This window comes from Pelophylax lessonae, assembly GCF_965119305.1.
Source record: "Pelophylax lessonae genome assembly, chromosome: 2".
NCBI lineage: Eukaryota > Metazoa > Chordata > Amphibia > Anura > Ranidae > Pelophylax > Pelophylax lessonae.
The window spans coordinates 375,435,824-375,507,912 of record NC_138769.1 but is presented as its reverse complement, the minus strand read 5'-3'; the positions used below and the strand labels follow the sequence as shown (position 1 = coordinate 375,507,912).

General features: G+C 44.4%; 1 protein-coding gene across 1 annotated transcript; it reads left to right on the top strand.

Annotated features, from left to right (window-relative positions):
- The first annotated feature begins 36,578 nt into the window (after nt 1–36,578).
- PTRH2 (peptidyl-tRNA hydrolase 2) lies at nt 36,579–57,062 on the top strand. Its single transcript, XM_082245794.1, has 2 exons — nt 36,579–36,865; nt 56,487–57,062. The coding sequence occupies exon 2, from the start codon at nt 56,497–56,499 to the stop codon at nt 57,010–57,012; it is 516 nt and encodes a 171-aa protein (XP_082101920.1). The 5' UTR covers nt 36,579–36,865; nt 56,487–56,496; the 3' UTR covers nt 57,013–57,062.
- The last annotated feature ends 15,027 nt before the right edge of the window (nt 57,063–72,089 follow it).

Below are 72,089 nucleotides of genomic sequence, written 5' to 3'. Positions count from 1 at the left end.
TATACTGAGAGAACCTCGATGGGCACAAGGACATAAATCTAGATGTGCCAATCCAGTATACAGGTTAGATCTCAATGAGGATTACACTCTGTTTGGCCTATGGGCAAAATCTGTTGGATATGCAATCTACCCTGTTGACATGTTTAATTGACTATTGTTTGGACAACTACCATGTATTTCTTTCTCTTATAGCATACTTTTGTTTTGTACAAACTTTACATAACTAAATAAAGGTTATAAAAAAAAAAATCAGTAGCATCTTTTTTGTATTCTACTGGTCATGTCCTTTCAGAAAAAAAACAGGTTTGGAGGGGTCTTTAACAAACTCTGAAAGCTGTAAGGGAAAAAACAAAAACAATAGAAATTGCAAAAATGGCCTAGCCAGCTAAGTTTAAAAGTGGAGCACAGGGCCTGACAGCGAAAGGGTGAAACTGACTTCATCTGCAGATCGAAGTTCATCCCTTTGATCTGTAGATGAACAGCTCCAATTCCTGGGACTTGATTTACACTTCAGCTGTCAAATGGGAATCCCACTGACAGTTGAATGAGTCAACAGTTGTTAAGGAATGAGTCATCAGTTGTCACCCAGAATTGCCTGCTTTTTTTTTTTTTATATAGATTTCAGCTGTCAATGGGGGAATCCTGCTGACAGCTGAAAGAACCAAGCCTGAAAGTACTGGTTTCAGGTATTTCCACGAGTACCGATAATCATGTAAATTCTTAGTATCGGCACTGATACTGGTATCGGTGCAACCCTAGTTCTAGCCTAATATAACAAATGATATCTTAGTCGCTCTCTGGAACCCTCTTGGAGATTTCACCTCAATTCCTGTCCTAATGTCATGCTGTCACTGGGACAAGAAGTGAGAGAAAATCTCCCCAATGGGGGCCACAGAAAAAAAAGTAAGAACTGACAGAGGTTTTGACTTTTTACACAAAGATTTGAATGGAAAAAACACAAACACAGATTACCGACAATAACAAAAGTCACAATACAGAAGAAAACCAACACATGGACAATGTAAAGCAGCATTTTACTTACATACTCCAGTAAAGTTTATTTCAGTAATGACTTCCAGTTGCAAAACAAAATGAGATTGGATCCTTCACATCAGAAACATTAACTCCAACACAGTGTAAGTTTTGGAGATCTTCAGCCCTTGTCTATTAAACAGAAATAAAATCTAAGTCAGTTATTTAACATCGTTTGAAGAGAAGCCACGGTTATCAAATTAAAGCTGCTGTCAAGAACCAGAAACAGTTATTAGGCTCTCATGGAAGCAGTTGTTAGCTAGTTCCAGTAAAGTGACTCAGTAAATGGGCTTCACCTCATTGCCCCAGAAGGAGTTAGTGACACATGAGTCAGGGAATGGCTGCTTCCCTCACTGACTAATCACACGGGTGTTTTCATTTTGTAACAGGTTTCCTTAACCACTTCTGGACCGGAAGGATTTACCCCCTTAATGACCAGGGCATTTTTTGCGATTCAATACTGCGTTATTTTCACTGAAAATCGCGCGGTCGTGCGATGCTGTACACAAACAAAAATTGATGTCCTTTTTCCCCACAAATAGAGCTTTCTTTTGGTGGTATTTGATCACCCTAGCGTTTTTTATTTTTTGCGCTATAAACAAAAAAATAGCCAGAATTCTGAAAAAAATATATATTTTTTACTTTCTGCTATAGAACATTCCCAATAAAAAAAATGTAAAAATCTGATTTTTTTTCATAATTTTAAGCCAATTTGTATTCTGCTACATATTTCTCGTAAAAAAAAAAAATCCCAATAAGTGTATTTTGATTGTTTTACGCAAAAGTTATCGCGTCTAAAACTAGGGGAAAGATTTATGTCATTTTTATTTATTTTACTAGTAATGGCGGCAATCAGTGATTTTTAGCGGGACTGCGACATTGCAGCAGACAGATCGGAACCCTAACTGACATTTTTGGGGGGGACCAGTGGCATTACTACAGTAATCCATGCTAAAAATATGCACTGTTACTGTAATAATGACACTGGCAGGAAAGGGGTTAACCCAGGGGCGATCAAAGGGTTAAATGTATGCCAAGAAGGTGTTTTCTAACTGTGAGGGGGATGGGCTTGTGGAATCAACGCAGAGACCTGTGACCCTAAATAGGAGGAACACAGGCACTCTGTATTGATTCCTGAGAGAGCAATGGTCTGCTTTGTTTACAACAGCAGACCGCCATTCTCTCTCTATGAGGAGCAATCACGGGTGCCCAGCAGCAATCGCGCCTGCCCGCCCCGTGAATCAGCTGCCCCGTTGGCGCCCCCAGGATCGCTCCTCGCGCAGATGAGCCAGCCTGCCACAGTATATGTGCGCCAGAGGACAGACAGAGCCAGGGGACCAGCTGCACATGCTCAGTTTGGTGTGTATTGCTAGAGGGTTTTTTTTCCTTGGGAGAATGCATGTGATCAGCACAGGGCCAATCAGTACTGTCCAGACAGAGGATCAGGGGAGAATGAAAACTCCTCCTACAAGCTTTACTAGGAGTTGATACAAGTCAAAAGACTGCTATATACTGCTGATGAGAAAAGGTATTTAGCAGTTTATATTTACTAAAATAATTGCATTTCCATGTTCTGTGTACTGTGGGAGACCAGATATAGTGAATGCAGGTTCTGGGTTTATTAACACTTTAACCACTTGCTGAGAAGCCATTGTAGTTTTACTGTGGCAACTCGGCTCTATTACGCAAAACAGCGTACCTGTACATCACTTTGTGTAATAGACATTGGCCAGAGGGGGGAGCCAATCAGCGGGTCCGGCGGAAGCGATGTCCGCCGGCCACCCGCAATCGCTTCCCATGGAGACAGAACGGCGGTCTGCCTATGTAAACACAGATAAACACAGGGATCACGTTCTCCTACTATTTAGGAACACAGGTCTCTGTATTCATCTATTAAGTACACCCCAACACAGTTAGAAATCACTCACTAGGAGCACACCTAACCCTTTGATCGCCCCTAGTGTTAACCCCTTCCTGCCAGTGTCATTAGTACAGTAACAGTGCATATTTTTAGCACTGATTACTGTAGTAATGTCACTGGTCCCCTCAAAAGTGTCAGTTAGGCGTCTGATCTGTCCGCCGCAATGTCGCAGCCCCGCTAAAAATCGCTGATCGCCGCCATTAATAGTAAATAAATAATGACATAAATCTATAAATCTATCCCCTAGTTTGTAAACCTGATAACTTTGGCGCAAACCAATCAATATTCATTGATTGGGATTTTGTTTACCAAAATATGTGGCAGAATACATATTGGCCTAAAATGGTGAAAAAATTTGATATTTTAATTTTTTTATTGGATAGGTTTCATAGCAGAAAGAAAAATATATATATATATATATATATATATATATATATATTATATATATTTTTTTTTTTTTTTCAGAATTGTTGCTGTTTTTTTGTTTATAGTGCAAATAATAAAAACTCCAGAGGTGATCAAATTCCACCAAAAAATGATCTATTTGTGGGAAAAAAAGGACATCAATTTTATTTAGGTACAGCATCGTGCAATTATCAGTTAAAATAACGCAGTGCCGTATCGCAAAAAATGGCCTGGTCATTAAGGGGGTAAAACCTTCCGTCCTTAAGTGGTTAAACAAAAGCAGAATTAAAACAGATACATACATCTGATTGGAACTTTTGGGGTAACATATACTTTAAGGACCCATTCATACCATATAATTTCAGTAACACATGGCAATGCATGTTAAAGTGGTTGTTAAGCCACTGATATAAAATCATCCCATCCCCTCTGTAATATAGCAATAAGTGTCCCTGTGTCTGTGTTATAGAAAAAATATGGCAATCTGTACCTAAATCAGAGCAGCTCCCGGCACTCAGGCTGACAGCTCCAGCGGGGGGGCCGAGCACTGCCGCTGACGTCAGCTGAGGAGGAGGGGAAGAGAGGAGAGAGAGAGAGCCAAGCGGTCATGGCAGAGAGGACAGTGCAGAGCTACAGATGACGGAGGCATGTAAACTGACCACGGTGTCAGGGCTCAGCAGCCATGATATACTGTGGTCAGTGTACAGAGGGGAGCGTAGAAACTGGCAGGATCAGCAAGGTTTTTTAGGTAATACAGGGGGCAAAATGACGCAGCACTGTGCTATATAACATGCTTTAAGGGAACAGGATCTGTTTTTTTTTAGGCCAACAAATGCTTTAAATGCTATGGTACGATGTGGTAACATTCACTCTGAAAGTCATCCTGCTGACGGACACGGTGTGCTACCAAAAGAGGATGCATGCAGCGACATTAGTTATCGCAACGAGATGGTGTGAAAGGACCCTAAAAGAGGACAGGTTAATAAAGTCATTCTATATAAAAGTTTGACAGGGATAGATAAATGAGGAGCTATAAAGAATTTGAAGTGTACACTTTACACTTGAGGTTTACAATTCTGCATTTGATTTCATAGAAGAGTGATGGCAGAAAAAGATCAAGTGGCCTGTTGAGTCTGCCCCAATTTATTATATTTATATATATATATATATATATATATATATATATATATATATATATATATATATATACACACACATACATACATACATACACACACATACACTGTTTTGCCTCAGTATAGACAGTGCTGTAGGAAAGTAAACATAATAAAGTTATGGTTTACATCTACTTTAATATTCAGGGCAGATTCACACATATGCAATGTCAGACATCGCATGTGATTCACACCGCACTGCAGTGCCATAGTTGACAACATTTAAAAACATTTTCCAGGGACACTTTGCAGCACAGCTATCAATTACCACACCCACTTCCCCCAAAGCTCCGCCCACTCTGCATAATTAATCTCGCCTACTTATCAGATTATAGGGTCTACTCAATATACTGTAGAGAGAATTACAGGAGATTAAAAAAGGGAATTTCAAACTTAAGGCCACAGTAGCAGAGTTGGAATAATTCTCCCATTCAGCTGCACTACTTCTGCGTAACATTTATGGGCAGTCTGATTAACAGGCGCTTCCAGGGACAATATAAATTACCTGGGACAGGCTCCTATTTGCAGGGACTGTCCCTGGAAAAAAGGGACAGTTGGCAAGTATGCAGTGCAAATCACATGCGATGTCTGTGCGATGCGACTTCAGCCATGCAATGACTGAATTTGCATCGCATTCGGACCAAAGTCACACAAGACCCTTTTTTTGGTCCACACCAGAATTGGATCGCATACTTTGCATTGACACCCCAGCAGTTAGCATATGGCAGTGTGAACTGCCTGCGAGTCGGGTGCGATGTGGGAACCCGCAGTGGATTCGCAGGCTTCCGGCATTGCACCAATGTGAACCAGCACTAAAACAGATAGCCCCTGCTGTTAAACACATAACAAAATATAAAAAATAAAAGGGCACGTTTACTTTAAATGAAGCAAGTTAAAATTGCAGTGAACATCATCCAGATTTAAACTCAATGCTCTAGGATTTTTCAGAAGCAATTTATCTATATACATCCCATATTTCTAAGTAATGAGCAATTTATACAGAATGCAAGCCATTGTCTAGCTGACATGCATTTTCCAGAATACTTACACGAAAACCTGTCACTATGTATAGGATTTTGCTGCGACCCTGCAGGCGAATGATGAAGCAGGCAACAAATAACAGGAACAGGAAGATCCTGCTAAGCTGGTCAGCTAATATTTGGTTCGCGATGAAAAAAAAAAAAAACACATGAAGGCAAGCCAATCCGGTCTGACCCAGCTTATCATGAAGTGTCAATTGCTCGACTTTCATATCATTCATTATTAATCTAACAGACCCATACTTTGTACATGCTGACTGACAGATAAACAATTGCCAATAATAGCGGTGATAAGAACTTTTATTTATTTTTTTTTTATTGGCCTGCCTAAGATTCAAGCAATAATAAGTGTGAAGTAGAAAGAAAGAAGATAAAAGAAAAAACAAAGTTGTGTGCTGTCACAAAATCTTTATATACCGTATTAACTCAGCTTGCTGCTAATACCAATTGTGTTCCACAAAGTGTTAATTTTGGCATTGAATTTTGATGTAATTTTAGTCTTCATCTTTTGACTAAAATGGCATTTTAGTTTTAGTCTCATTTTGGTTATCTGCAATTGCTATAGTTTTAGTCAAATTTTAGTCGATGAAAAATCTCCAGTACAATTTAGTCATATAAAATTATTTTAGTCAACTAAAATGGAATGTGTTTAGTTAAATTGTGATGCATTATTTCAGCATTTCTCTAGAATTTCCAAACTCATCATATACTCCTGGAGTGAAAAAAAATCTAATATCATGGTATTATTTATGGTATTAAGGTATGAACAAACTCACAAATACAGATTTAGCCACTCCGGATGGTCTGAGAAGGCCTGTAATGCTGCACAGTGCCCTAGACAGTGGTCCAAGAATGCCTGTAATGCACACAGTGCTCTGGAATGTGGTCTAAGGAGGCCTGTAATGCTGCACAGAGCTCTGGAATGTGGTCTGAGGGGGCCTGTAATGCTGCACAGTGCTCTGGAATGTGGTCTGAGGGGGCCTGTAATGCTGCACAGAGCTCTGGAATGTGGTCTGAGGGGGCCTGTAATGGACACAGTGCTCTGGAATGTGGTCTAAGGAGGCCTGTAATGCTGCACAGTGCTCTGGAATGTGGTCTAAGGAGGCCTGTAATGCTGCACAGTGCTCTGGAATGTGGTCTGAGGGGGCCTGTAATGCTGCACAGTGCTCTGGAATGTGGTCTGAGGGGGCCTGTAATGCTGCACAGTGCTCTGGAATGTGGTCTGAGGGGGCCTGTAATGCTGCACCGTGCTCTGGAATGTGGTCTGAGGGGGCCTGTAATGCTGCACAGTGCTCTGGAATGTGGTCTGAGGGGGCCTGTAATGCTGCACAGTGCTCTGGAATGTGGTCTGAGGGGGCCTGTAATGCTGCACCGTGCTCTGGAATGTGGTCTGAGGGGGCCTGTAATGCTGCACAGTGCTCTGGAATGTGGTCTGAGGGGGCCTGTAATGGTACACAGTGCTCTGGAATGTGGTCTGAGGGGGCCTGTAATGCTGCACAGTGCTCTGGAATGTGGTCTGAGGGGGCCTGTAATGCTGCACAGTGCTCTGGAATGTGGTCTGAGGGGGCCTGTAATGCTACACAGTGCTCTGGAATGTGGTCTGAGGGGGCCTGTAATGCTGCACAGTGCTCTGGATGGTGGTCTGAGAAGGCTTGTAATGCACAGAGTGCTCTGGATGGTGGTCTGAGGAGGCCTGTAATGCTGCACAGTGCTTTGGATGATGGTCTGAGGGGAGGCCTGTAATGTACAGTGCTCTGGATGGTGGTCTGAGGAGGCCTGTAATGTGCAGTGCTCTGGATGGTGGTCTGTAATGTACAGTGCTTTGGATGGTGGTCTGAGGAGGCCTGTAATGTACAGTGCTTTGGATGGTGGTCTGAGGAGGCCTGTAATGCTGCACAGTGCTTTGGATGGTGGTCTGAGGGGAGGTCTGTAATGTACAGTGCTCTGGATGGTGGTCTGAGGAGGCCTGTAATGTGCAGTGCTCTGGATGGTGGTCTGTAATGTACAGTGCTTTGGATGGTGGTCTGAGGAGGCCTGTAATGTACAGTGCTTTGGATGGTGGTCTGAGGAGGCCTGTAATGTACAGTGCTTTGGATGGTGGTCTGAGGGGAGGTCTGTAATGTACAGTGCTTTGGATGGTGGTCTAAGGAGGCCTGTAATGTACAGTGCTTTGGATGGTGGTCTGAGGGGAGGTCTGTAATGTACAGTGCTTTGGATGGTGGTCTGAGGAGGCCTGTAATGTACAGTGCTCTGGATTGTGGTCTGAGGAGGCCTGTAATGTACAGTGCTTTGGATGGTGGTCTGAGGAGGTCTGTAATGTACAGTGCTTTGGATGGTGGTCTGAGGGGAGGTCTGTAATGTACAGTGCTTTGGATGGTGGTCTGAGGAGGCCTGTAATGTACAGTGCTTTGGATGGTGGTCTGAGGGGAGGTCTGTAATGTACAGTGCTTTGGATGGTGGTCTGAGGAGGCCTGTAATGTACAGTGCTCTGGATTGTGGTCTGAGGAGGCCTGTAATGCACACAGTGCTCTGAAAGGCCTGTAATGCTGCACAGTACTCTGGACAGTGGTCTGAAGGGAGGACTGTAATGCACAGTGCTCTGGATGCCGAAGGTCAGAGGAGGCCTGCAATGCATACAGTGCTCTGGACGATGGTCTGAGGGGAGGTCTGTAATGTATACACCCACAGTTCTCTGCTCTGGATGATCATCTGAGGAGGCCTGTAATGCTGCACAGTGCTAACTGCCAAGTAGTAAGCATGCTACAGACTTTTTTGCTTGCTGGGAGCAGAAGCACTTATAGGTTCTACACAGGCAGAGCTGCGTGGAAACCAAAAGTTCATTAGGGTAAACGTCCCTCCCAAACTTTATTTGGTTTTCGTTCGTTAACAAAAACATAACTGATTTTCGTCATAGTTTTAATCAGTGGACAAAAATGTGGTGTACCTTTGGTCTCAGTCACTGTAAAAAGGCAGCTGCCGAAAACTGATGAAAAATTTTTTGGTCGACAAAATTAACACTGGTTCCAAACAAATACGTGTAATGGTTTTGTATAGACCAGCCCTAATCCTCCTCTTCTCAGGTCCACTGCCAGAACTCTTGGCTCCTCTTCTTCATCCAGTGCCCCCCATAGTAAGCAGCTTCCTATAGGGGCACTTGTGTGGGCTCGCTCCAGAGTCCCGCTGCCTGCGTCCATAGACAGACAGCAGGGCACAGCCCTGCTCCCTCGTCACTGAGTTTGATTGACAATGGCCAATAGCTCCCGCTGCTATGGATCTGTCTTGTGAGGAGGAACAGAGGAAAGGGAGCCGCTGTATTAGGGGTGGGGGGTGCGGGTTTGGGGGGAACTGGATAGAGACATTTTTTAACAGATTCCTCTATCCACACATGCGAGGAAATTGTTTTCTGACAGCAGGACTCATCCGACAAAAGTTGTCCAACATTCTCGTTTGACAGAAGTCAATCTAGCTATTGACTCTTATAAAACAGGGGTGGCTACACACGGATCGAAATTCAGCTGGTCCATGCTGAACCCACTAGATTTCGACCTATCTATGGCCAGCTAAAGTTTAGTTAAAAAAAAAAGAAGAGACCAGGTTTCATTCATAGAAATTATAGTGCAGCTTGTAAAAGTGATAACCCAGATTCTAATCCCCCCTCACAAGCAATGCCGGAGCAAACGACACATCAAATTAACAGTAAGTAATGTCCCTTGTGCTGATTTTTTTTTTTTTAAACTGGTGATCCAACCAGTAAATTGGTTATTTTTAAACTTGCTTTAACAAAACAAGCTGTCCAGACAAAATAGCAGTTAGAGGGTTGAGACAAACCATTTAGCAATGACAGGGGTGCTTACAATGATCAGCTTTTGTTCATTTATGTAAAACCTTTATCCCAAAAGGAAAAACTATTTGCTATAACTAATAAAGTATTATCTGGAGTTCTGTGAAGGTGAAGTGTTTGTTACCCCAACATTTCATATTCCTGATATGCGCCTGCTGCACCATGTACTTGTATGAGAAAGTCTCCTGTTCTCTTTGCATTGCTTCCTTTGAGTAAAATTCCTGGTCTTCCTGCCAGTCCCTCTGTTTTCCTTCTAAAGACTGACCACACTAAGCAGGAGAGCACATCATGGTTAGTTCTCTAGCTATGCCTAATTTTCTCCAACGATCAGACTTGTCCTGACAACCCCCCCCCCCCCTGCACAGCCTCTTACTGGAAAGCTCAGTGTGCTGCTGCTGCTTCTTCTCCCCCCAGCCCCTATGCAGCTGAAAACAGAGGAATGTGATAACTTAGGGAAAAAGGGTATTTATGTTTTTTGTTTTTTTATATCTATTCAAAAATGTTTTGCCTTTCATTTCTATTTTAAACTGAGGCTCGGTTCACTTTTATGGGATGCGGGAAGGCTGCGAATCCACAGCCTGTTCCCGCATCGCACACGCACTCCCGGCAGTTCACACTGCCATATGCGATACGCTGGGGGTGTCAATGTAATGTTAACAACACCCCCAGTTTGATCGCATATCGCAGTGTGATCGTGCAGTTCGCACAGGATCGGATCGCACAAGTGTGAACCGCTGTGCGATCCGATCCAGATGCGGCTGCCAAAAAGGGTCCCTGTGCGTGTTTGCTGCGGCTGCGGTGCGAATTTAGCCATACAAACTGTATGGCTAAACTCGCACCGCACAGCCGATCGCATGTAATGAAGGACCAGTGCACCTCGACATTACATGCGAACCCCGCACACGCACAAGTGTGAACCGGGGCTGAATGGGTTATTTTACAAAGTGATCGTTTACAATGACTTATGTACACTACAATTTTGTTTTTTTCATTAAACCCAGCAGGCTAAATGAAACAAAACTGACATCTCAGGTTGGAGCCGCGGTACTAACAATCCTTATTTTACAAGGTGATCGTTTACAATCGCTTTACATCCATCTATATGTGCTAGTCTAACACTACCCTCTCCCCAGACTGACAATGCTGCTCTCCAAAGATGTCTCCATTGCTCCTCCATCCAGAATGGAAAGATCCTAAGACAAAAAGGTGTGTTACTGGTTGGATCACCAGGTAAAAAAAAAAAAAAAAAAAAAGGGAAAAAAAGCCCCAAAAAAAGAAAACTAATGCGGCCACCATATCTAATGATTGGTAAGCTGCAAAATATTACATTTTTGGTTTTGGGTTAATAGCCCTTCAAACCCCCATTCACATTTGAATGCTCGTTTCCCTACACCTGACTACACTCAACATGCAGAATCCCATTCTTCCTGATTGTTCACACAGATTTTTAATTTTATTTTTTCAAATGTTTTCTGGCATTTTTGGCGTCATATTTAAATGTAAGGAGTGTTTTTACACCTAAAGAACTCCCCTCTCCTATGCTCTGCTCCGGTATGGATGTAGGCTAACTGTAAGTGATGTCAACCACCTGGATGTGCTATGTTACAGAGCTGTGTAAATATAAAGACTGAATGGACAGAAACAAATCCTTTGACAAGTAAGGCTGGGTTTACACTTATACTAATTGGATGTGGGTTTCCCCGCATCCAGTTCACATGACAGGAGAGTGTGATGGAGCGGGTACACACACCTCTGGGGTGGCCACGGTCCGCACTGGAAAAAGGCCCTGTGCGTCTCTGGCTCCGAATCAGGTGTGAATTTAGGCAGAAATTCGGGCTTGATTCGCACCTGAATCGGTGAACAGGGACGCACTGCACCCCCTGCTGTGAGCCGCGGTAAATCTGAACCCAGCTTAAACAGCCCCAATATATGGGTTACATCTGTGCATTTAACTGCCTAGAGTCCAACTTTAAAATGCACATATAGTATATATCACATTCATTCCTATTGAAGGCGTGATTTTTGGAACACAACGAATAATTGCAGCCTGAAATTCATAAGCGTACATTGGCATAAGGTAAGAAACGTTCAAAGGGCAGGAAGGCCCGCCTAAACCTCATCACTAATAATTGACACTTGCTTTTCTTACTATGATGCATTCAAAGCTTCAGACTCAAACTTTTTAAATTACAATCTTCGAATGGAGGACAAACAAATGATTGAAAGCTCTTCCCCCTCCGTTCATACTGTATAGCAGGGGTGGGGAACGTGCGGCCCACAAAATCATTTGTTACGGCCCCCCATGTCATCCCAAGTCTCCCGCGAGGTGAGGTGTCTGCCTCAGCTGAGATGTCAGAATGGAGCTAGGTTCTCGGTATAGTTCCGGCTCTGTCCTGACAGTCTGAGTGAGTCACAGGCGGAGTGATATCAAATGCACTCCGCATGTGAGGAGACTGACCAATACAGGAAGCATCTTCCTCCAGCACGGCGCCGCTCCCAAGTCCTCACACATGACTTGCTCTTTTGAACTTGAGGTCTCTAGCCAGCATTTCCTGTCAGCAGTACCAGTCAGTAGTACCCGCCAGCAGTAACCGCCAGCAGTAACCGCCAGCAGTACCCGCCAGCAGTACCCGCCAGCAGTACCCGCCAGCAGTACCCGCCAGTAGTACCCGCCAGCAGTAACCGCCAGCACCTCACCAAAGAGAAGCAGTTCTCGCTATCACATTAGGGGTGAGTTACTTAATTGTTTGACCAAATATAACAGACTCATTTTTAAGTTGATCATTTTGTACGGCCCCAAATTTTGTTATAAATATCCAAATTGCCCTTAGCAGAAAAAAGGTTCCCCACCCCTGCTTCATAGTAACAGGCCGTGACAGATCCCCAGTTCTATTAACCCTTGCCACACTGGAAGAATACAGCAGCAGAGGTATGGGGGGGGGGGGGGTGTCATCGGAGGAGGAAGATGAACTAGGAGACACAAGGGACACGTCACACAGAATGTTAGTAATGTCCCTTGTCCTTGTTTTGCATTTAGGTAAACTTAGCACCCAACACACAGGCAAAAAGGGTGCTATAATCAAAAGATCAAAATACCTTGAAGGCACAAGCAGCCTACAGCAAATCCTCAGGAATGCTGACCTGCTTTACATACACAAATGACAAAACTAGCCGTACTACAAACAGACATCCTACCCTCAGCTAGAAAAGTCTATTTTTAAAGCGAGAGAGGTCTGCAAGTCACGAGGAATATGATACTTACTTATGACCATCAGTTATTAACCAAACCACACAATTACATGGCTACATTTTCCATCTGCACTACCTATAAAGAAATGTGGATCTTAATAGGAAACTATTGCTGTAGGCAAAACTGGCAAAAAGTAAATTGAATTGCAATAAAAAAAATGCAGCCAGCGTCCTTTAAAATGTATGCCTTGTCCAAAGAAGCATCGAAGAAGATTGTTTTCAAGAATAATGTCACACTGAAATGAGAATTCAGGAACCCCCCCCCCCCCCCCATTCCTGTAACACATATTTCTGATGTTCAGAAAGTGATAGTCACAGTCACACTGCCAAGCGCTTCTCACCTCCAGCGTCCTTTCAGATCTTCCTAATGCACCATGTCTGGCCATAAACAATGGAGGTCTCCATCTTTTGTGTGGCATATGGACTGGGCAGATATTATTCACTATGGCAAAGCCCAACAAAAGCTCAGCATTCTAGGAGGCTCAGAGACCAGGGGTAGTAGACACTGCACCTAAGCAGACCAGACTGCTTAAAGTGGTTGTAAAGGCTTTAAGGTTTCTTACCTTCATGCATTCTACGCATGAAGGTAAAAAACCTTCTGTGTGCAGCAGCCCCTCCTAATACTTACCTGAGCCCCATCCTGATCCAGCAATATGTACGAGAGCAGCGGCTTTCCGGGGTCTTTGCCTCTTCGAGCCATTGGCTCCCGGTACTGTTAATCACAGCCAGTGAGTGGAGGTGAGACCGAGCTACACTCTGCAATTCAATGGATATACAGAGCAAGCTTGGGTGCCCCCATAGCAAGCTGCTTGCAGAAGGGAGGGGCCAGGAGTGCCAGCGAGGGAGCCGAGAAGAGGGAGATTAGAGCTGCTCTGTGCAAAACCACTGCACAGAGCAGGTATGAAATATTTGCTATTTACAAAAAAAAAATCTGCCTTTATTATCACTTTAAAAGTCACTTTCTGAACACCTAAGGCCACGTAGACATTTGATTCAGAGGGATGGAGAGGGCGGTTATTTCATTATAGCATATTCCTTAAAGGCCATTTTCAACTTTTGCAACATGTAACTATGCACCTGCCAACCTCTCACCCCCCTCCCCGTGATAGCGGGTGGCTCTCGTGCACACACTGTCACATTTTGAAAACAGCATGGCTGTATAAAAAAAAAAAAATAATAATAATAATAATAATAATAATAAATAAATGCGCATATTTTACCTGCAAAATCATGTGCATTTATTTTATGGTGCTTATATTAAAAATGACCAAGGTGTAAGGCACAGGTGCACTGTCCAGCCCTACTTACAGCAGCCTGTAAAACTCTGCAAGAGGCTGAGAGCTGCTATGGCTGGGCGGTGCACTGAGCAAGAGTATCGTATAGGGCAGTATGCACCCAGGGAAAAATGCCCAGAATGTAAGCAGTCTCCATTCTAGGCATTCATCCCTGGGCACATCTTGCATTAAATGGTAGTATCGCTCTGAACACTGTCCAGCCATAACAGCTGTCAGCCTCTCGCAGAGTTTTACAGGCTCCTGGCACACACATATATGGGGGCTCAACACCCAGTGTGCATGAGGCCTTAAAGTGGGTCTAAAGGCTGGAGTTTTTTTACCTTCATGTATTCTATGCATTAAGGTAAACTTTCAGTATGCAGCTTCCCCGTAGCCCCCCCCCCCAAAAAAAAATTGATAGAAACCACACACCGCTCAAGGTGTAAATGCCTTCGAAAATCCTCACAGTAACAGCACAGGTGCAGGGTGCAGGCCCAATGTGCAAGCCAAAAAGTGTGTCTGGACAGCCGCACTCCAATGCAAATATTTATTGAAAAGAGGATAAAATACCACAGGTACGGATCAAAGACAGCTGACGCGTTTCACACTAACAGTGCTTAATCTTAGCTATAATGTGCATGACAAAAAACAAGTTATATATAGATAACAAAAAACTCCATAATGTGCATAATTGCCTTAGTGTCGGTTCACACTAGGGCGACACGACTTCGGGCGAGTTATGCCGTCGCCCGTGCACCACGACTTCTGCGCAGCTTGCAACGACTTCACATAATGAAAGTCAATGCAAGTCGCTCCGATGTCGCCCCGAAGTAGTACAGGAACCTTTTTCTAAGTCGGAGCGACTTGAGTCGCTCCTGTTAGAACGGTTCCAATTGCACAGCACGGTCCACTACTTGTGTGTGTCCGGAACAGTGTGAACCGGCACTTAAACTAAATCAGATGCACCTAATTGAACAAAAGACCACCCCCACAGGCTGCTCAAGCAATCAATGACCAAACAATTTAACCCCTAACGGGGTCGTGATTAGGTCACATATCACTTTGCTCATTCTGGATTGTATAAAAACAAAAACAGAAATAAATTTGTGTGTGAAAACATGAAAATAATAAAAATGTAAACATACATACAAAGAGATACATAACAATCAATATCATAAAACACTGTATATATGATAATATTACAACAATGAACAATATCCTGATGCAACACACACATATATTAAATTGAAAATGCTTTATATTCAAAAATACACCAAAACACCCAGAGAGTGTGTGTGTGTGTGTGTGTGTGACTCCTCAAATTGACCAAATATGTAGCATAGCTCCATCAGACTGGAATAAACCTCACAATAATAATTGCTACTTATACACCATACACACACACACACACACACACACACACACACACACACACACACGCGCGAGGGAGGGTGAGATAAAGAAAATAAGGAACCAAAACACAGCAAAAAAGGAAAAAAGAAGAAAAACTGAAAAAAAAGGAAAAAACAACTCCAGGTAACATACATGAACAGACCACACAACAGATCGAATTGGCAAATTGAGAGATATCATTTGAAAAGGAGTAACAGCGTCAGTCCAGTAGGGGGAGAAAACAGAAGCTACAGGTTTTTTACCTTCATGTATTCTATGCATTAAGGTAAAGGTTTTTTTTTTAAGTATGCAGCTTCCCCGTAGCCCCCCCCCCCAATACTTACCCAAGCCTGATCTAGATCCAGCGATGTGCACAAGAGCGGCTGCTCTTCCAGGTGTCTGCTTCCTCAATGGGTGAGAGAAAGCATCAGGAGCCATTGGCTTAGCTACTGTCAACCACAGCCAATGAGGAGAGAGCAGGGGCGAGGCAGAGCCCCCGCTTGCTATGGGGGGCACTAGGAGAAGAGGAGGAGTCAGGAGCAAAGGTGAGGGACCTGAGAAGAGAAGAATCAGGGCTGCTCTGTGCAAAGCCATTGCACAGAGCAGGTAAGTATAGCAAAACCATTGAACAGAGCAAGTAAGTATAGCAAAAAGCATGTCATGTCTGTTATTTTTTAATGACCTTTAAGATCACCTCTATAACTTTTACTGGAGCGTCACTCTTACTTGCATAGTACAAACATCAGCCACTTCTGATTTTTTTCCTGATCAATAATGGTATGCTGAAAAACAGGTGTGACATACAAATCCTACTCCACAGCTCTTTAATTCTTTCAAGGATACCCGATAGGTGCTTGAGAAAGAATAAACAGTAAGCATTTGGCCCCTTTAACCTTCTGGTTCAATCAGCAATAGTTTTTTTTTTTTTCTACATTTAAATTGCAGCTTTGTGGACCCTTGTCTGATCCATGGGCAGCCAGAGGAAAACTGATTTACATCCATTTACATCAAACTACCTCTGCTCAGTCACATTTAGGTCCAAACAACAAAAAAGGGACACCGACCTTTTCCGCTTTTTTTTTTTTTTTTTTTTTTCTGGACCTGGGTGGACTCAGAGGTGATCGGATGTAAAGGGACACAAGTCCCTTTACATCTGCCTGCCTATAGACTTAGATGACATGGAGCTTCTGATTGGGTCCATCTGTAAAACTGGCTTGATTTGATCGATCGTACCGGTGAAAGGGGCCTTAATTTTACAGAACAGGCTACATCTCTGAATCTATAGTAGAATCATGTGGATAATCGGGATGCAAATAGTGTATAACAGAAGTTCTCTAACGTTGTGTATTTAGATCTAAGATCTAGTTTTGGATAGAATGGGGACAGATTAAAACCCCTTGAGCTCTGTTAGAGAGATTTCTTCTCCCTTTCTGTTCTGAGGACAACATTTTACCAGACAGGAAGAGCCACTGACTCCCACTGCTGTCAATCACAGCCAGTGAGCCAATGAGGAGAGAGCGGGGACAGGGTCAAGCAACGGCTCTGTGTGTCTAAGGCTTCTTTCACACGGTCCGCCTCCGTAGGCGGATCCGTGTTGCTCAGCGGGGATCGATCCGCGATCCCCGCTGAGCCGGGCGGATGACAGCTCCGTCTCCGCTTGCAGAGCGGAGAGGGAGGTGTCTCAGCACCCGCTGCCCTCTATGGGGGATCGGAGGAGAGCGGACCGCTTGTCCGCTCTCATCAGATCCGCTCCGCTCGGATTACTGAACGGATGGAAAAATAGGGTTTCCATCCGTCCAGATTTCAGCACAGGATCGGATGCGGATGGCAGCGGGTGTCAGCGGAGATGACCTCCGCTGACACCCGCTGCCCCATAGAGCTGCATGGAGGATCCGATCAGATCCGCCTAAAAAACTGACAGACGGATCTGATCGGACCGCCCGTGTGAAAGAGCCCTTATAGAGCAGAGGTCGGGAGCGAGCACGCACGAGTGCCCCTATTGCAAGTAGCTTGCTATTGGGAGTGCTGGTAAAGAAGGAGGGGCCAGGAGCATCGCCGGAGGACCCGAAAAGAAGAGAAGCAGGGTTGCTCTGTGCAAAACCATTGTACAGAGCAGGTAAGTATGACATGTTTGTTATTTAAAAAAAAAAGAGGCTCTGGAAAAGGTTTATCAACACTGTTAGCCTCGGTTCACACTAGGGCGACCTGGTCGCCTCACAGGTCGCTGCAGGTCGCCTCCCATAGGGAAGCTGCGGACCCGTTCTAATAGGAGCGACACAAGTCGCGCCGACCTAGAAAAAGGGTCCGGAGCTTCTTTGGGGCGACCAGGAGGCGACCGCCATAGACTCCGGAGGTCGCCCCTGAAAGTAGCGTCGCGGTAGTGTGAACCGGCGCTAGGCTGCTAGATAACTATAAACACAATGCTTTACAATGTATCATTTTGTTCAGTTAGATCAAAGGAATGAACTTCTGTCTGTAAATGGAGGGCAGTTTAACCTCTTAAAGACTAAGGGCTCTTTCACACGGGCGTTCCAATCAGATCCGCCTGTCAGTTTTTTAGGCGGATCTGATCGGATGCCCCATTCAGCCCTATGGAGCAGCGGATGTCAGCGGTGACATGTCCACTGACACCCGCTGCCATCCGCATCCGATCCTGTCCGTGAAATCCGGACAGATTGAAACCCTATTTTCCATCCGTCCTGGGGATCGGATTAGAGCAGACAGGCGGTCCGCTCTCATCCGATTCCCCATAGAGAGCAGCGGGGCTCTGACACCTCCCTCTCCGCACACAGTGCGGAGACGGAGCTGTCATCCGATGGCTCAGCGGGGAATCGGCGGATCGATCCCCGCTGAGCAGAGCACGGTCCGCAACGGAATGCGGACCGTGTGAAAGGGGCCTAAGGGTCCTTTCACATGATGCGCCGTCCGGCGATTTCTGTTCTCTGCTCAGCGGGGGATCGATCCACCGATCCCCGCTGAGCAGGCGGATGACAGTTCTGCCTCCGCTCTGTGTACAGAGACTGATCTGTCAGATCCCCACTGTCCTCTATAGGGGAATCGGATGAGAACGGACCCCCTGTCCGTTCTCATCCGTTCCGATGGACGGATGGAAAATAGGGTTACCATCCGTCCGGATTTCACAGATAGGATTGCAAGCGGATAGCAGTGGAGATGTCTCCGCTGACATCCGCTGCCCCATAGGGATGCATGAAGCATCCGATCAGGTCCACCTGAAAAACTGACAGGCAGATCTGATCGGATCGTTCGTGTGAAACGACCCTAAGCCTTTTTCTGACACTTGTTGCTTACAAGTTAAAATCAGTATTTTTTGCTAGAAAATTACTTAGATCCCCCAAATATTATATATACAAATTGTTTTAACAGAGACCCTAGAGAATAAAATGGGGATCGTTGGAATCTTATGTCATACTGTATTTGTGCCGAAGTCTTTCAAACGCAGTTTTTTTGGGAAAAAATACACTTTAATTAATTTAAAAAAAAAACTAAACCGTAAAGTTTGCCCAATTTTTTTGTATAATGTGAAAGATGATGTTACTCCAAGAATTAGGGATGCACCGAAATGAAATTCTTGGCCGAAGCCGAATAGTAATGAAATGCTTGGCCGAAGGCCGAATACCGAACGCGGTGTTTCGCATTTTTTCCATTTATTTTGCCAATTTTTAGGGGGCACGCTGATGGGCACATTTTATGTTAGGGGGCACGCTGATGGGCACATTTTATGTTAGGGGGCACTCTGATGGGCAAAACAAAACATTTAAATCAGCGTTGCTCTTAACATAAAATATGCCCATTAGCGTGCCCCTTAAAATAAAATATGCCCATCAGAGTGTCCCTTAACATAAAATATGCCCATCAGAGTGCCCCTTAACATAAAATATGCTCATCAGCATGTCCCTTAGCATAAAATAAGGGGCAAGCTGATGGCCACATTTTATGTCAAGGGAGCACTCTGTTGGGCACATTTTTTTTCTTTTTTTTTTTTTTTTTAAGGGGCACTTTATAGGGCACTCTAATGTAATGAGCATGGCAAGTGGCAACAACATATGGCAGTCTGCACACTAATGCTTGTGCAGCTGCCAGCTACCGTATTCTCCCCCAAATGTGCTCAGCTCCACATCACATACCTGAACTGCAGCCAGAGCCAAAAGCCGCGAACAGGGGGGCGGGGCGTGGACCTAGTGTGAAGGAGCCGCAGTCAGGAGCAGGGCGCGTGACGTCACACCCCCTACTGTGAGAAGGGAGCCGCGAGCCGCAATGAGGAAGGTGAGCGGTCAGGGCGGAAGCTGACATTGTTCGGCTCAAAATTATTCGGCCTTTTGACTTATTCGGCCGAACGCCGAAAGTGCTATTTTCTCTATTTTCGGCCGAATAATGTTCGGCCGCCGAATATTCGGTGCATCCCTACCAAGAATCGTTATCTTAATTGTAAGCAAAAAAATTGTAATTCTCATTTAATCCAGAATCGTGCAGCTCTAGTCTGTACCACAGGAAGCTCCTGCACAGAAGCAATGTTTCACACTGGATTACGTCTGCTTTCACAATGATCCACTGCGGTTTCCCCGCAGTGCAATTGCAGAGCAGTGTACCTGCAGTTTTCCCGCACTTTGCTATTGACTTCCATTAGATCGGGCAGTTTTTGGGTCATTTTCTGAAACCACAACATTTGGTGCACTCTCAGGAAACACACCAAAACCACCTGGTCTAATGGAAGTCTATGGCAAAGCGAAGGAAAACCGCATGAAAACCGTGGGTACACTGTAGCGATGAACCATTACAATTTTTTACAATGAGTACGAGTACCGATACTTTTTTATTCATTTTTTTCATTACTCACCAATACCATTTATCGATACCTACCACAACGGTTTTTTGCACACTTCAGCTGTCAGAAATGATACAATTCATTGAAAAGTTATTTACACATGAAATTACTATTTTTTTTTTTATTTTGCGCTTATTTCAATGTGAAACGTTTAAATATATGTTAATGGTGTAAAAATATTAACGAACAAAGCAAACAAAAAAAAGTTTTAATTATTAATAGTTTATAAAATAAAAGGTAAACCAAAAAAAAAAATAATAATAATAATCAGAAGGAAAAGAAATAAATAGAGGAGAATAGGGAGTTAATTAAGGCTGATTAGAGTAAATTTAGGGTTAATAAGTGGTTAAACAGAGCAACACAACATTTTTTTTTTTTTACTTAACCGGTTGCATTAAACTGACTTCATCTGCAGATCGAAGTTCTCCCCTTTGATTTGTAGATTAAGAAATAGAAAGATACAAAAAAAAAAAAAAGGTTTCTTTTCTCTAGTATTTCAGTGTCTGAGCAATGTTGTTGATAAACATTGCCCAGCTGCTTTTATTTTGACAGCTCCACTAGCTAGACTTTTTTAAAACTTCAGCTGTCAACAGGGGAACCTCACTGACAGCTGAATGAGTCATACGATGTTAAGGACAAGGCAGTCCTGCTCCTTAACAACCAATAATTACCATTGTTTTTTTTTGTTTTTTTCCACACTTCGGCTGTCAGTGGGGGAATCCCGCTGCAGCTGAAAGAACCGAGCCTGAAAGTATCGGATTCAGGTATTAGTGCATTTGCATGAGTAACAATACTCGTGCAAATGCTTAGCATCGGCACCAGTATCAGTGCAACCCTAGTGCTGCATCAGCGCTGTGGGGAAACCGCAGTGGATCAGTGTGTAAGCAGCCTGCTGTACGTACTTGGAAGGAATACACAAAGCAAACCAATATTTAAGTATATATACACACACATGACTCTTGTATTTAGACAATATTTGCTTATCCCAAGATCAGCTTTCTTAACCAAAGATAAGAGTTAACCAAAGGCTAAACTTTTTTTTTAAGTTTTGGATAGAGTGATAGAGTGAAGAGGGAATTAGAATACCTTCCAGTTTTTATTGCTGTCTGTGCCCCCCATTAGGAAGATTCGCCCTCTCTTTCTGTCCTGTTTTCTGTAATCATTGAAAGTGAGAATAAATGAAAATCCTCCTCACAAAAGTAATAGAGGGGAGCCCTTCCAATGGGGACACTAGTCCTGGTGACCTAGGGGGCCCCAAGGATCTCCCTTAATTTGCAGAGATTTCCTCTCACTTCCTGTTTGGCTACGAAACAGGAAGTGAAGAGAAATATTTGCAATGGGAAACAGATAATGAAAAAAAAAAATCTGACAGGGGTTATAAACCCTTCCTTGCTCTTTCCAAATAAATAAATAAAAGTTTTTCCTATAGTTCTACTTTAGGGAAATATATGGCTTTGCTTATAGTTTTTGAAGTTTAAATATAAAAGCTACGAGAAAGTAAAAACTTTCATGTTTGCTCTAGTACAATTCTTCCATATAGTGCCAAAAAAAGTGAATCTATTCTTGATTCGTTCTGCATCTATCAGTATATTATGTTACTTGGAGCATACAAAACAAGAATTATACTGCTGTTCAAAGGCCACCTTTGTCCACCTAATCAATGACTTCTTGTAAGACATTAAACATCAAACCCTGACCCGTGTTCACAAAGCATGCACTTTGCACAGGTTTATGATTACACAGGCTGGCTGACAAAGAAGAAAGCCATCAGGGCTACAAATAAATGATATTCTTACAGCTAGCATCTTCTGGACAGAAGCAGCATTGTTATGGGCTGCACTTCAAAGAGGCGCACACTCTCTCTAATGAGCACAATCTCTAGATCTCCCATAATACTGTCTCAGTCTGTGCTCCATAACCCATACAAGGGCTAACAATCAATCAATACAATCATCTGGCAGCACATTTAGCTGAAGGGAGTGAAGGGTCAAGTCATTGGCATTTTATTATTACTGCTCATCAACTGAGAAAATAAACTGAAATACATAAACTGTTGTCAGCTATTTAAGATGAAATATTTATTATTGAAGAGGACCAAACAGGATTTAAAGCGGAGTTCCACCCAAAAGTGGAACTTCCGCTTTAGGGAGTCCTGACCCCCCGACATGCCACATTTGGCATGTCATTTTTTGGGGGGGGGAGCGGGTACCTAGTTTTGACAGGTACCCGCTCCCACTTCCGCTCGGAGCGCCGCGGCGCCCTGAGCGGAAGTTCTCCTCTCCCCCTCCCTCCCTGCAATCTTCTGGGACACGTCAGAGGTCCCAGAAGATTGCCGGCCAATCACGGCACGCAGCGCGACTCGCGCATGCGCAGTGGGTACCCGGCTGTGAAGCCGCAAACTGTAACAGCCGGGTGCCCACAGCAGTGATGCCGGCGCCGAGGGAGAGGATCGAGGCTTCCGGCGGCCGCATCGCTGGACCGTTGGACAGGTGAGTAAATGGCTGGAACTCCGCTTTAAGGTCTCTTGCAATATTTATTAAGTGTACTGAAAGGGATAAAAAAAAGTGTCTCTTTCTGCACTGTTCAAAATTTCAGGTTAAAAAAAAAAAAAAGTCTTAGTCTACGTTTCCACTATTGCGGCTACAAAGTCGCGCTACTAAGACTTGTTTGCGGCTACTTCTGGGGACTTCAGTGCGACTTCCTTCTATGAGGGACAAGTCGCACTAAAGTCGCCCAAAAAGTAGTGCAAAACCCTTTTTTCAAGTCGCAGCAGTTAGAACGGACCTCATTGTAAACAATGGGTTGTGACTTGTCATGCGACTTGACATGTGTCAAGTTGCACAACAAGTCGCAATAGTGGAAACAGAGCCTTAGGCCCCTTTCACACATACGGTCCGTTCAGTTCATCAGTTCAGTCAGGTATTTTGTCATCAACTTTTTTCAGTCATTTTAATTTCTATTCATATCCGTTTTTCATCCGTTCGGTTTTTGACAGATGAAAAATAGGGCATTCATCCGTTCAAAACAACAGGTATTGACAGAAACAGATGAAAACAGATGTTAACGGATAGTCATCTTTTTTTCCCATAGAGATGCATTGATATCCATTTTTCTTCTGTCAACGGATGGATGAAAAACAGACAAACGGTCCGTATGTGTGAAAGGGACCTAAATCTTGCCTTACACTAATTCTGGTATTTATTATTTATTTCAGGTACTCCTATAGCACCCTTATCTTATGCAGAGCCTTACACATATATATTGTGCACTCACATAAGTCCCTGCCCTCAAGAAGCTTACAATCGAAGGTCCCTAACTCAGATTCATACGATACACATACAGGTGCATATAAAAAAATAAAATTAGAATATCATCAAAAATTGTATTTATTTCAGCAATTAAATAAAAAAAAAAAGCTAAACTTATAAAGATTCACTACACACATTATATATATAAGCATTTCTTTCTTTTAATTTTGACGATTATGACTTACAGTTAGTGAAAACCCAAAGTTCAGTATCTCAGAAAATTAGAATAAAGACCAATAAAAAAAAAAAAAAAAAAAAAAAGGATTATTATTACAGAAATGTTGGCTTACTGAAAAGTATGTCCATGTACAGTATAGTATGCACTCAATACTTGGTTGGGGCTCCTTTTGCATGAATTACTGCATCAATGCGGCATGGAGGTGATCAGCCTGTGGCAATGCTGAGGTGTTATGGAAGCCCAGGTCGCTTTGATAGTGGCTTTCAGCTTATCTGCATTGTTGGGTCTGGTGTCTCTCATCTCCCTTTTTTTTCTTTTTCTTTTCATGTCCCTGGTTTCTAGAGGAAATGACAGGACAGTACCTGCCACATGCACCCTCCAACCAGTTTTAATCTAGCACTGGAATGGAACTTACAGCCAGAAGAGAGCTGGAAGCAAGTTACGAACAGTGCAGAAACTCTCATCTCCCTTTTGACAATACTCCACAGATTCTCTATGGGATTTAGGTCAGGTGAGTTTGCTGACCAATCAATCACAGTGATACTATGATCATTAAACCAGGTATTGGTACTTTTGGCAGTGTGGGCAGGTGCTATGTCCTGCTAGAAAATTAAATCAGCATCTCCATAAAGCTGGTCAGCAGAGGGAAGCATGAAGTGCTCTAGAATTTTCTGGTAGAGGGCTGCGCTGACTTTGGACTAGATAAAACACAGTGGACCTACACCAGCAGATGACAGTCTCCCTAAATCATTACTGACTGTGGAAACTTCACACTGGACCTCATGCAACTTGGATTCTGTGTTTTTCCAATCTTCCTCCAGACTCTGGGACCTTGATTTCCAAATGAAATACAAAATTTACTTTCATCGGAAAAGAGGACTTTGGACCACTGAGCAACAGGACACTTCTGAGGTTGTCTCTGGTTCAGGAGTGGCTTGACACAAGGAATGCGACAGTTGTAGCCTATGTCCTGGATAGGTCTGTGTGTGGTGGCTCTTGAAGCACTGACACCAGCTGTAGTCCACTCCTTGTGAATCTTCCCCAAATTCTTGAATGGCCTTTGCTTCATAGTCCTCTCAAGGCTGTGGTTATCCCTGTGGTTATCCCTGTTGCTTGTGCACCTTTTACTCTCACACTTTTTTCTTCCACTCAACTTTCCAAGAATATGCTGGGATACAGCACTCTGAACAGCCAGCTTCTTTAGCAATGACCTTTTGTGACTTACCCTCCTTGTGGAGGGTGTCAATGACTGTCTTCTGGACAATTGTCAAGTCCGCAGTCTTCCCCGTGATTTTGTAACCTACTGAATCAGGCTGAGAGACCATTTAAAGGCTCAGAAAACCTTTACAGGTGTTTGAGTTAATTAGCTGATTAAAGTTTGAAACCATGAGTCTACAATATTGAACTTTTTCACAATTTTCGAATTCTCTGAGATACAACATTTTGGATTTTCGCTATCTGTAAGCTATAATCATCAAAATTAAAAGAAAGAAATGCTAGAAATGCTTGAAATATATCGCTGTAATGAATCTATACAATATATGAGCTTTTTGAATTGCATTACTGAAACAAATTAACTTTTTGATGATATTCAAATTTTTTTGAGATGCACCTGTACTAGGACCAATTTATACAGGAGCCAATTAACTTACCAGCATGTCTTTGGAGTGTGGGAGGAAACCGGAGTACCTGGAGGAAACCCACACAGAGACAGGGAGAACACGCAGGTAGGGTCATGGCTAGGATTCAAACAAATGACTCTAGTGCTGCTAGGCAGAAGTGTCAACCCCTTAGCAACTGTGCTGCCCATATTTGGATGGTCGGGCAGCCACCAGCGCCAGGTATCAGTGTACAATAGACAGCACTGTAGATTTCTCCATATGTGCCGTTAGCTAGGATGGAGAATTCTGCTAGATTTTTTTTTTCTTTCAGCCTGCAGGTGGGAAAAAAAAAATCCATAAGTGTACGGCAAGCTATAGGCTAGGTTTAGACATGCAGCAAGATTGCAGCACCTCTGAAAAGCAAGTGGGATCACTTTTCAGAGACATCTGACAGACAAATTGCTGCCTCACCACCTGTTAACGCCATACATGCTGTACCACGATGGCACATGCATTGAGGGGAGCTTGTGGCACAGCCCAATTCACTTAAATGGATCACCTACAGCAGCAGTACCACCCACCAAAACTGGCAGGGCAAAGCATTGCGGCCATAGCATGTGAATAACCCATTTGTTGCCTTGGGGCTGTAAAGAGGGGGTGCAAAAATGTAGCTCATCCGTGTGTTTTTACCACCCCCCAACCGTCTAAACAAGCCCTTTGAGTGTGCTGGCAAATGTCTGCCTCTCAAAAATGTGAGGCTAATGGCAGAGCATTCAATAATGCTTTCACGGTACAAACACATGAAAGCAAAGGCACCTATAGATAACGGATGACGAACACAACATCCTGCCAATATGCCAATAGGGACATCAATCAAATAATCCTGGCCATTTGTTTTCATAGAAAACGTCAGCTGGAAGGGCTGGATTCTTTCAAGTCAACACTATTGTTCTTTTAAGACATAGTAAGCAGACACAATCTGATTACCACCATATGGCTACCACCAGCTCAGTATGGCATAAAGCTTACAGTCAACCATGTTTATCATGAATCCTCAGCTAATTATGGAGTTAAGTTTTTTTTACTATTTGGTGTTAGAAAATAGTACTATTTGTATGCATAAAGACCAAAATATACCTTTCTTATGAAACTGATGGTGGAAAGCAGAGCCAAAACAATGGGCTACTTAGAACTTATTATGCATCTCTTTCCTTATGCTTATAGAGGCTTATAAAATGCTCACAAAGCAAGCAATGAAAAAAACCTTGAACTGCCTATTGCAAAAAGAAACTGTGTACACCTTAGCAGCTGTGTTTACATACATACAGAGAAACCTAGACAAGGAATTTAAGACGCCTTCAATTCCTGATCACCTAACATATTGTCATTGTTTTAACTGGGCACAATAGGTTCTTCAAAGCCTGTACAAGCGTAGAATAACAAAATGTTCAATGGCAATATCAATATAATACAATATCAAACTTGTGAAAAAGGAAGACACTATTTAACCCCTTTACTGTCAGTGGAGGTTTGCTGTGCTTTGTTTTGTTTTTTTTGTTTGTTTTTTATAATTTTATGCCTAAAGATTACTTAAAACTCTAAACATTATACTATATATTTTCTGAAAGCAGGGACCCTGGAGAATAAAATGTTGGGAGCTCCAAATTTGTATGTCACACAATACAAACACAACAATTTATCAAGGGCAAATTTTTATATAAAAACACAAACTATTTCGGCCCCTTTGTTAATGATGGTTATCACTTTATTTTGCATTGCATCTGTCGATACTCTCACCCGAGAGAGTTAGAAGTCGGGTTATTTCCACCTGATGTCAAGATACATGATAATTCATGATCTTCTGAATGAAATTCATTTTTGTACTGGCAGTGACTTGCTCATTTATTTGCACTATTGTTCTGCGAATGTGCCTTGTATGGCAATATCCTGTTACTTCAATAAAAAATTATTGAAATAAAAAAAAAAACATACTAAACATTAAAGTGGTATTAAACCCAAAACTTAAAATGCAATGCAGCTTACCGATCCTTCGGTGTGGTGGCTGCATTACATTTCTTTTTTTTTTTTTTTTTTTTTTTTGGGCCTTTTTCCCCCCCCCCCGGTTTTTGCCTGGTGATCCGGCCAGTAAAGCTGGCCATAGCTGGATCAAAATTTGGCTGGTTCAGCAGGGACTGGCTGAATGAATTTCAAGCCATGTATGTGGTTGAAATTCATTCAATTTACTAACAGACTTCTGTACAACCGCCCTGTAAACTGATCCTTAAAGAAAAACAATTAAGTGTAATGTGCCAGGACATCCTGCTGCAAACTATCAGCTGTGTCCTTGCACAGCTGCTTGTGGGAATGGGCCCTTAGGCTGAATTCACATCGAATGGACAGTGCCTGAGACTAAAAGTGATAATCAAGTGGTTGTAAAGTTCAGACTTATGCTCTTTCCAAGCTGGACTATGCATTAGCTACTGCAGGATTGGTACTGTGCATTCAAACAATTTCATTTATAGCTCAAACAATATTTGATTGACCATTCTGCCCTTTCGAGCTGATCTTATATTGGGGCATAGGTTATCCTTTCGGATGTGGAGACTCAGCCCTCGTATCTCCACATCTGAATTTCAAAGTCCTATTCGTACTAACATGACTCAGTATTGAGAGACAAAGGACCAATCTTCCTTGACAGGTCCTATGTGGGGTGCCTTCAAAGCAACAGTACTGGGCTCCTATATCTCTAACATCACTCGTCATCGTCAGACTCTACGCTACTCTACGGGCCTTGGAGACCTCTTTTGGTGGCAGCTAGGGCCCAATATATGGAACTCCCCACTCTAGACTCCCATGGAGTGTTGGTTGGGGCACATAAGGCTCCCCAACTCCATATGGTCGATATGACATGGAAACCACAGCTTTATTTATTGGCTAGATTACATGATAACAGTGGGAAAAATGGGAAGCTGCTGGCTTACCTTTCCCGAACTGAATATACCGATCGTTTTTTGCCACAGATAAAATTACCTGACGGATCGGTCTCCTCTGATCCGCTGACTATTGCCCAGACGTTTCGGTCCTTCTAGGACTCCCTGTATACTGAACAAGGATTGCCTGATGAAGCTGAATTTGAGGGGTTCTTTGAGTCTATTCACCTTCCAGGTTTAGATGACTCACACAGACTACGATTGATGAAATCGCAGAAACTATTTACTCCCCTCGTTGGATGGCATTTGTTATGGGGGGTTATCAGAGAAGATCTACCTCTATGCAGATGATGCGCTAATATATAAAGATGGCTTGGAGACATCATTTATGTCTCTGATGAGGGTGGTGGAGGAGTTTGGGGTAGTCTCTGGACCCATAAGTTGGATGGGACAAATCTGTGGCTTTTCCAATCGGCCCCAATCTTAACTATGATTAGCTGCTTCAGTCAAATCTGACACTTCATCCCACCTTCAAGTGTCTAGAGATAAAATTTGATTCTTCTAATATAACCCCAATTATATCACATATGGAGACTAGGCTGCGTACCTGGTCTTCCTTGCCTCTCAATTTCATTGGCCGGGTAAATATTTTTAAAATGATTTACCTACGTAACTTTTTGTTTTTCGGGCATCCCCTGTTTTCTGGCCAAAGAAATTGTTTAAAAAAAAACTTGACTCCATTTTGACCTCCTTTCTTTGGCAGGGGGCTCACCCACGTATCGCTAAAACATCTGTCCAAGCTTCCAAGTCTAATGGTGGCTTGGCCAGTCTGAATCTTCTTAACTATTTCCTGGCATTGCAACTTACCTTTATTTATGATTGGCTTTGTGAGTCTCCCTCAAATTACTCCACTGCCCCAATGTCTGTATTTTATGGGTCTAATCCCAATGTTATTGATGTACTACACAGATCTATTGCTACATGTTGCCCATGCAACTCGCCCGTTGACGTTAGCTCGCTGGCCTAGCATGAGGGTGGTAAAGCATTCTCACAGACTATTACCATGTCTCCTAATGCCCCATTGTGGCATAATCCGAAACTTCCCAGAGCTCTTGGGTCACCCTGACTCTCTGTGGTGGACATGATTTGGGGTCACCCACACTTCACATATTTTTGTTTGATGAGTTAAATACTCGGAATGGTGTGAAAAAAAATTTTTTAAATACCTATTGTTACACGATGCTGTTCGGGCACAGTTTGGGGGATTAATCCAAGAGCTCTCAGAATCGCCAGTGCTACTGTCTTACTCCGATATAAACAAACTGGTTACCGCTGTTTATTCATGGTTCCAGTCTGCTAGCAACCTCTTCCATCTGGCACAACAGAAATGGGAGGTGCTGATCCCTGGGTTATCTGAGGAAGGATGGGAGGAGGCCTCGGAGGTCTGTTTTCAGGATCTTATTAGCTCCAATGATCTATATACACAATTTGAGTTTATACATCATCTGCATTATACTCCTAGGAAATTGGCTAGTATGGGCTTTGAGCCTGCTGCTGCCTGCCCCCACTGTGGTTCAACGGGAGCAGATCTGCCCTAAAATCTCAAAGTATTGGAAAGACTTTCTCTCCTTTTTTGGCAATACCCTCCATTTGCCTGTGCCTCATACCCCGGAGGTTCGACTGCTTGGTATTCTAAATTACTTTATACACCGGACACATGCTGGAACGTTGGTTCGTGTAACACTGTTCTACACTAGGAAATTGATTCTGTTGAGATGGAAGAATGCCGATGCACCTTTGGTACAAACCTTTTATAGTTTGGTGAAAAAAATTCTACCTGTTTACTAGTTGATATATAAGGGCAGGGCCTGCCCCAATAAATTTCTTTAAAATCTGGCAGCCCTGGCTTGATATTGCAGACTCCTTTTGGAAAGATACTCCACTATCTCAACACTTGTAAAAGGTAGCTATAGTTAAATACCTATATATTCATGGAGTGCCAAAACCCAAGCTGTGGGCTTCTTAGCTCTCCTGCTAGAAGGAATAGATGGCGTTAAGGGGGCATGAGTGTTGTATGTGTGTGCGTGGGTGGATGGTTGTTTTAGTTGTTTTGCGATTGTTGTTGTTTTCTTTGACTTTTTCACTGTACAAAGCTATATTCAGGGCTCAATGTAGTGCAACCGAACTAGCTCTGTTATCCTAAGTACTATCTCTCCCTATGGGGAAACAAACCTATTATATCATCACTGACGATTGGTTACAACCATGAAACGCGTAGAGCTGTTAAGGATGCCACGTCATGATTATTATGTGCCTATTATTCTTTTATGCATTGCAACGAATTTTAACGCTAATTTATTCATATCATCTGGACTGGTGCTAGTCCAGATGACCCTATTGGACACCATTGACATCATTATGTGCAATCATATTATGCTGGCTGCAATGGGCTGTCTTTTATGCATTTCTGAATGTCATCCACCATCAATGATGTATCTATGTCTTTTTGGTTTGATGTAAGATGTGTGTATGTATCTATCAATTAAATATAATGTTATGTATTTATGTTATTTACCAGTAATGACCATCAGGCTCGGTTCACATACATGCGATGCGGGAAGGCTGCGAATTCGCAGCCTTTTCCCGCATCGCACACGCACCCCCGGCAGTTCACACTGCCATATGCGATACGCTGGGGGTGTCAATGTAATCTTAACGACACCCCCAGTTTGATCGCATATCGCAGTGCGATCGTGCATTTCGCACAGGATGGGATCGCACAAGTGTGAACCGCTGTGCGATCCGATCCTGATGCGGCTGCAAAAATGCCTCCTGTGCGTGTTTGCACCGGGTGCGATGCGAATTTAGCCATACAAACTGTATGGCTAAACTCGCACCGCACAGCTGATCGCATGTAATGTCGGAGCAGTGTGCTCCGACATTACATGCGAACCCGGCACTCGCAGAAGTGTGAACCGGGTCTAATTGTCATTACGTTATGATGTTTACCTATGCATTTATTCATTAAAACGTGACATACAATTATGTTGTTATGGATTTTCATACACACATATATATTTACGCCAGCCCATTGATATCTTTGTCTACAATTCCCCTGATTGCCGCCTTTGTTTCATTTAAAGTCCCAACTTCCCTTTTTGTTTTTCATATCATCACTTTTGTTACCTATTGGCCTCTCAAGGCTCATTGTGATAGTAATTTTCTTACACATTTGCCCTTGTAAAATGTGTTAAGCTTCTGGATAATGTAATGTGAAAAAGAAATAAACACCTTTCAGAGATGAACACAGGGATCTTGTGTTCCTGCTATTTAGGAAAACGAATCGCTGTGGTCACCTATTGATTCCATCTCCCACACAGTTAGAAAGCATCCCCTAGGGACACATTTAACCCTTTGATTGCCTCTGGTGTTAACCCCTTCCCTGCCAGTGTCATTAGTATAGTAACAGTACATATTTTTAGCCGGGATTATTGTAGTATTGTCACTGCTTCCCTCAAAAGTGTCAGTTAAATGTCCGATCTGTCCGCCACAATGTTGCAGTCCCGCTAAAAATCACTGATCGCTGCCATGGCTAGTAAAAAAAAAAAAAAAAAAAAGAAATAAAAATGCCATAAATCTCCTAGTTTGTAGACGTGATAACTTTTGCGCAAACCCATACCCATCAATATACACTTATTGGGATTTTTTTTTACCAAAAATTTGGAGCACAATACATATTGGCCTAAAATGATGAAAAAAGTAGATTTTTTTTTATTTTTTTTATTTTATTTTTTTGTTTTCAATATTGTGGCTCTTTTGTTTATAGCGCAAAAAAATAAAATAGGTGATCAAATACCACCAAAAGAAAGCTCTATTTGATGGAAAAAAAGGACATCAATTTTATTTTTAAAGTAACGCAGTCCTGTATCGCAAAAAAATGGCCTGGTCATTTAGGCTCCGTTCACATATTGGCATCTCGGATCGCAGGGCAGAATTGACGCGATCCTGAATCATTGTAATTCACAGGGCGTCCATGACTTGCAATGGCAACCCAAACGCAACGCAATTTTGCCGCGATTGTCACCCGACGACATAAAACAGAATCGCTGGATGCCTGTTGCCCATAAAAAAGGACAAGAACCTTCCGGAGCTGAAGTGGTTAAAGTAAAAAAAAAAAAAATGTTATACCTATCTGTTCTGTGGAGTGGTTCTGCACAGAGCAGCTCTGATGCTCCTTCTCTTGGGCCCCCTGCTGGTTCTCCTTGCCCCTTCCTCCTGCCGAGTGCCCCCAGGGCAAGCAGCTTGCAACGAGGGCAACCGAGCAGGCTTGCTTGACCCTGCTCCCCTCTCTCCTTATTGGCTCACTGGCTGTAATTGACAGCAGTGGGAGCCAATGGCTGCTACGGCTGCGTTAGCCAATAAGGAGGGAGAGACCCTGAAGAGCCGAGGCTCTCGTGCACATCACTGGAGGAAGATTGGGCTCAGGTGAGTATTAGGGGGGGCTGCTGCACACTGAGGGTTTTTTACCTTCATGCATAGAATACATAAAAAGGTAAAAAAACCTTCAGCCTTTACAAACACTTTAAACCGCAGCGGCTTACCCCTCCAGCAGCTGTCTGTTCCGAAGGCAGTAGGGGGCAGTGTAGTGCCCAATTCAGAGCTTTACTTTTCTCCTTTTTCTTTAGGAACTTTATTTGAAGTGTCAAAGTGACACTTTATTCATGTTGCATTACAGCAGTGCGCTGCGCTGCTGTACAGTAAGCTGTGATCAAATGCAACATGCCTGCAGTGTGTTGCAGTGTGAATAGGACACACAGAAAACAATTGTTTTTTGTGTGGCCAATCGGTGACCAGCATTTCACAGTGTGGTACCCCAGTCACCGCACGTAATGTGAATAAGCCCTTACTGTCCAAAACAACAGGCTGGGGTGTATTCTTGACCAAGCTGTGCTGCTTCAATGGAGGTAGCGGATGTGGAATAACAGTTTGTCATGAGTATGGCTGTACAGGATTCAAATCCTTTGGCAAATAGATGGAGTATTAAGCTGCTTGTCCAGAGTTTTAGGATGGAGTATCATGAGATTACTAGGTCCAAAAACACACCAGCCTGAATGGCTGTATGATGTGTCACAGATAATAGAAAAACTTGATTAACTGGTCAACATCATCAATTAAATTCTTGTGATGTTTATCTACTTAGCAGTGTACCAAGTTAGTATCTTAAGGCCTCTATAGATAGCTCATACTTTACTCAGATCCTGTTGAACCAGTCACTGCGGGTGGTGCTATATGCACCACCCGGCTCAACAAAAACCAATTTAAAATTAGGCTGAACAGTGACTGGATTCTATCAGATGTGGTCACCACACAGCAGCAAAGGCTGCATGAACACGATAGGGATTTCCTCATCCCATGGATGGGATATTGCATGATTTTCTCTGTTTCTCACAGGCTAAACTGCCAGGATTTTTAGACATCTATGCCCAGACTTATGCCTCGTATACACAATGAGATTATTGGACGAATGATGCTCCCTTTTTTTATGCATGCTAATCTCATATCGAAAATAAAGAGGTTAGTAAAGTGACAAAAATTCTCATACAACAGAATACAAAAATCGGAAATGATAAAGTGTTGTAGTGTACAGTATTTTCGGACTAAAACTGCACTGATAAAGCAAAAAAATCATACAATCTAGTATCGTACGAGGAAAATTTTTGTGCTTGCACCATCAGATATCAGATGAACTGTCGTGATTGGCTATCGAAAGCTGTGTACTAATAATCAGATTATCGTACGATCACTTGTAAAGCGATTTTTGGATTGTGTGTACAGGTCATAAATTTTACTAAAGACAGAAGGATTCTATCACAGAGAGCTAATCTCAGCACTATAGACTTAAAGCGGAGTTCCGGGCACAAAAAAGATTTTTTTTTTTTGTGCCCCTCCGCTAGGTATGCCTCACCTGAAAAGGAATTGGATAGTTATTTTTTTTTTTTTGTTTACTCACCTTTTTATTGAAGATCGTAAATACTCACCTATGACAGCTTCCTCCTCCAGCGCCGAGGCTCACCCCGTCACTTCCTGCCTCGCGATGATTCCTGGGACTTAAACGTCATAGCTCCCAGGAATCAATGCGCCGCACCGGCCCCGCTCGTCATTTCCGGGCGACGCCGCATTCCCCTGCTAAACAGCTTCTGGGCATGCCCAGAAGCTGTTTAGGAATGCGGCGCCGCACCGGAAGTGACGAGAGGGGCCGGTGCAGTGCATTCTGGGACACGAAGACGCGGAAGAAGACAGAGAAGAGGACCGCGCCGGCTTCAGCTGCCCACAACCGAGATGGAAACGCTGTGGAAGAAAATTTCTAAGTAAGTATTTCTTCTTACAGGTAAGTGCGAACCGGGACAGATCAGAGGCTAGCCATTGTGGAATGTGCTAGCCCTGACTGTCCCGGGGGTATGTTCAGAAAAAAATTGTTTCTCTGCCCGGAACTCCGCTTTAAGCTTTGTACACCCGCGTCGAAATTTTCGGCTTGTTAGTATGATGCTTCCGACAACCGACTCCGACTTTTCGGCCGAAAAAAATCTGGTGTGCAGGCTATATCATTTTTGTCCTCCGTCAAAACACGGACGATTTTTGTGCAGTCAGTACAGATTTCCACAGGGAAAAATCTTATGACCAAGACTGGGCATTCTCAGAGAAGAAAGAACACATAGAAAGCAATCCAACACATGACATTACTTCTGAAGTAGAATTTTGTCATACGGGAAAATTTGTGTGCAGTCTAGGCACATTCCAACCAACAGACACCACTCTGGACAAACGATGGACGACCGGTCGGCGGAAATTTGTTGCGTGTGTACGAGGCTTTAGTGTGTCAGAACAAGGGTTGCCACATCATCCCTTTAGGCTCCATTCACACCTGAGCGTATCATTTTCAGGTATTTTTTTTCTGTTTTTGTCAGGCTTTTTTTGGAAGTTTTCCAGCATTTTTTGCAGGTGTTTGGAGGCAGGCATTGACACCCAACAAAAACGCTTGTAATCTGCCAAAAAAAGAAGCTCATGTACTTTTTTTGAGCTTCAGGCAACAAAATTTCTCAGCGGGGGATCGATCCGCAGATCCCCCGCTGAGCAGGTGGATGACAGCTGTGTCTCCGCTCTGTGTGCGGAGACACAGCTGTCAGGTCCCCATTCTTCTCTATGGGAAAATCGGATGGAAACGGACAGTCTGTCCATTCTCATCCGATCCGCTGGATGGATGGAAAATAGGGTTTCCATCTGTCCGGTTTTGACCGATTGGATCGGATGTCAGCAGACATGTCTCCGCTGACATCCAATGCCCCATAGAGATGCATGGGTCATCTGTTCAGATCCGCCAAAAAAATGACAGGCGGATCTGAACGGACTCCCTGTGTGAAAGGGGCCTAATGTGCATTAAATTAGCCTCAGAACCTGTGTAATTCATATGTGTTTGGGTTTAAAGGGATGAGGTGGCAACCCTTGTCAGAGCCCTTCAGTTAATGGGTACCTGGAACAAACAAGTCCTATGAGCCTCCCTTGCGTCAGGGCCCTAGACTGCTGTCCATTCTGCCCCTATTATACCACCTCATGAAGAGTCCATTAAAAAGGATGACAGCATATCCTTTATTTTGAGACTGCAATCACACTACTACGATCACACCGCACACTGACACTGGTATATGCATGCTCATTCATTGTGACTGGCACCCTAATGCACATATATAGAGAGTCAAATTGGACTGATGTGAACACTCTATGCACTATCATGAGCTGTGTTGGTGAAAATAGTGCAGGTGGATTTTTTCATGTACCGTAATGTGTTGACAGCAATGCATGAGTGTCATTATAACGATACATGCCTTAGTTTACTGGTGCTTTAGGGAACACAGGAATGCAAACGGGCCCTTAGACAGTGTGCACAGCGGAAACTCATAGAGAAAAATGAAAATCAGGATTTCTGGGCAATCGAATTATAGGAAAGTGTGCCTAGAAGAATGAAGATGTCCATCCGATCTCCCATTGTTCACAGACACAGTGTGATGGCCAGGGTGTCACTGTCAGGCATCTCCCCCATCATGTGATGTCTATGGACTATGGTGATGAATGGCCACCCTTATCCAGTGCTGATCGCAGTGCTCAGAGGATGAGCAGTGACATTAGGGTAGGAGAGCAGCGATAATAATCACACATGTAGGCAGAGGTGATCCCCTGACATCTGAATGACGCAGCCCCAATGGCCATCACTGTCACACACACAGGGTGCTGACCCCCTACCATGGCAGACACGTCCCTACACCCCGATCCTCACTCACCTCCCACCTGCAGCCTCTCACTCGCGATCTGTCACACTCACCGGGTCACTCCACCGGAACTATCGTCAGCGCTGTCACTACACCTCCCCTCCTCACCGATGATGTCATCAGCCACCGACACTCATTCACCGGCTGGGCTCGGAGTTGTCGGAATATTCCGGGTGGTACCTGAATACCACAGCGGTGTCCGTGCTGTACGGAGCAGAGCGCAGCGATAGACAGACGAGCGGTGCAGAGGAAGGAGACAAAGTGGGGGCGATGAGCGGGCGTGACGTCATTGGAAGGCGACGGCGTACCAGGAAGCTGCGAGGGGAGAACAACGTGAACGTGTGTTCGGATACCGGTGAGAGCCGCTGTCCTGTGTATCTATCCACACCACCTGTCCTTGCATGGTGTGTAGTCTGCTGTACTCCATTCCCAGACTCGGCTCCATTATATGCATCTCATTGAGAGGTCCTATATAAACTCATTATGGTACAATAGGGCAGCCTTGCTAGTTATTTGTATGCTCTTTCTGTCCCAGATGAAGGGTCAGGCTAAAAGGCACTCATTGTGGATGTGCTAGCTCATGTGTCAGCTAAAACCTTATCATTTACATTACTAGCCCCAGGATCCTACATTCACTATATCTGGTCTCCCACAGTACGCAGAACATGGAAATGCAATTATTTTAGTAAATATAAACTGCTAAATACCTTTTCCCATCAGCAGTATATAGCAATCTTGTGACTTCTATAGGTGTCTGGGTAGAGCTTGTAGGAGGAGTTTTCATTCTCCCCTGACTGTCCTATGAGGCTGTAGGACCCCTGACCCTCTGTCTGGACAGTGCTGATTGGCCCTGTGCTGATCACATGCACCCTCCCAAAAAAAAAAAAAAAAGAACTCTAGTAGTGATGGGCTCAGGCGTGTTTGGATCAAGCCATTACTGCACACTGCCAATCATAGGGTGTTTGTGCAGGTGCCGGTCGGTAAATGCCTCACTGCCTATGATTTGCGGTGTGCAGTGAGGGCTTCCTGGTGGGCTCGATCCCAACACGCCCGAGCCCATCACTATCTAGCAATACACACCAAACTGAGCATGTGCAGCTTACCCCCAAGGATCTGTTCTATCAGGACATTGGGGACTGTGGAAGAAGGGGAGCAAGCAGCTTTTTTACACAATGCAGAGGATTAAAGTATAACTAAAAGCACACTGATCTTTTTTAAGTTTTGGATAGAGTGGAGAGAGATTAGAACACCTGTCCGTTTTTATTCACCCTCTCTATTTGTTCTGTTTACCCATGGGATGGTAGGAAGGAGATTGTGCAATCTTAAACTTACCTTATATCACCTTATATCTTAAAACTTAACTTGTATAAACAATACCCCCCTTTTTTTTTTTTTTTTTTATTATATAATAAATAAGGCACTCGGACTATAGTTTTGGTAAAAAACGGCCGCGGCTTCTTTATTGACTGGTATTCAAAATAACATAAACCATCTTTATAAATATCAATATAAATAAACAGACCAACCCAGTCATAAAAACTCGGGTTGTCATTCACATAAGATCAAAACAATTTGATCACCATCCACCATACATTATCATAATCAACATCATATAACAAAAAATACACGTCCCCCTCTATAACTAGAGGTGACCCAAACCAGACAATTTATTGAAGCCGCGACAAACCAGGGGAGGGCGGGAGGGGAAAAATCCAGATGGAAGGTCTGAAGAGATGTGAGCCCCTGAGGGGCGGGAGGCAGCTTAAATATGCTTCTTCCTGAGGTAACCTCCACCCCATAGGCTGAGGTGAGCGGGCGGAGAAGGGGCTCATTCGCTGATTCCTTAGAGAGAGAACCTAAACTGCCTAACAACCACCTGTTCTTTCTAAACAACCACTAAACTGCCTGGTAACTCCTTCTGGCGGGAAAATGGCTGAGGAGAGCTATGGGCCTCATTATCCTAAGTTCTTTTAACCCCTTCCACCAGCCCATATGAAAGGGGGGCTAATTTTGCCCCCTTTCCAATATGGGATGGTAGGAAGGAGATTGTGCAATCTTAAACTTACCTTATATCACCTTATATCTTAAAACTTAACTTGTATAAACAATACCCCCCTTTTTTTTTTTTTTTTTTATTATATAATAAATAAGGCACTCGGACTATAGTTTTGGTAAAAAACGGCCGCGGCTTCTTTATTGACTGGTATTCAAAATAACATAAACCATCTTTATAAATATCAATATAAATAAACAGACCAACCCAGTCATAAAAACTCGGGTTGTCATTCACATAAGATCAAAACAATTTGATCACCATCCAAAAGACAGGCAATACCTCATTGCCTGTCACCACACCCCCGAAGCGCGGCCAATTCAATTAACGAACCCAAGTTTGCATTAAATATGTCGAGGCCAATACCGGAGAGGTGAACGCCATCTCCCCGGTAAAGACCTTGAACCCCACCTTCCAAGTCCGAGTGCCTGTACGATAATACATTCACCTGTGCCAAAAACTTTTCCAAAGCACGATTAACACGCTTTTTAATTTTACCATGAAAACGCAAACGACCGGACGACCAGACCAGCCTGTGCACAATCTCCGAAAACATCACTACCATTTCGGGGAACCTTAGCTTCAGACTGTGCAGGTCGTCCCGTATTTTAAAAATCAGATCTAGGGTTCTCACTTTTCCTATATCGTTCCCCCCCAAGTGTACCACCAGAATGTCAGGAGGGGGTTGGGATTCAAACAAACTCTCCATGCTAGGTAATAACTCCTCCCATCTCATGCCTCTCTTACTGAACCAGGAAACTTGAAAACGATGTTGGTCCAAGCCAAGGATTTCGGAATATATCCGTTGCCTCGCTCGTTGCTGTGCCCAGAACACAAAAGAGTGTCCCACAATCCACACCTGCAATGGATTACCTGCAAGGAGCAAAAACGAGGTTAGGGCGAACATAAGAGGTGTAACAATCTGATTTCCATCTACCAATGTTTTTAATCAATCCCACCTCCAAACCTGCCCTTGACGCCTCAGTTGCCGCCCCGATCCGAAATGAATGGGACGAGAACCGCAACTGGCCCAGGCCAAGCGACTGTAAACACTTCCTAAACACAAAATCAAATTGGTATCTAGTAAGTGTCTTACCATTCGCATGGATCAGGAAATATACATTATCACCCTCCCTGACCCTTAAATAATCTGAAACCAGCATCACCGGGCAAACCGGAGAACCCCTAAACCTGTGTAGGTGGCACCAATGTCCCAAACCCCTCTGATCCGTTTTAGATTTGACCAGAAACACACTTACTCTGTCCGCTGTACAGCAAACATTTGTAAATTTAAGTCCCGAGCCAGCAACCGCGCGAACCGGAATCAGCTCAGATATTCGCAACGCCGCGAAAAACAGCAAAGAAAAAATTGCCCTGAACAATATGGCTTCATACGCCGAAAAACATATACCCGACACTGCTGAACATAGACTTTGTAAAATGTCCAAAGTGACAGGGCGACGCAAATCCGGATGAGCCGTTCTCCTCCTGTAACCTTTCATTGCCTGTTGGACTGAGAAAAAAGACGCGCAAGCCGGATGACCCCGCAACTTTACAAAAAAGGAAACTCCTGCCAGCAGCTTATTGATATGCGACCAGGAGTACCCCTTTTCAAAAAGCGAGTTCAGAAAAAACAGGACCAACTCCTCTGAGAAGGACTCCCGAGGGCTGTTCACTGAAGCAAGAAAGGACAGCCACACAGCAAACGCCGATTGGTATCCCGACCAAGTGCTGTGCGCCAAGGAATGCTGTACATTTTCCATCACCAGCTCTAAACCAAATCCCACAGGTGAGTCGGGCAAGGCACGCCTACAGAATCCGCTTCTGGGAGGAGCTGAAAGAATTTCTGAACCTGGAAACGAGATAGAGAATCCGCCAGGTCATTGCTTTTTCCAGGAACATGAGTAGCCTTAATCCACACGTTCAACCTTAAACATTGTGAAACCAAGTACCTGAGCAAAGCAATGACCGGCGGAGACCTAGAGGACAGGCAATTGATGGCGTACAGAACACCTTTGTTATCCGTACTAACCATCAAACGCCTGTTCCTAAAGAAATCACCCCAAACCTCCAACGCCACCACAATCGGGAACAGTTCCAGCAACACAATGTTTTTAATTAATTTAGATCGCCTCCATCTCTCGCACCAACGCTCCGCACACCAATGGGTCCGCCAGATTGCGGCGAAGCCCACCGAGCCCGCAGCGTCAGTGAAGAGCCTGAAATCCGAATCCAAAACAAACTCCTCTTGCCAAACGGCTCTACCGTTAAAATGAAGCAGGAACTGAAGCCATACCAATATGTCCTCCCTCATATCATGCGTCACTCTGACGTGCGCCGAGGGGGACTTCAAACCCGATATTGAGAGGTACAGTCTCCTGGAAAAAGCCTTACCCACAGGTATTACCCTGGAGGCAAACGCCAATAACCCCAGAAGAGACTGCATCTCTCGCAGACATACCTTCTTTTTTCTCATTACCAAGTACAACATACCTTTCAGCCGTCGAATCTTTTCCTGCGGCAGCCGAAATTCCATCAGATTTGAATCCACGGTGATGCCTAAAAAATCGATACAGGTGCAAGGCCCCACCGTCTTTTCACCCGCTAATGGGATGCCAAAATTCTCACAAAGTATGAAAAAAGAATTAAGAATGAACTCACAATCAGGGGTGTTCGCTTTCCCCATAAAAAGGAAGTCATCCAGATAGTGAATTACCTGGGACTTACCTGTCACCTGCGTCACCACCCACTCCAAAAAAGTGGCAAAGCACTCAAAATAAAAACAGGAAAGCGAACACCCCATAGGAAGACACCTGTCAAAATAATATCGTCCTTCAAAAAATATACCTAGAGAGCTGAAACAGGAAGGATGCAGAGGCAGCAAACGGAAAGCGGACTTGATGTCCGTTTTTGCCAGTAATGCCCCCCTACCCAAACCTTTCACGATACATAGAGCATCTTCAAAAGTCGAATAATGCACCGATGCCTCGTCCAAGTCAATCTGATCGTTTAAAGAATCACCCCGCGGATGCGACAGGTGATGGATCAAACGAAAAGCATTCGGCTCTTTTTTAGGAACGATACCTATAGGGGATATCCGAAAGTCATCGAAAGGGGGGGAACAGAACGGACCCACAAACCTTCCTTCATCTATTTCTTTATTAATCTTTTCAAACACCACATGGGACATACCAACAACAGATGGCAGATTGTTAACCATAGCACACCCCCGACCCGCAAATAGCGGAAGTCGGAAACCTAGACTAAAACCATCAATTAGCAGATCCGCCTTCCAGCGGTCGGGGTATATTTGTAGCCACGGCAGCAGCTCTGCTAGCTTCACCGGCGTTCGGGCCTTTTGGAACACTCCCTTGTTGAGCCCCCGCCATTCGTCTGAAGCATTTGGCCACTGGGTGAGCACCGGCGCAAAATGCGCATTCGTGCCGGTATTTACAAGTACCCGGCCATCGACACTGCCCATCATTAAACGCAAAACAGATCCCCCGCTTGTAAGCCGAGGGAGCTGCTGGTTGGGGCACCTGTGCACCAGGTGCTGCCCGGGGCTGAAAGGACCGCTGGGGGAGAAATAAATCCAACCAAAGTCCCACATCCTTAGCACCCCAGGACAGACCTGGATGCACTGCCATCTTTTGTCTAAAGGCTACATCGTAGTTAAACCACGATACCCCCCCGAACCCCTTATAAGCTTCGAGAATGATCTCGACATGATGAAACAAACCCACGCTTTTTTCTGGGAATCTTTCGCACATAACAGAGGAGTATATGCAGAAAGCCTGAATCCAGTTGAAAATAGACTTAGGGATAAAGCGCTTTCTATCATGTTCCTCCTCCTTGTCACCTTTTGTCATAAATTCCCTAGAGGAAGGCAAAAGGGACAATAAATCTATATAAACCCCTTGCCATATCCGCTCCTTTAAGGAGTCCGGTAAATGCATACCAAGGGGTGACACTGTACAAGTCATGGGTTCCTTCAGAACCGATTCAGGGAGATTTTGTGTCTTAGCCACTTCAAAAAGACTACCTCTACTTTGCACACTAGGGGGCGCCCACACCTCACTAACCTCTGGCCCCCCTTCCCCTGCTCTTGGTAAGGGGGAATTCTGGCAGAAATCTCTGAACAATTTAAAAAAGGTATTCGGGCTATTGACTCCCGGCAACTCACCACCCGGGACAGCCTGTCTTCTGGGGGGATTCAGATCCTCTGGCTCGGACTCCTCCACTTGTGCCTCTTGATGGGGGATGCATGGCTGGCTGCCGGCCTGGAGGGGCGCACCTTGGGCAGCAACAGGCGGCCTCACTCCAGCTCTGACTCCAGCTTGTGTGGGCTCAGACCGTCTTGACCCCGCCGATCCGCTTCTACGGCCCGCAGCGGCCTCCGCCGGACGTCCTCTCCGGTCCGCGCTCTCCGCCCTCCGCCCGGCCGGGCGCCTCGATTCCACCGGCGAGTACCGTCTCCTCGGTGTCCGCTTCCTCCTCTCAGGGCCGACTGCCCCGGAAATGCCTTGCCACGTCGCATCTCCGCCGACGTCACCCGACCGGTGACTGGCGTCCACATCCGGCGGGCCCGACATCACCTGACTTGCCGTGAACTCCGACCCGGTTGCAGTGCCACCGACATCCTCTGCCGCCACCGCAGACACGGTCTCCGAAGGTTCCACCGCTTCCACAGTCCTGGGTAACTGCAGACATCTCCGGAGCCACTCCTCACCGCCCTCTTCTCCCGCACGCTCCAGCAGCTGACGAATGAGGGACATATTCGACCGAAAATCGGTACCAGGAGCAGGTAAGTCCAAGCAAAAGAAAAATCCAGATGGAAGGTCTGAAGAGATGTGAGCCCCTGAGGGGCGGGAGGCAGCTTAAATATGCTTCTTCCTGAGGTAACCTCCACCCCATAGGCTGAGGTGAGCGGGCGGAGAAGGGGCTCATTCGCTGATTCCTTAGAGAGAGAACCTAAACTGCCTAACAACCACCTGTTCTTTCTAAACAACCACTAAACTGCCTGGTAACTCCTTCTGGCGGGAAAATGGCTGAGGAGAGCTATGGGCCTCATTATCCTAAGTTCTTTTAACCCCTTCCACCAGCCCATATGAAAGGGGGGCTAATTTTGCCCCCTTTCCAATATTACATTGAAAGTAAAAGAAATTACCTACATTTTGGGTTGTCCCTAGAAAAGTAATAGAGGGGAAATCCTCCAATGGGGGATATTAGTTCTGGTGACCTGGGGGTCCCCAAGGAATATCCTTTGTAGGGATTTCCTCTCACTTCCTGTTTGGCTCTGGAACAGGAAGTGAAGGGAAATCTCCGCAATGGTACAAAGATGACGAAAAAAAAAAAAAAATCTGGCGGGTTATCACCCTCCCTTGCGCTATCCAATATGAAAAGACAAAAGTTTTGCCTATAGTTCTACTTTAAGCCCTTAGGTACCACAGTGAGTATAACAAGCATGCTTTACTGCATATACAGACTGATTTTACTGTTATGGGTTTAGTAACACTTTAACCTGCTGAGATTACAGGGGAGAAAACGAAAAGCTTAGTTAAGAGAGCTATGGTCACATCATAGATTTAACATCGGTATTGTAATAACAATACAAGCAATATTTGACAATCTAAGGACCCTTTCACACATTCCGGTCCGTCGGCGGACTTTGTTTATCTCAGCGGGGGATAGATCCGCCGATCCCCTGTTGAGCAAGCCAATGGCAGCTGTGTGCGGAGACAGAGCTGTCAGGTCCCTGCTGTTCTCTATGGGGGAATCAGATGGGAACGGACCATCTGTCCATTCTCATCCGATCCCATCCGCTGGACGGATGGAAAATAGGGTTTCCATCTGTCCAGAGTTGACGGATCAGATGTCAGCAGACTTGTTTCCGCTGACATCTGATGCCCCATAGAGATACACGGGGCATCCGTTCAGATCCACCAAAAAAACTGACAGGCTGATCTGAATGGTCCGTCTGTGTGAAAGGAGCCTTCTAGTCAAAATCCCCTTCATGTTGTGAGTTCTGCCTGTCTGATGATCATCAATTTCCAAATCTTCCTGGATTCCCAGCTTCTCTTCTGCTGTTTACTTTCGATATCTAAGGACTGCAAATTCCATAGCATCTTGCTGCCTGCAAGCAGTGATTCCTGTACTAATCCGCCTCCTGAATCTCCTCTTCTCACCACCTCTGTAGTTCAGAAGGCAGGCCCTGAGAAATGTGTGGCAGCGGCAGCAGTCCATACTCACTTTTGGCTCCCAAAAATTTGCAGAAAAATTATCCCCTAGAACAGGGGTGGGGAACCTTTTTTTTGCCAAGGGCCATTTGGATATTTATAACATCATTCGGGGGCCATACAAAATTATAAACTTAAAAATTAGCCTGTTATATTTTTGAAAGGTGTTTATTTATGAATTTTCAACCAACAACACATAATACTAGCCTGTTATATTTGGTCAAACGTTTAATTAACTCACCGCTAATGTGATGGCTGGAACTGCGTCTCTTTGGTGAAGTGTGTGATGTTAGCTGGTATTGATGATGTTGCTATTCGCAACTGGTTTTCGGTCAGTCTGGAGCGCAGTCAACTCTTTGCGGTGGTAAGTTTTGAAAATAACTGCTGTGCTGTGGGTGCTGCTGGCTGATACTGCTGTGGGTACTGCTGGCTCAGGCTGGTAGTGCTGGCTGGTAGGGATGCACCGAAATGAATTCTTGGCCGAAACCGAAAATGCAGGATGCCCTTGGCCGAAAACCGAAAATGACTTTTTCCCCAAAAAAAATTTAGAATGGATAGAACAGGGGCATACATCAAAAACAGGCAGCGACGTACACCTGTCGCTGCCACCCTGTCACAGTATATGTACTGTGACGGGTTGGCAAGTGGTTAATTTAATTACCAATGGTATTTCTATTATGCAGCATGAGGGGGTTAATGTATTGCTACTGCTGGTCACTCATCTATTAGTGACCGACCAGTGGCAGTTAATTAACCCCTTTGTGCTGCATTAGTGCAACCAGTATAAGTGCAACCAGTGTTAATTAACACTGATACTGGTTGCACTAATGCAGCACAAAGGGGTTAATTAACTGCCACTGGTTGGTCACTAATTCATCAGTGACCTGCAGTAACAATACATTAACCCCTCATGCTTCATAATACAAATGCCATTGGTAAGCTGCCCTAGCTCTTCCCCCACTGCCTCAGCGCCCCCCTCGGCAGTACACCCTCCCCCCCTCTGGCTCAGCGTCCCTCCTCAGGTGTCCTTCATTCAAAAGAAGCACCTCTGGCCAGCGGCCCGCCTCCCGGTGATGTCACTACTACGATCTGTGTATGACTGAAGGGACATACCAGGCGGGAGGGCGGGGCGAGCGGCCGCTATAGATATAACTATGTGATCCTTCCCTGTCAGCTCAGCGGGACTGTGTGTGAATGAGAACTTAACTGACCTGACACCTGGCGGGGGGGCGGGGGGAGCGGCCGCTAATGACTATAACTATGTGAGCTTCACTTCCCTACCAGCGGAGATACATGCCTGACAGGGAAGTGAAGCTCACATAGTTATAGTCATTAGCGGCCTCTCCCCCCGCCCGTTGTCAGGTCAGTTCAGTTCTCATTCACACACAGTCCCGCTGAGCTGACAGGGAAGGGATCACATAGTTATATCTATAGCGTCCGCTCGCCCCGCCTTCCCGCCTGGTATGTCCCTTCAGTCATGCACACATCTAGTAGTAGGGACGTCATTGAGAGGCGGGCGGCCGGCCAGAGGCGGGATATTTAAAACCTGCCCTGCGCTGCGCCCTCCTCCTTCCTCACGGCGGCCATATTCATTTCGGCAATGTTAACCCATTATCGGCCGAAATGGGATAGGCTCATTTTCGGCCGATAATTTCGGTGGCCGAAATTTCAGTGCATCTCTACTGGCCGGTACTGCTGGTGGGAAATGCTGGCTAAAGACTCAGGAGCGGCGCCGCGCTGGAGGAAGATAGATGTTCCTGTATCTCGGTCAGTCTCCTCACAGGCCAAATGCATTTGATATCACTCCACCTGTGACTCACTAAGACAGAAAGGAGCCGGAACTATACAAGAAATATAGACTCCGTTCTGACAGCTCAGCTGTGACAGACAGACCAAGCGGCACAGGGGGCCTGACCAAATGATTTTGGGGGCCGCAGGTTCCCCACCCCTGCCCTAGAATGAGGACAAGTCATTAGAAGATATGGGGGCTTGCTGCAGGGCTGGGGTCATTTCAAGGATAAGTGTACTTAAAATACAATCATCCTTTACACCCTGTTCCAAATTATTATGCAAATTATATTTTTCTCATTTACCTAAATAATTGATGTAAAAAACAGTCAGCATAATTCACGTTATCAACTATTAAGAGTACAATTCACATTTTACTGAACGAACCTCCTAATGATAACAATATTTTTTTAAAACATACAAAAAACTTACAATGCACTGTTAATTCCAAGTTTTTTTGCACAGTAAGTTTCAAAACACTTTATAGGTTGTAAAGAACTGAAAATTGTCATTTGTTGTGTTTGCAGCATATTTACTGAAATCAAAAGCTATTTCAACCAAACTTATAACAACATTTTAACAGGTCAAGTTACATTTTAACATATGACCCCTTATTTGATAGCAGCTTCACAAGTCTTGTATCCATTGAACTTGTGAGTTTTTGGACAGTTTCTGCTTGAATTTGTTTGCAAGATGTCAGAACATGACTCCACCACCGCCTTGCTGACGTTGCAGCCTTGTTGGAACAGAGTGACCGTCCACCAACCATCTACTACTCTATCCATCTGGACCGACCAGGGTTGCACGACACTCATCAGTGAACAGGACTGTTTGAAAATTAGTCTTCATGTATTTTTCTGCCCAATGCAGCCGTTCTGCTTGTGAGCATTGGTTAGTGGTAGCCGAATAGAAGGTTTATGCACAGTTGCAAAACTCTGGAGGACTTTACACCTTGATGTCAGTGGGACTCCAGAGGCACCAGCAGCTTCAAATATCTGTTTGCTGCTATGTAATGGTATTTTAGTAGCTGCTCTCTTGATCCAAAGCATGGATCTGGCAGAAATCTTCCTCAATGTGCCTTTATCTGCACCAACCAGTCTGTGCTCAGAATCCACCACAAATCTCTTAATAGTGCGATGATCACGCTTAAGCTTTCGTGAAATATCTATTGTTTTCATACCTCGTCCAAGGCATTGAACTATTTCACTCTTTTCGGCAGCAGAGAGATCCTTTTTCTTCCCCATATTACATGAAAATGCTGCTCTGCTTAATAATGTGGAAAACCCTCCTTTAGTAGTTCTTCCTTAAATTGGGCTCACCTGGCAATCTAATTATCACAGGTGTCCGAGATTGTTTTCAGTGATCAAAAGAGCCCTGAGACACAATGCTATCCATGAGTTAAGGCCCCTTTCACACAGGCGGACCGTTCAGATCCGCCTGTCAGTTTTTCAGGCGGATCTGAACGGATGCCCCATGCATCTCTATGGGGCATCAGATTACAGCAGAGACATGTCCGCTGACATCCGATACGATCCGTCAAATCTGGACGGATAGAAACCCTGTTTTCCATCCATCCAGCGGATCGGATCGGATGAGAATGGACAAACGGTCCGTTCCCATCCGATTCCCCCATAGAGAACAGTGGGGGACCTGACAGCTCTGTCTCCGCACACAGCGTGGAGACAGAGCTTCCATCCGCCTGCTCAGCGGGGGATCCGCCGATCCCCCGCTGAGAAAAACAGTCTGCCAACGGACTCCCCTGTGTGAAAGGGGCCTTTTTTTTTTTCATATTTTCCGCTATAAACAAAAAAAGAGTGACAATTTTTGAAATTTTGAAAAAAAAAAAAAACAATTTTCACATTCTGCTATATGACACTCTCTAAAAAATCTTTTTTTAACATTTTAGGCCAATTTGTTTTCTGCTACATATTTTTGGTAAAAAAAAATTGCAATAAGCATATTTTGATTGGATTGCGCAAAAGTTATCGTGTCTACTAACTACGGGAAAGATTTTTATTGGGTTTTTTTTTTTTTTTTTTTTTTTTTTTACTAGTAATGGCGGCGATCTGCGATTTTTGCATGACTGCGACATTGCGGCGGACAGATCGGACCGCTAACTGACATTTTTGACACTTTTGGGGGTACCAGTGACATTACTACAGTAATCAGTGCTAAAAAATATGCACTGTTACTGTAATAATGACACTGGCAGGGAAGGGGTTATCACTATGGGTGATCAATAGGTTAAATGTGAGCCTAGGGGAGTGATTCTAACTGTGGGGGGGGGGTGGCGTGCATCGGCTTCCCCGCTGCCGAGTGGGGGGCGAGAGCTTCCCCCCTGGCTTCCCGCGCATGACAGACGTATGTCTACGTCAATGTGCGCAGGAGAGCCACCCTGCCGCAGTAAATAGGCGGTGGGTGGTCGGGAAGTGGTTAAATAGAATTTGCATAATAATTTGGAACAGGTTGTAAAGTGGTTCTAAAGGTAGAAGGTTTTTTTTTTTTTTAAATAACAACCATGTCATACTTAACTGCGCTATATGGTGGTTTTGCACAGAGCAGCCCGGATCCTCCTCTTAGGTCCCTTGCTGGCACTCTTGCCCCCTGCTGAGTGCCCCCACAGCTGCTTGCTGTGGGGGCACTAGAGGTGAGCCGCAGCTCTGTGTGTCCACTCAGACACAGGGCTACCGTTTGGCCCTCCCCCCTTTTTCTCCTCATTGGCTAATTGAGTTTTTGCTCTACAGCAACAGGAGCCAATGGCGCTGCTGCTGTGTCTCAGCCAATCAGGAGGGAGAGTCCCGGACTGCCGAGGCACTCGTGCACATTGCTGGATCGAGATGGGGAGCTGCTGCACACAGGTTTTTTTTTTATCTTAATGCATAGAATGCATAAAGATAAACCTTCTGCCTTTAGAGCCACCTAATGCATTCTATGCATGAAGATAAAAAATCTTCAGTGTGCAGCAGCCCCCCTAATACTTACCTGCGCCCATCTTGATCTCGCGATGTTGCACAAGAGCCACGAAGTCTGGGGACTCTCTCTCCTCATTGGCTGAGACAGCAGCGGCGCCAATGTCAAAGTCAGTGAGCCAATGAGGAGAGAGGGAGTGGGGCCGAGTCGTGGCTCGGATACCCCCATAGCAAGCTGCTTGCTGTGGGGGCACTCGGCAGGAGGGAGTGCCAGAGAGGGACCCAAGAACAGGAGAATCTGGGCTGCTCTGTGCAAAACCACACAGAGCAGGTAAGTATGAAATGTTTGTTGTTTTTAGACAAAAAAAACAGAGACTTTAGTATCACTTTAAGAGTCGGTTCACACTAGCGCGACTTGTCAGACGACTTGTCAGCCTGACAAGTTGCGCTCCCTCGCGGTCCATTGACCGCTACAGGACCCGTTCTAATAGGAGCGACACAAGTCGCTCCGACTTAGAAAAAGTGTCCTGTACTACTTCGGGGTGACCTCGGAGCGACTTGCATAGACTTCCATTATGTGAAGTCCCTGCAAGTCGCTCCGAAGTCGTGGTGCATGGTAATGCACAAGTCGCCCCCGAAGTAGTAAGGAGTCGTGTCGCCTCAGTCTGAACCGGCTCTAAGGCTTTTTTGCAAAACTATACTCCAACAAAAGCTTAAAGTAGAACTATAGGCACAATTTTTTTTTTTTCTTCATTTTGGATGGTTATGGAGGGTTATAACGCCTATCCGATTTTTTTTTTTTGCCATCTGTATGCCATTGTGGAGATTTACCTTCATTTCCTGTCCCATAGCCAAACAGGAAGTGAGAGGAAATCCCTGCAAATTAGGGGAAATTCCTGGGGACCCCCTGGTCACCAGAGCTAATGTCCCCATTGGAAGAATTACCCTCTTACTTTTCTGGGGACAACCCAAAATTTGGGTTTTCCTTTCACTTTCAATGATAATGGTAATCAGGACCAATAGAGAGGCCGAATCTCGCTAATGGGGACAGCAATAAAAACTGATGTGTGAAAGGTGTTTTAAGCCCTCTGCACTCTATCCAAAACTAAAAAAAAAGTTTTGCCTTGAATCATATTGTATGGATTAAAAACACTGACAAATGCTGAATACATGCGTTTTCTGCATTTTTAAGCTTTTATCAGTGTTAGAGCTTTTCTAAAGCTGAAAAACTCCTTTTAAGACCCACTAGTTCTGTTTTTTTTTTTTTTTTTTTTTTTTCCAGCCAGAAAACGTCACTGCCAAAAACTGCTGCTAACAGCCTAAAGCTGGATACACACTATCCAACTTTTGTGGTTGGATTTCCTTCAGATTTACCTTTTCTATGTAGTGCAAGGGCCTGCCAGATTGCATACAAATTGAAAGTGTTTAGGTTTGACCTCCATATTATATGGTTTGGGTAAATCTAAAGGAAAAAGTCTTCAGAAAATCTTATAGTGTGTATGGTCCATAAGAGTCCTTTTCACACGGGCTTTCCCCCTGATGGACTCAGTTTTGCTCAGCGGGGATCGATCCACCAAGCCCCGCTGAGCAGGCGGATGACAGGTCCATCTCCGCTTACTTTGCAGAGACAGACCTGTCAGATCCCCACTCTCCTCTATGGGAGATCGATGATAACGGACCACCTGTCTGTTTTCAACCAATCCTATCCGATCCTCCAGATGGATGGAAAATAGGTTTTCCATCTGTCTGAACTTCATGGACAGGATCAGATAGCAGCGGATGTCAGCAGAGATGTCTCCATAGGGGTGCATGGAGCATCCGATTAGGTCCGCCTGAAAAACTGACAGGTGGACCTCGATCGGAAAGCCTGTGTGAAAGGGGCCTATGTGTGCATGGACACTTAGGATAACATACTGGGGAGTTGGACTGCAGAAAAAAACGCCTGAAGCCAAAATCAGCAGCTGTAAAAACGTCCAGTGTGCATTAGGCCTTACGCTGAACTAAACTTTCAGTTTAACCACTTCAATACTGGGCACATTCACCCCCTTCATGCCCAGATCAATTTTCAGCTTTCAGCACTGTCACACTTTGAATGACAATTGCGCAGTCATGCTACACTGAACCGATATGACATTTTTATCTTTATTTTTTTTTCCCACACAAATAGAGCTTTCTTTTGGTGTTTTTTTTTTTTTTTTTTGCACTATATATGAAAAAGGACCAAAAATGTTGAAAAAAATTACATTTCTTTTGTTTCTGAAATTTTGCAAACATTTAATCTTTCTTCATAAATTTAGACCAAATTGTTCTGCTTTTTTGCTGAGAATAACCCAAACCAGTGTTCATTATTTAGTCCGTAGGAACGTTATATAGTCCACAAACTATATGGTATATATCTGAAAATAGATCAATCCTGATTTACTGACGCCAGGACAGTAGAAATATCCCCAAAATGACCCCTTTTTGGAATGTATACATTTACTTAAGAGGCATGGTGAATTTTTTGTAGTTGTAATTTTTTGGAAAATAAAGAAAAAAAAAAACCAAATAAGTCAGCAGCTACAAATGCTGTAGCTGCTGACTTTTAATATTAGGACTTGCCTGTCCAGGAATCCAGCGGTGTCCTTACCTGAGCCAATTTTTCACTCGGCTCTTGGATGCTGCCACCGCCATTTTTAGTAAGGGAAACCTTGCGTCTTCACAGTCGGTTCTTTTCTGGGCATAAGCGCTGCGCTTTGTACTTTGTGAATGGCCCGGCGGGGGGGAGAAAGAAAGAGAGGGGCCTAACTCCTGGATGACTTTATCTGGAAGTGGGAGCAGGTATCTGTCAAAACCAGGTACCCTCTCCCCACCAAAAGGTGTCAAATGTGACAGCAGAGGGGGGGGGGGGGAAGGCAAATAAGCAGAGCTTTCCCTTTTGGTGGAGCTCCACTTTAATGTTATATACCTGATTTCACTTGCACTTTAACCTGCCTAAACATGCACATCCATTATCTCCTTTTGGGCTCTTTCACACGGGAGGTCCGATCAGATCCGCCTGTCAGTTTTTTACGTGGATCTGATCGGATCCTCCATGCAGCTCTATGGGGCAGCGGGTGTCAGCGGAGACACCTCCGCTGACACCCGCTGCCATCCGCATCCGATCCTGTGCGTGAAATCTGGACGGATGGAAACCCTATTTTTCCATCCGTTCAGTAATCGGAGCGGATCTGATGAGAGCGGACAAGCGGTCCGCTCTTTTTCGATCCCCCATAGAGGGCAGCGGGGGCTGAGACACCTCCCTCTCCGCTCTGCAAGCGGAGAGGGAGCTGTCATCCGCCGGCTCAGCGGGGATCGCGGATCGATTCCCGCTGAGCAACACGGATCCGCCTACGGAGGCGGACCGTGTGAAAGAGCCCTTAAGCTCACACTTAATCTGATGCTGTAGCTGTCAATGCCAATAGCTAACTTTTTTTTTCTTTTAAGATCTCAAGTTCTAAAGAGCTTCAGTGATATTCTGTTTTCAATAGCCACTGGAGAATAGGGATGCACCGAAATTTTGGCCACCGAAATTATCGACCGAAAATTAGCCTCTCTCATTTCGGCCGATAATGGGTTAACGGTGCCGAAATTAATATGGCCGCCGTGAGGAAGGAGGAGGGCGCAGCGCAGGGCAGGTTTTAAAAGTCCTGCCTCTGGCCGGCCGCCCGCCTCTCAATGACGTCCCTGTTACTAGGATCTCTGCATTAGTGAATGGACATACCAGGCAGGAGGGCGGGGCGAGCGGCCGCTAATACATAGTACTATGTGATCCTTCCTGTCAGCTCAGCGGGACTGACTATGTGTGAATGAGATCTGATCTGACCTGACACCGGGCGGGGGGGCGGGTTGGAGCGGCCGCTATTAGCTGTAACTATGTGAGCCTTTCACTTCCTTGTCAGCGGAGATACATGCCTGACAAGGAAGTGAAGCGCTTGCATAGTTACAGCTAATAGCGGCCGCTCCAACCCGCCCCCCCGCCCGGTGTCAGGTCAGATCAGATCTCATTCACACATAGTCATAGTCCCGCTGAGCTGACAGGAAGGATCACATAGTACTATGTATTAGCAGCCGCCCGGACTGTCAGGGAATTGAAGAGAAGTGAACGGCTCATAGTGACAGCTATTAGAGGCCGCTCGCCCGCCCGGTGTGTCAGTTCATTCATGGACAGATCCTAGTAGTAGTGACATCACCGGGAGGCGGGCGGCCGGCCAGAGGCGGGACTTTTGAATAATGGACACAGTGACCGGAGGAGCTGAGTGAGTTGGAGAGGGACGCTGAGAGAGGAGGGGGGAGGGGGGAGGGGTGATAGCTGAGGCAGCTTACCATTGGTATTTGTATTAATTATGCAGCATGAGGGGGTTAATGTATTGTCACTGATGCATTAGTGACCGACCAGTGGCAGTTAATTAACCCCTTTGTGCTGCATTAGTGCAACCAGTACCAGTGCAACCAGTGTTAATTAACACTGATACTGGTTGCACCAATGCAGCACAAAAGGGTTAATTACCTGCCACTGGTCGGTCACTAATGCATCAGTGACAATACATTAACCCCCTCATGCTGCATAATACAAATACCATTGGTAATTAAATTAACCTCTTGCCAACCCGTCACAGTACATATACTGTGACAGGGTGGCAGCGACAGGTGTACGTCACTGCCTGCTTTTGGTGTATGCCCCTCTTCTATCTATTTTAATTTTTTTTTTTTGGGGAAAGTCATTTTCGGTTTCGGTTTTCGGCCAATGGCATCCTGCATTTTCGGTTTCGGTTTCGGCCCAAAATTTTCATTTCGGTGCATCCCTACTGGAGAACATTACATTTTTGGAAACATAAGTAGAAATCTTGCATGGTCATAAGCATTTCAAATCTCACTTTTTGGGGGGGGGGACTCTGACAGGTAGGGTTTCTATGACTAGAGAGACCTATTGGTCTCTTCTGTTATGAATACTTCTCCCTACCTGTCAGCGTTAACATACACTGAGCCGTGAATGTGCAGCTCAGTAAATCTGCTACAATGTGGTAATATGTGGTCTGTTTAACGAAAAAAAAAAACAGAATTCAGTTTAACTTTGTGTTTAGTAAGATCCTAGTGGCACTGGGAAACTAAAAAAAAATGTTGAATTATTGAACATTGAGCCTCAAAGATTATGTATTTAGAATTTGTGAATGTGTCACTGCCCTCTGCTGTTCACTTGAGCCAGTTGTAAATAAGGTGCTCTATGCTAAGAGTCTTTTGTACATAATGTCCTGAAAATCAAAAAAAAATGTTTTTTTTGGATTGGATATGCTGGTCAACTTGCCAACATTGAATTTGCTAAAATATGCTACAAGTATAAGGAACTTTCAGGTCTCCATCATAGATTAAAGACTAAATCACCATATTTCGAGTGTACCATGTAGCACCTGTCCCCGCATCCCCCCCCCCCCAATCTCCCCCACTGACCTCAAAAACAGCGCTGCTGTGCGAGGCTCCGCCTGCATAGCGGCATCATTCAATCACAGGAATCTGAATGAACTACAAGTACTATCTGCCACCTCGATAGAGGACTTGTAGTTCTCAATGAACTGCGAGGGCACTGGTGAGCGCTCTTAGTTCATTTACACTTCCTACAGCTTTTGGCATGCGTCCAAATCTTCCTTTCCTCTCTTCAGATCCTGCCCCAGAGGCTACTGACAGGCGGTGAGGAAGCAATGCCCAGTAACCCCATTTTTGCCAACAAATGAGGTTGCAGGGCGCTTTGACATTTACTTGAGTGTGTAGTAGGGATCGACCAATATCGTTTTTTGAGGGCTGATACAGAATTTTCCAGCCACTCTTCAGGCTGATAGCCGATATTAGGTGCCTATATTCTGCACATTTTAAAGTTTTTTTTTTTTTTTTTTTTTTTTTTTGTTTTTTTTTACACTGTCCTTTTTAAAAAATATTTCGATCACTTTTATTGCTGTCACAAGGAATGTAAACCTCCCTTGTGACAGTAATAGGCAGTGACAGGTACTCTTTATGGAGGGATCTGGGGGCTGTAAGACCCCCAAACCCCCTCCTCTGCTCTTAAAAGCATTAAAAACGCCTGTTTGACTGTTTTAAATACTGTCATTTTTTTTAAATCTCGTGGCCCCAGTAACCAAAAGTGATGTCATAACATTGCTTCTGGGTTACTACATCAGAGACGCGATCATAGCCGATTCCAGCTTTGTTCGGGTTTTCGGCCAACCGGCGTACATGCCGGCTGGTTGCTCATGCCTCTCAGGGGGACGGGAGTCCTTGGCGGGGGGGCGTCCAATCCTGCTACTTGTAAAAACAGCCAAATGGCTGCTTAGCCACATCAGTTGTTATTAAAAGAGAGCCAACCATCAGCTCTAGAAAACTGAACCAGGGTGATGCCTGTAGCTGTACAGGCATCACTACGGTACAACCCCTTGAAGCAATAGTAGACACATCGGCAAGTTTGTGACCAATACTTCAAAAAAAGTGAATATCGGCCTCACCAATAATTAGTCGATCCCTAATGTGTAGCATTCAGTGTGCTTGCTGCCCGCCGATCGCTACATGTCCGGTGATCCTTGCCGCGTGGCATCTAAACAGCCCTGTCCACTGCAATCAGTTTAAGGGGGGTGGTTGGTAGGTGGCAAAAAAGCGTGGTTGACACGTGGACTATGCGTTTAAACAGTCCCTGACATTTTGCCTTGAGTGGCCAAGGTGAAAGGGTCTCTTTAGGGTTATTGCACTTTTTACTAAATATAAAAGTTTACATATCGACTCCATTAATAGCCTTGTTTATATAAACCATTTGCTCTACAAAAAATCATGTGCGCAGTTTGCTTTGCTTTAATATTATGACATCGGTAAAGATCAAATTGCATTTTAGACCAATTAGGCCAAAATCCAAAAATGACTAAGATTCACAAGCTTTTTCTCACAAACATGTTCATTTTAAAGCAGTAATACATTTTGTGTGTTTTGTTGTAGGTGATTAAAGATGGATTACATCACTAGCCCTGGAACTCTGTCACTGGCAGCGGGAATAGCCTGTGGTGTTTTACTAGGTTGGAGCCTGCGTGGCCGAATTGGCCGTTCAAAGAATGTAACAAAATTAACAGGAAGTGATGCGGGAAGTGAAGCAAGTGTGATGGGAGAAAGTGGAGAGTTCAAGATGGTACTAGTCGTCCGAAACGATTTGAAAATGGGAAAGGGAAAAGTTGCTGCACAGTGCTCACATGCTGCAGTATCGGCTTACAAGCAGCTCCTTAAGAGAAATCCTGAATTACTTAAGCAATGGGAATATTGTGGGCAACCCAAGGTGGTACTGAAAGCTCCAGATGAAGAGACTTTGGTTGAGCTTCTCACCCAGGCAAAAAATCTGGGACTGGCTGTCAGTCTGATTCAGGATGCAGGTCGCACACAAATAGCACCAGGTTCTAGAACTGTCCTTGGGGTCGGACCTGGTCCTGGTGATTTAGTTGATAAAGTGACTGGACATTTAAAGCTCTATTAAGGTTTCTGTTACTTAAAAAAAAATAGTAAATGATGACCTAATTCATCTTATTTCACCCTCCTGTTTAGTGTTTTCTAAAACCTAAAGATAGTAATAAACTTTACATATTTTGACATTGTAATTTTACAAAGTCACTTTATAACCAAAAAGGGTTTCTCTTCTGGGAACCACAGACCATACTTTTGTCCTATTTTTGACACAAGAATATCAAGTATGATATTGAGTTTGGAGAAAAACAAGTAAAGTTGCACTTGTATGGGTTACTGAAGTTTGCACAATGGTTGAAGTGCATCTCTGTTGTTCTTGCTTCACCTACTAACTCAGGTGTTCCATTTTTTTAAACACAAAAATTGTTAGGTTGGGTGGGATTTTACAGGGTATGAAAAACAAAATCATTTAAAATTTAAGAAATTTTATTGCACAAAATACAAAGTACACAATCCTTAAAAACAATGCGGTTGCGGTATAAAGGCTTTTTGGTACAACCATTTTCTAGATGACTTGATACCAGCAGCAACCCGGTGACTGAAACATGCAGGAGCAAACCCAACGCGTTTCGATAATTTTTAGGGTTTAATCTCTTCGTCAGGGGTATTAAGCTACCGTTTACAATAAATCTGTTTGAAAGAGAACAAAATTCAATTACATGTTCAACATATTCACATCATATATCACACTTTTAAAATCTCATATACACAAGGTTGTACTGACCAATAGTGCACCAAGCAGGAAACCGCATACTCTAAAAAACAAAATTGCTGATCCTTGGACACATACTGCATCATGAAGGAGCAACCTCCAGGATAGGACACCAGTAACCAGTCAGTTCTTGGCCCACAAGGGGTACAAAAAGGGACCCACTCCACCATGTATGGCGAACAAAAAAGTAGATTATAAGGGTCAGATTGTATCCCCTACTTAACGTTCAAATATGTTTGGACAAAAAACCCACCTTCAAATCTCTAAGTGGGAGTAAATGTAGTATGGGGTCTGCCACAATATCAAGATGCAGTGGCGTAGTGTGGGGGGTGCAGGGGGGGCTGGCCGCACCGGGCGCAACATCTGGGGGGGCGCATCTGCAGTGTCACTCTGTCTGTCTGACATACACAGTTCACACACATACACAGTTCACACACTGTCTGCGGCTGCCTCCATCTTTAGGCTGGGAGATGTCCAGCGCGGCCGCCCTATGGCTGAAAATGGCGGGTCGGGGCAGGGCTGGACTGTGCCTCACCTGTCCATTGGTGTAGGGTGGGGTGTCGTTGCAAGCCAAGCCCCGCCTATGCTGCCTCTCCTCACTGCTCAGTCAATTTCGCACCGAGTAAGTCAGCAGCCTGGCGCTATCACAGAGTGGGATTTAATCACCTGATTAGAGCCAGAGCTCTAATAGGCTTCAAAAAAGGGTGGACCCGGGGCGCAGAGCAGTGTGACCCGAGCCCACCCATTGTGTGACAATAGCGAATTAAAATTTGCTATTGTCACACGGATCCTACTGGCCAATCAGGAAGCGGGTCCCAGACCCACTTCCTGATTGGCCCGAAAGGGGAACGCATGCCATTGGCCGAGGAGGAGGTGGGAGGACTTGAGGAGACGTGGGGAACTGAGGAGAAGCCCCTGCTACAGGTAAGTCTCTCTGCATTGAAGGGGGCACGGTGGTCTGTCTGCATTGAAAGGGGGCACGCTAGTCATTCTGCATTAAAAGGGGGCACGCTGGTCTCTCTGCATTGAAAGGGGGCACGCTGGTCTCTCTGCATTGAAAGGGGGCACGCTGGTCTCTCTGCATTGAAAGGGGGCACGCTGGTCTCTCTGCATTGAAAGGGGGCACGCTGGTCTCTCTGCATTGAAAGGGGGCACGCTGGTCTCTCCTCCTTGAAAGGGGGGCACGCTGGTCATTCTAACTTGTATTTAGATGCATTTTACTTTAATTAGTAATTACATCAGTATTTTCATAACAAACAATACATGTGCTTAGGGGGTAAGGGTTTCTTTAACTAATCTAGTGGAAGAGACTCGAGTGCTAAAATCCTGCGGGTTAGGGGGCGCAAATTACTTGCCTTGCCCCGGGTGCTGACAACCCACGCTACGCCACTGTCAAGATGGACAGGATGGTACAGCCTCTCTGCAAGTTGAGAAGATATATGTATATATCATAAAAAAATATAAAGGTATTAAGGGGTTAACAATTGTAGTATCAAAAATTTCTTACAATCCGTCGTGCTGGTGTTCATCTCCATGGTCAAGTGGAGATTGACACCACCAGCCTTGTATGGACAGATTAAATGGGAGAGGGCTGTACCATTCTCCACAGTGTAGGGAGGTAACCATGAATTTAGTAAATCAAAAAGGGTCCTAATCTTTCTCACCATAGTCCCTAGATATAGGGGGATGCCGGAAGGAAATGGGGTCCAAATACCCCCTAAAAAGATGCCGCCGGCCCATCCACACCCAGCCAGTCAAGACCCCCGTATACGGGGACAGCGGCAATTGCCGGTGATATGAGCCAAGCAAGCGGGGCGTTACCTAGGGAGAGGCGTGATGGCGCGGAGCGGCGGCCCGCGTCATCAGATCACCAGCGCATATTGATGTTATGAAAAACTAGACGCAAGTCTGGTTTCTGGCATCAGTAGGGCAGGTCGGAGGCGTGGATAAGGACAACCGACCCCCCCCCCCCCCAACCCCCTTCCTGGGGGAAACCAGGAAGCCCGGAAACCGGAAGTCCACCCAGAGAGGCTCACAGTGCACTACATGGCCAAAGCAGCAATCTTATATACAAATGTACAGCATAGTTAAAGGAACATGGTTGACCATTCACAGAAGGATATACTCAAAGACGAATGAAGAAGAAGGTAACAAGAAAAACGGATGAAAGTTCAAGAAGTACCGAGAAAAAAGATACAGATGATCCAGAAAAATCCCCAATATAATAATTACAGACCAATCCACTAAATGTGGAATACATGGTACATATGATTCATATAACCATACCATATTATATGCATCACCCCAAATTATATTATATACAGGTTGTATCATAAAATGACATAAAGAAAGGGGAGGGGGCATTTAAAAAATATCCCCAATACAATAATTACAGGCAAATCCACTGTAATGTAAAATACATGGTACATATAGATCACATGAGTATACCATATTCTACCAGATTTATATAGACCATTCTGAACCTTCTGATGTAAAGCCCTCCAGAAATGGTTTGAAATAAATAGACTCATTGAGGCCCGCTGGTTGTGTGGCATGTAGTCTAAGTATCCATCTCTGTTCACATTGTAAGAGGGATTTGTTCCAGTCGCCACCCCGTGCACTGGGGTGCAAACTATCCAGGATTACAAAAGAGAATCCTGGAAAGTTGCCCCGGTGCACGAGGGTGATGTGTCTGCCCAGAGGCAGCTCTGGGTTGCATGATTTCATGCTTGTTATGTGCCGACCAGCCCTCTGTTGAAATTCCATTATCGTCTTGCCTACGTAAAAGCAAGAGCAACTACAGAGGAGTAAATAAACAACTCCCTTAGTTTGACCATTTGCAAAGTGTCGGAGTGGGAACCTCTCGCCATTGGGTAAAATGATATTCTGGGATGTATTCATCTATCTACATGTGGTGCATCCACCACACTTGAAGGTGCCCATACGTTTGCTAGGGTCTTTTCTATTGTTTTCCCCTTTGTACTCACTGGAGACTTTTTTTTTTTTGATATACACATATATCTTCTTAACTCGCAGAGAGTCTGTACCATCGTGGCAGACCCAATACTACATTTTACTCCCACTTAGAGATTTGAAGGTGGGTTTTTTGTCCAAACTTATGTGAACGTTAAGTAGAGGAAAATTCTCGAAACGCGTTGGGTTTGCCCCTGCCTGTTTTAGTCACCGGGTTTTTCCTGGTAACCAGTCATACAAAAAAAAATTGTTGTACCAATAAGCCTTATCGCATTGTTTTTAATGATTGTGTACTATGTATTTTGTACAGTAAAATGTGTTAAATTTTAAATGATTTTGTTTTTCATGCCCTGTAAAATCCCACCCAAGGGGGACAAACCTAACAATTTTTGGGATGTGGGCAGTCTACTGACGGCAAGCAATTTTTTTTTCTTTTTTTTTAACACAGGTTAATATGTTTTGTCCCACCACCTTTTAAAATATTCGTGCATTTCTCTTATTACAGTGCCTGCCCTATTGAACTAAACTCTGTGATAAACATACTGGGGAATTAACCTACCTTACCTGACCGAGAAAACTTGTGCCAGAATCTGTCTGGAGTGGTGTGCACAAAACACAAAATATAGACAAGCTACCATAATCTTGATAATGACCACAAAATAACTAACCATAAAATGTTTATTAACCACCTCTCTAAAGACCAATGGTGGGCGGGAGGTGGTTAACACTGTTACCTGTAGCAAAGTATCTAAGAGGGAGCTTGGAAAAGTCCTGTTCTGCGTTTACACATCTCCTAGGCGCCTCTTATACACATTTAGAGGTCTCTAATCTTCGGTCCAGTTTGGGCTTTGCTCCTCCCCCCTGTCTCCTTGCCATGCCTATCGCCCTCTTGCCCTGGAACAGTCTTACGGGTTGCCTAGGGAGACCACGGCTTTGGGTGGGAAGTTGCTGAGGTTGTAGGGGTGGCGACCAGGCTCTCAGCAGCAAAGTACCCTTCACTGAGCTCCACCAGATTATTAGCTGACTTGGGGTCCCCTTGGCTCACCCACTTCTGCAGGGGAATAGGTAAAGACTTTGGGTAACTGTCCATGACCACATGCTCCACTATTTGTGGTCCAGACGGAGACCCGTGTTGTAGCCACTTTCGTACCAGATGAATAAGGTTGAACATCTGTGATCGTTGAGGCCTCTCAGATTGGAAGGACCAGCTGCTGACCCGCTGTGCTCATACCGCCAAGGTAAAACCTAGTCATGTCTGAATTTCCTGCTTGACTTTTTAACACAATCCTGTGCATCTGTAACTTCCAAATCATAATAGACCTCCTCTAAATCTCAAGTCAGTAAGAGGAAGACCAGTCCTGCCCACTGGGTTTTAGGCCAGCCTTCCCTCCCAGCGGTTCTTTCGAAGGTAACCAGAAAGGCCTCTGGATTATCATCAGCAGTCATCTTGGATAAGAAGCGACCCACATCGATGGATGAAGAGCAGTCCAGAACACCTGTGGCTTTATCTGGAGACCTTTTGTGCAAGCGTTTGCACCACCTCTGTCAATGTATTTTAATTTGTTTCTGCAGCAGTCACTAATTTTTCAAACATCTGTGGCCGTTTCTGAACAGGTTTGATTCTGCTGAATCAGCCCCTGTGTTTGGTTCTGCACTGCACTGACTTGTAGTTCAGTGTTTAGTTGCTGTTTTGCAGAGTTAGACATCAATTATTTTAGGAAATTATTTAGTCAGTCCAGGTACTGGCCCTTTAAGAAGTAGTAGTAGCTTCTTGCTAAAAACTGCCCACAGGCCTCGACCATATGTGAGCTAGAGATAGGTAGCCGGTACAAAGCTCCTTAGGGTGAGCACACTTTCAGGCACAGATACCAGTCCAATGAGGTAGTGCCAAACAGTGCAGTGTTGATGCTATTTACAGGTGCTGTACCATGTTCCACAAAGGGAAAAAACTTCAAAACAAAAATGCTAGCTATGTCCTGGCACAAACTACACAAACAGGAATCCAGATTATTAGGCTGAGTAAGCCTAGTGCTTGTCAGTCTCCACAAACGCAGTATTACAGCGTACACCAACCCTTCAACTCTCCCAGACAGGACTGGTCTGTTTCCCAGGTTTGAGAGCACTAACTGCAGGTTCCAGGTGAGTGTAAATTGCCCCCGGGTAGAACAGCAAAACCCAAATTGGTGAGAGAATTGGAGGTCTCTAAATGTATATGAGAGGAGCCTGGGAGATGTGTAAACCTCGAACAGGACTTTCTCAAGCTCCCTCTGAGACAATCTGTTACACATGTCATATGATGTCCGGTGGATGACAGACCAATCAGAGCAGATCACATGGCAGTTGTACACAATGAATGGATTCCATTCATACACTTCATTGTGTACTATTGTGTTGATCTCTGCGATTGGTCACAGTGACCACATGGTACAGACAGGGTCAATCACAGCCTATCTGTACCATGTGATTAACAGTGGCTAATCACAATAGTACACACTGCTTGAATTGCTGTCATTCATACAAAAATGGTTGGTTATAACAGTGATAAAAAAAAAAATCATAAAGGGGGGGGGGGGGAATATATATTTATTTTCATACTATCACCAGTCATTTTCCCTGATCACCATCACACCAGTTATATGATGATGCTGTACTGGACTGGTGACTGTTTGTTTTTTTTGGGGGGGTTTTTTTAATTAAAATTGTGACCAAAAATTACAAGTCACCATGCTTCTATCTAAATACCTTGGACTGTCTACTTTCCAAAAAGGGGTATTTGTACTGTCCTGGCATTTTTGGGCCTCAGGCTGTTAGTACATCAGGATTGATTGAGTTTCAGATATACTGTACAGTGCATCTGGAAAGTATTCACAGCGCTTCACTTTTTCCACATTTTGTTATGTTACAGCCTTACTCCGAAATTGATTAAATTCATTATTTTCCTCACAATTCTTTGCAAATGTGTTTAAAATAAAACATGAAAAAAAATCCCATGTACAAAAGAATTCCAAGCCATTGTTTAATACTTTGTTGAAGCACCTTTGGCACCAATTACAGCCTCAAGTCTTTTGGAGTAGGATGCTACGAGCTTGGCACACCCATTTTTAGACAATTTTTCCCATTCTTCTTTGCAGGACCTCTCAAGCTCCATCAGGTTGGATGGGGAGCGTCGGTGCACAGCCATTTTCAGATCTCTCAAGAGATGTTCAATCAGGTTCAAGTCTGGGCTCAGGCTGAGCCACTCAAGGACATTCACATTGTTGTCCCATAGCCACTCCTCTGTTATCTTGGCTGTGTGCTTAGGAGGGTTGTCCATTTGGAAGATGAACCCTCGGCTCAGCCTCATGTCCAGAGTACTCTGGAGCAGGTTTTTATCAAGGATGTCTCTATACATTGCTGCATTCATCTTTCCCTCTATCCTGGCTAGTCTCCCAGTTCCTGCCGCTGAAAAACTTCTCCACAGCATGACGCTGCCACCACCATGCTTTACTATGGTATTGGCCAGGTGATGAGCGGTGCTTGGTTTCCTCCAGACATGATGCTTGCCATCCAGGCCAAAGGTTGGCCATACACTATACAATTTTCTTATTCAATTTCCTTTAGATTTACCTTTAACTATGTAGTGCAAGGGCCTGCCTGATTCCATACAAATTGAAAGTGTTTAGGTTTGACCCTATATTACATGGTTTTGGTAAATCTAAAGGAAAGTTGAACAAGAAAATTGTATAGTGTATGGCCAGCCAAAGAGTTCACTCTTTCATCAGACTAGAGAGTTTTTTGTTTCTCATGGTCTGAGAGTCTTCCAGGTGCCCTTTGGCAAATTTCAATGTTGGGAGTGACCCCAAAAGAGGAAAGAAGGGGATAAGCTCTAGGTGTCAGAGCCTATCGGCCAAGGGTAAAGTAGGAAAGAGTTGCCCCAGAAGGGAGAAAGAACAAAAAAAGAAAGAAATGGAAAAATGCAGAGGGCTGGTGGGATTTTTAAATGGTACCGTACCACTTTATGTATACAGACACATTGTCATAAGATAAAAAATATATAATTTGGCAAAATTTAGATGAGCTGTCGTGCCTTTTACTGAGGAGTGGCTTCTGTCTGGCCACTCTACCATACAGGCCTGATTGGTGGAGTGCTGTAGAGATGGTTGTTCTTCTGGAAGGTTCTCCTCTCTCCACAGAGAAATGCTGGAGCTCTGTTAGGTTGACCAAAGGGTTCTTGATCACCTCCCTCACTAAAGCCCCGTACACATGCATCGAAAATTGGCAGGGAATTTTCGTCCAACGTCCTATCTGCCGATTTTCGGCTTGTTAGTATGATGCTTCCGACAACCGACTCTGACTTTTTGGCCAAAAAAATCCTGGTGTGCAGGCTATAAAATGTTTGTCTGCCGTCAAAACACGGCCGATTTTCCTGCAGTCAGTACTGATTTTGACAGGGAAAAATCTTATGAGCAAGACTGGGCATGCTCAGATAAGAAAGAACACAAAGAAAGCAAACTAACACATGACATCACTTCAGAAGCAGATTTTTGTTGGGCGAGAAAATTCGTGTGCAGTCTAGGCACATTCCAACCAACAAAACACAACTCTGGGAAAAAGACGGACGATCGGTCGGCCGATAATCGTTGCGTGTGTACGGGGCTTAAGGCCCTTCTCCCCCGATCGCTCAGCTTGGCTGGGCGGCCCGCTCTAGGAAGAGTCCTGGTGCTTCCAAAATACATCCATTTAAGGAAGATGGAGGCCACTGTGCTCATTGGGACCTTTAATTCTGCAGAAAATTTTCTCTACCCTTCCCCAGATCTGTGCCTCAATAGAATCCTGTCTACAATTCCTTGAACTTATTGTCTTGGTTTGTGCTCCGATATGCACTGTTAGGCTCCTTTCACACTTGTGTGACTTGGGACTGCAAAGTCGCATGACAAGTCGCGCTCCATGATTTCCAATGAGTACTGCTCATATCTGTGCGACTTCAAAGTAGTCCCTAAACTACTTTAGTCTGACTTTGATGTGTTTTGAGGTCCATAGACCTCAAAATCACACAGGCATTGCTTCAAGTCCAGTTAAAATTGCTGCAAAAAATCGTGGCAAAATCGCACGACTTTTAGGTTGCACAGTGTGAAAGGGGCTCTAACTGTGGGACCTTTATATAGACGTGTGTGCCTTTCCAAATCCTGTTCACTCAAGTGAATTTACCACAGGTGGACTCCAATCAAGTTGTAAAAAAACTCAAGGATGATCAGTGGAAACAGCTTGCACCTGAGCTCAGTTTTGAGTGTCATGGCAAAGGCTGTGAATACTTATGTACATTTGTTTTTTTGTGTTTTGTTTTTTTTTTTTCGTTTTCTATTTTTAATAAATTTGCAGAGATTTCAAACAAACTTCTTTCACATTGTCATTATGGGGTATTGTTTGTAGAATTTTGAGGAAAATAATGAATTTAATCCATGTTGGATTAAGGCTGTAACATAAAATGTGGAAAATGTAAAGCGCTGTAAATACTTTCTGGATGCACTGTTTATACATAGTTTGTGGACTCTCTAACTTCCCTACAGACTAAATAATATACACTGATTTGGGTTATTTTTACCAAAGCAATATAGCAGTATACATTTTGGCCTAAATTTCCGAAAAAAGAATATATATATATATATATATATATATATATATATATATAATGTAGTATTTGGGTTTGCAAAGGGATTTGGTGCACATAAAGTGGTTTTATATCCATTGTGGCTATTATGGAATATATTTAAAGTGGAGTTCCGGCCTTTTATGCAACTTTAGTGATTCTTGGAGTGCTCGCTATGCTGATCAACAATTGGGCATTTTCAATTTTTTTCGGGGGTCCCTTACCTTATTTACAGGGCATTTTTGATTGTACTTTCTCCTTCTCCCCCCCTCTGTGGCCACGGCCACCGACATCACTTCCACCTTTGCATTGCATTCTGGGAGCTGTTTGTCATCACTCCCAGGAGGCTGGAATCAGGAAGAACTCCCAGAACACTCCCTGGAATCAGGAAGAAGGTCATAGCAGATTACACTGCGGCTTCAGATGCCCACATCCAAGATGTCTGCGCCCAGACAGCGTCTTTGAAAGTACGATTTTGACTAAAATCCAACACTGTACACCTTATAAGTATGAGAATAGCGGTTCTGTAAAGGGCGATGGATTAGTATTATAGGGGTATTTTTAGTTAAAAAAGGTATTTGAGGCCGGAACTCCGCTTTAAATGAAAGTTTTAGTGTCCAGAGTTCCACTGTAATTTACTAGCTTATGCGGGAACTATGCTTGTCTATAGGATAAAAACACTTCATTCAAGAACACCAAAAGCTAGTATCATGAAATGGTAATCCGTAAATAATGCATTTGGAAGATATTATTTCAGTTCAGTTACACAAGCTTTCTGTATATGTTTAGAATTAATGCAGTCCACTGCCCTGCCATCATGCATAGCTAGCTACTAGTTATATTCGAAGCATATAGAGGCACACCGAAATGAAAATTTTGGTGCCCAAAAAAGAACCTGAAAATTGAGGATGCTCTTGGCCAAAAATGACAGTGTTATATGTACTAGCAATTTTAGATACACTAATAAATTAAAGCCGATTTCAGCTATCACTTTATAATCCGTTACAGCGAATAGCTTTTTATTTATTTTTTTACTTTTGAAATAAAGGTTTTACATAAATAATAGCTGATCGTTGTAAGCACCCCTGTTAGTGTTAACCACTTGCCGACCGCCGCACGACTATCTACGTCGGCGGTCAGCCCCTCACAGGCAAACTAACGTAGGGCTACGTTGCTTGCTTGTGAAGGTCTAGGGAGCGAGCGCGCGCCCCCGGGGGCGCGCTCCCGCTCCCACGTGGTCACGGACCCCCCCGCGCGTGTGACCAGCGGACCCGATGTCCGCCGGTCACTCGGCGATCGGCGGGGGAGAGGGAGAATGTCAGGCAGCTTGTGTAAACAAACTGCCTGTCATTCTCCTCGCTGCAAAGACACTGATAAAACGGATCTGGTATGTAGATCCGTTGATCAGTGTCCTTACAGCTAGAGCCACAGCCAATCACAGTAGAAACCACGCCCCTAGGGACACACACAGCCCCTCCCTTCCAAATAAAGTTAACCCCTTCACTACCAGTGTATTTTTACAGTAACAGTGCATATGTATAGCACTGATTACTGTAGAAATGTCACTGGTAACCCCAAAAGTGTCAAAAATGTCAGTCAAGGGTCCGATCTGTCCGCCGCAATGTCGCAGTACCGCAAAAAAAATCGCAGATCGCCGCCATTACGCGTTAAAAAAAAAAACAACAAAAATGACAAAAATCTTTCCCTTTGTTAGTAAACGCGATAACTTTTGCGCAAACCAATCAAAATACGCTTTTTGCGATTTTTTTTTTTACCAAACATAGGTAGCATAAAACAAATTGGCCGAAAATTTTTAAAAATTTTGATTTTTACATTTTTTTTGGGGGGAATTTCATATAAAAAAATGTGAAAAATATTGCTATTTTTGCAAAATTGACGCTCTTTTTTTGTTTATAGCGCGTGATCAAAAAATCGCACAGGTGATCAAATACCACCAAAAGAAAGCTCTGTTTGTGGGAAAAAAAGGACGTCAAATTCGTTTAGGTACAGCGTCGCACGACCGCGCAATTGTGCGTTAAATTCACGCAGTGCCGAATCGCAAAATACCCCCTGGTCGGAATGGGGGTAAAATCTTCCGGGGCTTAAGTGGTTAAATGGTTTCTCATCCCTGTAACTGCTACATCCACAAGAGAACTTGTTCTTGCAAGTAGAAGAAAGCCTACAAAAGAAAAACAATGCAACCATCACATCTAAGAATTGGTATGCTGAAATACAATAAAAAGAACTTCAGCTATCTGAAATGACGCTAGGCTTGTCTTGAGACTCCAGGATGTGGATTACTATACAAACTTTACTATATGTTAGCGTAGCTTGGTGAATTAGTCATTTGCTGTTGTCTATGCTACATGCAGGAAGTGGAGTCCTCTTTAGACGAGTAGTCCTGCAACCTCCCTCTGTGAAGATATTCTTTGGTTGGCCGAGGAAGAGAGCATGATGTCATCCACCAGCCTCTACACCTCAGCCAATCAAAGGAGGCCTTGCGTCCATTGAAACAATACAAGGTGGAGGTGCAAGTGACGCTCTTTATCTATTACTGCACAAAGGGAAGCCGCAGGGACACCTGTCAGAAAAAGGACATTGCTGCAAAAAGGAAAGGAAGTCAAATGGAATAAAAAAAGAAAAGGAAGCGCTCAATCTGCATAGCAAGTGGTTGCAAAGGCTCAAGGTTTTTTTTACTTTTATGCATGAATGTAAAAAACCTTCAGTGTGCAGCCCCCCAAATACTTACCTAAGCCGAATCGCAATCCAGCAATGTGCATGAGAACCATGGCTCCTGGGTCTCACACTCCTGATTGGCTGAGATGCAGCAGCAGGAGCCATTGGCTCCTACTGCTGTCAATCATAGCCAGTGAGGTGGGGCTGAGACGTCATATGTCTCTGTGTCTTATGGATGCAGAAAGCTGGTTCGGGAGTGAGCTTGCACAAGTGCCCCCACAGCAAGTGGCTTGCTATGGGGGCACTCGGCAAGGGAGAGGGGCCCAGAGCACCGGCGGGGGACCCGAGAAGAGGAGGATTGGGGCTGCTCTGCGCAAAACCACTGCGCAGAGCAAGTAAGTATGAAATGTTATGTTTTTTTAAATAAAAATGTTTCATTTACAATTAAATAAAAAAACACAGCAAGTTGATAAAAAAAAAAAAAAAAATGAACAGATCCTAAAACTGATCTAAATAAGCTAAAGAGCTACAGGCGAGAGTGGATAGCTTTGACCTGAAGGGCTAATGCAACCAACAAGCCCTTTCAGGATCAGGATAGATTTCAGTGGGATAAAGAAAGGCTACCGTAGTAACACATTAATTGGTGAGCATAGTAAAACATAGGTTTTCCTAAAAATACATTATTTATTGTGACATGCTTTTTTTTTTTTTTTTTTTTTTTTTTACATCTTCCAACATCTGTTTCCTTTGTATTTCTTAGTATTCAGTTTCATCTCAGAGGTGCAAGGGAAGTTGGTGCTTGAGAACTCTTTGCCAGATGCTGTGATTGTAGGAATGAAGGAGGAACAGATACTGTAACTATATAATGCCCAGGATGTATAACTGACTGCAGGTCCCACTATTTTCACTAAGGCTACTAGCCCAATATTTTTTTAAAGAAATGGGATTTTTGTACTTGCAGTAAAATCCAGTCCTCTGAGTTAATATTGCCTCCTCCAGGAGTAGGACTAGGCAAAACAAAAAACACATGGCTACGTCCATGGGCCGTCCTCAGGGTATTTAACCCCTCCCCCCCCCCCCCCCTCTGCTCTAGGTAATCAGTTAAGTAGCAAGCAGAATTAGAAGTATCAAAACTCTAGAGGGGTGGGTGCTGTGTCCGTCGATGAAATCAGAGAAGTGTAAGTACAAAAATCCCATTTTCTCTTACGTTCATTGACGACACAGCGCTCCATAAATCATAACTACTGGGATGTCCAAAAGCAGTGCCAAAAGGAAAATGAGGGGTGGGGAAAATATGCCAAGGCTAAACACAAGACCCTTAACCAGGACACAGGAGCCCGATCTGAAAAATAAAAATTTAAAGAAAAACACTCCTCAAGAGTGAATAGCCCCATCTTAAACAGCAGCCTGCAAAACCGTGCGACCAAAAGAAGCATCCGCAAATGCCAAAAGATCAACTTTGTAGAATTTGGTAAAAGTATGCACCGACGACCAAGTGGCCGCCTTGCAAACTTGAGAAACTGACGCTTGATGACGGAAGGCCCAAGAAGTGCTCAACGCTAGAGTAGAATGCGCTGTGACAGGGAAAGGAGGAACCTGACTTAGAATTAATAGAATAGGCCTGAGTCACCGTCTGTCTGATCCATCTAGAGATTGTAGCCGAAGAAGTGGCCAGCCCTTTCTTTGTAAACACAAAAAGCGAGTCTGACCTCCGAAAGGACTTAGTAGCTGCTAGATACACCCGAATCGCAAGAACCACATCCAAGGAATGCAAAGCAAATTCCTTGGGATTGGCCGGCTTGGGACACAAGGAAGGCAACACAATGTCCTCATTCAAATGGAAGTCAGAGACAACTTCGGGCAGGGGTGAAGCAACACTTTATCCCTATGGACCACTAAATAGGGACTACGACAGGATATTGCCATCAACTCTGAAACCCTGTGGGCCAAGGTAATAGCTAACAAGAATGCCACCTTCTGGGATAACTTAGGCAAGTGAATCTCCCGAATATTCTCGAATGGAGGTTTCTGGAGAACCGAGAGCAGTAAGTTTAGATCCCACGGTGGCAAAAGAGACCGTACAGGTGGAGCCACATGTGGAACCCCCTGAATGAAGGTATGAACTAAATAATGCGTGGCTAGGGGTCACTGAAAGAAGATTGCCAAGGCAGATACCTGGCCCTTGATGGTACTCAAGGCCAACTTCTGCTCAACGCCCCGTTGAAGAAAGGCTAAGATCAAAGCCACAGAAAAGGATCGAGCATGAGTGCCAATTGACTCACACCAAGAAATGTACGCTTTCCACGTACAATCGTATGTCTTGCTGGAAGATGACTTCCTCACCTTCGCCATAGTAGGGATCACTGATCCAGACAAACCTCTATCCCTCAGTACCTTTCTTTTATTAGCTAAGCCGTTAAAATCAGCAACTGTAAAGCAGGATGGTAGATCAGCCCATGGGACAACTGGTCTTCTCTAAGAGGTAGCCCCCAAGGGATGTTTACAGCCAGCAGACTGATTGGAAGATCCTCGCCCTTGATTTCTCGCAGGAATGGTGGAAGAAGCTTGAGCCAAGGATGATACTGGCCTTTCTGTACCCATAGGACGTCTGAGGCGTCTTCCTGAGGAACCCGTGACCTCGCCAAGAACCTCCTGTGGAGCCGTACCTGCTAAAGGAGCTGCATGTAGGACAGTGCAAACAGAACTGTCTTGAAGGTGGATGCCACCAGACCCAGAACCTGCATGCAAGGCAGAAGAGAGAACTATTTGTGTGACAGCAGTCGGTGAATCACGGTCTGTGGTTCCTGAAGTTTGTCCAAAGAAAGGACCACCCTGGTCAGAATTAAAATCTCACCTTGGTAATTCAATTCCCTGGACAGGGATCGGGGGGGACCTTAGGTATTTCGGATGTCATCCGAACCTTTGCAGGAGTTAGGTCCGCACTAGGAGACTCAAGACCTAAAAAACCTGAAAAGGACAAACTTTGCCCCCTTTCCGGGTACCCCCAAATTAAACATTTTGTGGACCATCCTTGACACTCAAGATAGAGGTCCACGGGGGCCGAACAACAGCGAAGATGTCCCCCATCCCAATAATGGGTGAG

Coding starts and splice junctions, on each gene's coding strand:
- PTRH2 (XM_082245794.1), top strand. CDS start 56,497: ATGGATTACATCACTAGCCCTGGAACTCTGTCACTGGCAGCGGGAATA.